General features: G+C 38.4%; 1 protein-coding gene, 1 non-coding gene and 1 pseudogene across 2 annotated transcripts; 1 reads left to right on the top strand and 2 right to left on the bottom strand.

The window, feature by feature from the left end:
• LOC120635914 overlaps positions 1-9,698 on the top strand; it is a 22,862-nt pseudogene extending 13,164 nt beyond the window's left edge.
• Positions 9,699-22,938: 13,240 nt separating this feature from the next.
• On the bottom strand, positions 22,939-66,456 carry LOC120635912. The gene is made up of 13 exons (XM_039907124.1): positions 66,215-66,456; positions 53,213-53,365; positions 45,024-45,173; positions 43,675-43,710; positions 42,195-42,227; positions 41,152-41,322; positions 39,817-39,882; positions 38,888-38,961; positions 36,376-36,534; positions 34,831-34,961; positions 31,366-31,449; positions 25,045-25,160; positions 22,939-24,048 (listed from the first exon to the last, which is right to left on the bottom strand). Exons 1-13 carry the CDS (start codon positions 66,389-66,391, stop codon positions 22,939-22,941), a joined length of 2,460 nt encoding a protein of 819 aa, XP_039763058.1. The 5' UTR covers positions 66,392-66,456.
• Trnas-aga lies at positions 42,817-42,898 on the bottom strand. Its single transcript has one exon. It is a non-coding gene; the product is annotated as a tRNA-Ser (tRNA).
• Positions 66,457-72,089: the final 5,633 nt, after the last annotated feature.

Genomic DNA, 72,089 nt, shown 5'->3' with positions numbered 1-72,089 from the left:
ACGAGTAATCTCGCCTTGCAGCCAGCCAAGCACCACCATAGAATCGCTCCAACCATACACCTTGATATCATAGCTTTCTTGATAGCACTCTATTACTTTGTTCATTAATTTAGCTAATAACTGAGCTCCACATAACTCCAATCTTGGTAATGATATTGCCTTCTTGATTGGCACTAACTTACTTTTAGCCGTTAGTAAGCTAACGTGATATCCGGATTCCTTTTTGATTCTTACATAAATAGCGGCTGCGTATGCTTTCAGGGATGAATCGCAGAAGCCGTGAAACTCTATAAGGTTTTCTTGAGTACTTCCAATCCAACGAAGTATTTTAATTTTATTGATATTTTCTAAGTCTGCTCTAATTTTCAGCCATTCTGTATATGATTTTTGTGATATGACTTCATCCCACTTGGAACTTTCCATCCAAACATTTTGAAAAAGTAATTTTAGTGTAGTTGCAACTGGAACTAGCCAGCCTATGGGGTCAAATAATTTAGAAACCTCGGACAGTAACACTCGTTTCGTTAGTTTTGTTTTTGTTAATGGTATCATATTACATTCCCAGGTAAATGTATCTTCCAAAGGATTCCAATGTAAGCCTAACGTTTTTCCTGGACTATCTGATTTGAAATAAAATACGATATTATCCTTGTTTTGATTTTCCTTGATAGGTTCTAGTAGTTGGTTGTTATTACTTGTCCACTTCCTTAATGTAAATCCTCCTGATTTTAATAAACTGCTTAGCTGAGATATTTGATGGCTACCTTCATCGATAGAGTGGGAACCATGAACTAAGTCATCCATGTAAAATGCCTGGTCTACTATGTTTGTGACGTCAGGGTAATTGTTTCTTTCATCTGACGCCAGCTGTTTCAACGTCATCATAGCTAAAAATGGTGCCGCCTTGGTACCATACGTTATTGTTGTTAATTGATAATCTTGAATCGGTTTGGTTACCGAATCTCTCCACACAATCTTCTGATACTTTTGATGATCTTCACTGATTAAAACCTGTCGATACATTTTTTCAATATCTGCCGTATACGCGTATCGATACTGTCTCCATTTGAGTAATAACGATTGTAGATCCTGCTGTAAGTTTGGTCCCTTATACATGACGTCATTCAGGCTTACCGAAGATGACGTCTTTGAGGAAGCATTAAAAACTATTCTGACCTTAGTGGTAGCTGAGTCAGCACGATATACTGAAAGATGTGGGAGATAGCAGTCTGAATTACTTGAACTTTTTGCTGGGATCATGTGACGTAATGCTATGTATTCATTGATAAATGATTTGTAGTCAGCTGATAGTGTCGGGTTTTTACTCAATTTGCTTTCAATAGTCCTAAACTGGGCGATTGCTATTTCTTTTGATTTTCCTAGAGCTTCTTCAAAATTCTTTTTGAATGGAAACTCTACTTGATATCTTCCATCTTCTGTACGTTTTGTTGTTTTGATGTAATGATTGATACATTTTTGATCTTCCTCTGATAAATTTGATGACTCATTGATATCTTCCACCTCCCAAAACTTCTGAATATTTTCTATGTTTGATAAAACTACATTACAGTGGTAAGATTTCATATTTCCACACAGTAACCATCCTAGTTGAGTTTGTTGAGCCAAAGGTAATGATTGATCGTTTCCTCTTATGATACCTCCTAACATGATAGTTGAATAAATATCTGCTCCAAATAGTAGGTCTACAGGTCTACTGTTATAAAATTCCGGGTCGGCTAAGTTTATATTTTGTATGTAATTCCATGCCGGTTTTTCAAATGATATATTTGGTAAATTTTTAATTAGCTTATTAGTGATAAAGACGTCCGTGTTAAATGAAAATTTGTCGTGAATTGATTGGCAATTTATAGTAAGCATCCCTTTACAATTATTGCCATTCTCTCCGACGCCAAAAAACATCCCTTGAAAATGTCTTCTCTTGATACCTAGAGTTTGCGCAGCATGTTCCGTGATAAGTGATATCTGAGAACCTTGATCAATTAAGGCTCTCATTTTGATAAAACTTCCATCGTGTGCTTTCACCTTAACTACAGCTGTTGATAATAATATTTGCGCAATATCTTTTTGTGACACGTGAGACACGTTTTGTGGTTTCATCGTTTTATTGTAAGTAGGTTGCTTACTGAACGCATCGTGTAATAAAGTATTATGTGTACCAAATGTGCAGATTCTACACTTTTTCGTTGAAATACATGGTTTTCCAAAATGTGGATGTAAGCAATTTTTGCAAATCCGGTGTTTCGTAATCATACTTAACTTTTCATCGTTTGTCATACTTAGAAACTTTTTACAATAAAATAATCCATGATCTAGGTTGCATAGAGGACATTTGTTTGTGGCTGATGCTTGTGAAGATATGTGGAGTGCCTTCATAAAGGGTTTTGATGGGTTGTTCTGATGATAATTGTTATGATAATGTGTTGATCTTCTCGTGTTCACGTTATGCTCGTGTTGCTGAGAATTATAAGGTTTCTGCTGGATATTATTTGGTTTACGCCCTTGCTCTAGAGCTGTAAATTTGCTTTCTAGATAACTCATGAAGTCCTCCAAAATCGGCAACTCTCGTGAGTTCTTCAAAGAATCGAGATATTCTGAGTATGATTCGGCATCTAGTTTTTGAGATAAAATATGAACTATGATCGGATCCCACGTGCTGATGTCTACTTCTAAGTTTTTGATGGCATTTAAAGTTTCTAAAGTCACATCATGCATCTTTCTGATATGTACAAGCGACTGGTAGTTGGATGTTGGAATATTTAATAAAATATTAATATGCGATGTAAAAATAAGTTTTTTGTTCTCATACCGGTGATTTAAAATCTCCCAGCATGTATCATAATTAATGGAGCTTATTGGCAAATGTTGGATAAGTCTTTCAGCCTCACCTTTTACTTTACTCTTTAGAAATTGCATTTTTTGCGCTTTTGATAACGCTGGATTTGAATGTATTGCTTCCTTGAATAAATCCTTAAAGGATACCCATTGGTGATAATTGCCCGTGAATATGGGTATATCTACTTTTGGCGTTGATTTTTCCCTATGGCTTACTGACCAGAGCTTTGAGTTGATATTTTTCTTGATGCGGTTATACATGTTTTCGTGATATGTAAATTTATTTTCATATTCTATGTTTTCCTCACCTTGTTCTGCCTGAATCTTCCAATGTTGAGTGTCTATAACTTTCCACCTTTCTTGCAACTGAGATAAAACATCTTCAAACTCCCATTTTTCCGATATCTCCTTTAAATTAATGCCCTTGATAGTGCGCATGAAAGCTTTGAAATTGATATTTTGCATGTGCAGCATGTCATCTGACTTGCTTGTTGATCCGCGTGATTGAAATGATGTTACTGTTGGTACTTTTCCCTTTTCCCTAACGAGTTTTTGGTTTTCACCTGATATATCCACCGCTTTTTGTAAGGGTTCGTGAGGCTGCTCATCTTTTGAGCTTGGTGGTAGGTACTCCTTACTTGTACCGGGAGTTTGCTGATCTTGATCGAATTTATTGATTGATTGAATGATTATAGTCTTTGATTTTTTGATAAAGTGTGCCTACTTTTTCCCAGAGTTTTTCTTGGAAATATGGTAAACTTTGATCCTCCAATGCTATTAATTGTTCATGATTACCCTGATATTCCGACCAATAGCTTTCAAGAATTTCTAGTTTGCGTGTAAAATAATTAATGATGGCTTTTCGTTCTTTTCCGTCCTTCTTCATATTCGTATACAGTGTCTCCATCGCTGCATACAGTTCAACTTGTGATTCATATAAGTATGCCATTGTTGATAGTATTTATTGATATAGGTATGATATAAAAAAATATAAGAAACGCCTTACTTGATATAACTGCTTACTGATACTCCAATGATATAAATCCAATGTTTTGGTTGATAAAATGGCAATCCAAATGTTGCTGATATGCTCCACAAATAAACTACCACTTCACAAGAGTTCCGTCACTGATTCAATCACTTATAAGTTCGAGGTCCTGCAGAAACTGTAGGCTCGAAGGACCAAAAGGATGTGGGGTGTAGTCCTTTGTGGAGTGATGATAAATGATAGAGATTGCTAGAGATTGATAAGTGGACTGTATTTCCAATGATATAATTGATAATGATATGTAAATGATATAATGATATTGATAATGAGTACGCGTCGAGTGGCGGCCCGAAGTGCACTGTCCTAGTTATGGCCACGAGGCTCGACGATTGCGTAAACTGCTGACGGTGCAGTGTTCGGTACACGCAGTGGCCCGAACACAAGAGTTATAAAAAAATATAGGGCAGGCAGTGCTTTTGTGCATGTATGAAATGCACGCCACTGCTGTGCCCCATTATCATCATCATCAGCATCATCATATCAACCCTTGTATATCACTCTTGTATATCACTCTTGTATATTTATTGTAGGTGACTTTTGACAGCAGTGATCTCAAGTTTTTTTTTTTTTTTTCTATACTAGGACAATACACACATCGCCATCTAGCCCTAAAGTAAGCGTAGCTTGTGTTATGGGTACTAAGACAACTGATGAATATTTTTATGAATAACATACATAAATACTTAAAATATACATATAAACACCCAGACACTGAAAAATATACATGCTCATCACACAGACATTTTCCAGTAGTGGGAATCGAACCCACGGCCTGGGGCTCAGAAAGCAGGATCGCTGCAAACTGCGCCAATCGGCCGTCAAAGATTTGCCGGACGACTGGCGCAGTGGACAGCTTTCTTAGTCCAAGGCCGTGAGTTTGATTCCTAAAACTGGAAAATGTTTGTTTTACATTAAAGTTGTTCAGTGTCTGGGTGTTTATCTGTGTATTATAAATATTTATGTATATTATTGCCTCATAAGAAGGCTCAGAGTCACTCAGCGGACGATGGAGAGAGCTATGCTCGGAGTATCTCTACGCGATCGAATCAGAAATGTGGAGATTCGTAGAAGAACCAGAGTTACCGACATAGATCAACGAGTCGCGAAGCTGAAGTGGCAATAGGCCGGGCACATAGCACATAGGAGAAAGGATGGACGTTGGGGTCCCAAGGTGCTGCAATGGCAGCCCCGAACTGGTAAGCGCAGCGTTGGTCGGCCCCCAACGAGGTGGACAGACGACATTAAGCGCGTCGCAAGTAGCCGCTGGATCCAAGCGGCGCAGAACAGTGAAATTTGGAACTCCCTACAAAAGACCTATGTCCAGCAGTGGACGTCTATCGGTTGATGTGATGATGACGATTATGTATATTATTCATAAAAATATTCATCAGTCATCTACCCATAACACAAGCTACGCTTACTTTGGGGCTAGATGGCGATGTGTGCGTTGTCGTAGTATATTTATTTAGTTTAACGCATGTCGCATGCCTGTGAGATACGTTATAACCCGTTGTCTCCCACAATGAGAAAGGATTAAGGCCGTAGTCCACCACGCTTGCCCAGTGCGGATCGGTTGACACACCTTTAAGAATATTATGGAGAACTCTACGGCATGCAGGTTTCCTTACAATGTTTTCTACCTTTGAATGATTTTAATTGTTTAAAAGTAAGAGAATAACTCGGCCCCACGAGTGTGAAATCGAAGTCCCACTGCGTGTTATACGATTATGAATTTTATTAGACAATTGGTTGGTTCCTTAGTGTTGTTTCCATCTTCATTGTATAAGCTTCTCTACTCATGGATCCGTTGTTTCAGAAGAAGACAAAACCTTCGCCAAGAGGCAGAGGAATCTGACTTCGGAATGAATCTTCTAGAAAATGTACTGGAAATAGGTATGAGTACTGCACGCGCCGCTATACACCTCGGGAGAGCTTTCAAGAACACCAAGTAAGTTTATATTACCACCTGAGATTTCTACAGCTTAAAATCAAAGTCAAAGTCAAAGTCAAATATTTCTTTATTCAAATAGGCACATAGAGGGCACTTTTGATACGTACATTACATGTAAAATATGACATAGAAGTGAGTTGATGGCGATAACTAAATTCGTCAACTTAAAACTAAAGCTACGAGGGTTCCAAACGCACTCTGGTCTAAGAATCCCACAACAAACTTAGCCGGTTGTTTTTTTTGTGTTATCACCATCTCACATTGTCATTTAAAACTATTAAACAAGCAACCTGGTTAGAGGTTAAATAATTTACACCCAAGCATTTTTATCGTTGACGTAGTCCTTAATACTATAATAGGAATTTTCTATAAGCTTACGTTGAATACAAACTTTGAACTTTTTAAGAGACATCTCCAACTGGTAGTTTATTGTAAAATTGTATAAAATTTCCTTTAAATGAATTACTTATTTTATGTAGTCTAGTATATTGCACTGCAAGTTTATTTTTGCTTCTAATGTTCAAATGATTGCAGTCACATTTTCTCTTAAGTTTAGATATATTTTTGTGAACATACATAAAATTTTCAAATATGTGTAGGCTAAAAACTGTCATTATTTTAACATCTTTAAATTTATCTCTCAATGACTCTCTCGGACCCATTTTATAGATCGCACGAACGAAAAATAGTTTATAGATACTATCGACCCGGTGCGGCGCACGGGCGCAATCTATATACTAATATGGGGCAGTTTGGAGAGATTAATCGTACAATTCCGCAGTACTCTATCTCGTAGGGTTGACAGTTGGTAGAGGACCGGTACAGAATAAGGAACATACAGAACCCCCGTTTTGGCATGATCGCGTGCAGTGCAACGCCCCGCGCACGTCTCACTTCGCACTCGCGTAATGTTGCTAGCTCATAAAGTTTTCCCATATTTCCCATTTTATGGTAAACGTTTAAGAACATTTCCCAATTTATGGTAAGAACATTAGAGGTAAAATAATTAATAAATTTCAACCACTAAATATCACCGTACAGCCATGTCAGTGGACTATAGTCGTAAATATGTAATAGGCCCGTTTTGACATTTGTCATCGCGACGTAACTAGTTATGGAACCATAAGACTCTGTACTCGATACTCACGATAAATCTATTCAAGTTTGTATCAGTACTTGATTGATATTATTATGTATTGTAAAGTGTTCGTTCGTTCAAAGTATTCCTTTAACTACACATCCAATACGCGTGACTGGCTGTTGATTATACGTCCACTTTTCAACATGTTGAAACAGAGTTAGTACTATATAACAACAAACACAAAAATCGAGTCAAATCACTATGTTTAAATTAATGTCCAAAATAGAAGAGCCATAGTTAACGTAATAGTAAACAATATATATCAAACTTAAACGAGCGCACAGTCAACTTTACAAGATGAGGAACGAAAAACTGCGCAGTGCGCGCGGGGACGCTTCAGTCATGTGCCGCTTGGTCAGATACATCATCTCATACTCATTATTTAGAACCCATTTTGAGAACCAAGCTCATTCTTTGCAGTAAAGATAACTACACAATATTTAATTTCGATATTCAGTAAAAAAATGGTTACAGCTCTAGTATAAAAAAAAAAAAGACTGAGAACGTAACTGTTTTCGGAACGTTTCGCAACAATTATAAATTGCATGCTACTATGAAGTAAGCGCAAAAAGAATACTCGCGATATATTCTTTCATATTATTTATCGTCCCAAAAAATTTACGTATTTTTTAAAACACTGTATGTAATTGATTTTTATTTTTTTGTTTCTTTCAGTTTCGTTCAAAGTTACATTCTATGGTCTTGCACAAATGTCAAAACGGGCCTATTACATTTTTCCGACTATAGTGCTTAATGATAAAATCAAAAACAATATTGAGCCAAATATAATGTGTAGATGCCAAAGATACATATACGATATTAAAATATTGTAGAGCTATCAAAAATTGAACATAAATTTAAATAAAAAATTATAATCTTAAAATAAGTTTTTATTTTCAGGATGGTTTTGAACCAGCTGTCAAATCGAGAAGCGTTAAATGCCAACATTCAAAATCAACTTTCGCGCAACATTGATGCCAACACACACGCGCTGAATCATCTCCAAACGTCATTCAATAAGAATGACAGTACGAGTTCCAGTGTTGCCAACTCTACGAATGCAATTTATACCGATTTAGATTGTGTTTGGTTGTTGTATTGCAAGAATTTGGTGGCTACGGCGAAGTTGAACGCACCGTACGGTACAATGGCTAGGATTAATGGGTGAGTGTTTATTTATTTATTTATATTATTGTATGGGATGACACACTTAGATAGTACTCGTAGGCTACTTTTCAGAAGTAACACTTTCGTCGTCTGTGAATTGCACACAGGATTTACTTTTTCTTTATGTTCCTAGGCTTGCGCTGCGTATGCTGACGGGTGAGGTGCCAGCTGACCGGGCCATAGATATCATGATGTACGAAGTATTAACAAGATGGACAGAACTGAAATGTACAGACATGTTTCCGAGGTAAGGGGTTTTTTCGTTTGCAAAACCTCACCTAAATATAATGTAACTGCCGTGTGGTGACGAAAGATCAGAATACAGAGTCACCACACCTCCGCTTCCCGCGATCCCACCAGACCAGACTAGAGAAAATTCAGTATTCACAAATTCCGGAATTGTATTTTTTTAACGTTATCGTCGGACCAATCAAATGCCCTTGATGGTAAGTGGAAACCATCGCAACACTTCGCAGGACGTACAAAGTGCTTGATCTAAATTAGTACAGTGTGTCATTGTAATTTTTTTTAAACTCCCGTCTTCCCTGTAGGGAAAAGGCAAAGATATATCACCGCACAGCCATGTCTTGTATAGTGTGGCACCATCTAGTTCTGTAATGTGGAAACCGCTACATATAGTTTACGAATATGCTTATCGCTATCATCTCAATACCGTGGAATTCTCATGTAATGTACGCATCAAAAGTGCCACCTATGCCAAAGGGGCCTACTTGAATAAAGATATTTTTGACTTTGACTTTGACATAATTATTATTTTTTTTACATTATCGGGACACTAAAGGGCACCGGCGTTCTTTAAGAACTGAGAAGGATCTAGACTTTATTACACCACTCTGGCGAAGTGCGGATAGGTAGAATTCACACGCATTTTACGACATGATGCTGATAAACCTGATGCTGTTTCCAAAAAACTTGTCACAACGCGCCGTTAGAGCGACAGCGTCGTAATTGTATGTAAAAATGAAGATCGTTATTGGAATTGGATGTCAGGTTGCTTTATTAATGTCGTAACTCGCAGTAATAAAAACATGAAAGCGGTCGCCGGGTTTTACAGCCGATTGGGCAGCAACCTTTCTTTCTGGATTCAAGCTGTGGTTTCGATTCCCAAAATGTTTCAATGGTTTTCATTGATTTTCTTATCTGTATTTATGTATATTATTCATAAAAATATTCATCAGTCATATTAGTACCCGTAATAGATCTTTGGAGTTAGATGGTCCTAATCAGTGGCGTGCACTTCATACATGCACAAAAGCACTGCATACCCTAAACTTTATATATAACTGGTATAAGAGGAGGATTTTTGTCGCTTTATCCAATTTTCTTGCTGTATGCATAACCTAGTAAGAAACCAAATGCACGCCACGCACGGTCCTAATATATTTATTTATTTATTTCCTCACATCAAATTTATTTTATTTGTCAGCAGATGCAGCAAAGCAAATCCAGCGACAGTGGTACTTGACTCAATTCTTCAGCCATTGAGAAAATCACAAAATACTTCTAATAGGTTATAGTAAAAATGTTAGAAGGACATAAACTACTAAAAGTAGCACTGTTCTGTTTTTAGTAGTACAGTGCTACTCATATTCATGAAGTAATAGGTCAATTTAAAGAAAAGATGAAAAGTTTCTACAGTCACACCCAACTTCTCTATAAAACGTTTTAAAGTATAAACAACTGCTGCACAAGTTTTAATAGTAAAAACTAACATCCTTAGTTCAAAGGGCGATTTTTAGGTCAGTGATTAAAAATGACAAAAGCGCACGAGTTTACTAGGTTAGACTAGGTGTGTCTAAAAAGCTACTTGAATGGTAGAAAATCTCTACAAATTAGGTAGAAACTACCAAAATAGTAGAAAAGTTTTGATTATTACGACCGGTGGATTTAAATTTAGAACCAGTGTTAAATATAGGTAAAACTTTATTTTTATGTGTGTTACTGTTTTTTTTATTTATTTTAAATGGCTTTCTCTACGGCTCTGGGCTCTTGCCTTCTCGAGCCTGTAACTATTGTTATTTAGTAATAAGTACAATGAGTAGAGCCTGTTTTAAAACCTGACTGTTAAAAGCCTATAATTTTAAGTATTTATAAGTATATAAAAGGCGTTAAAATTCCCAAATGCTCCAAAGAAGATAATATTCTATACCCGTCTAACCCACTACGACACTAGTCTTCTCTTACAATGAGAAGGGCCGTATTCCACCACGCTGTGCAATTGAGCGTTGGTAGTATTCATACGCCTTTGAGAACATTATGGAGACGCAGGCTTCATCCCGATGTTTACCGTAAAGGCATGTGAAAATTTATTCCTTAAATTAAAAAAGGCAAATAACTCCGAAAAATTAGAGGTTCGTGCCGGAATTCGAACTCTGTCCTCCGAAAGGGAAAAGGGTTGGATACATTTATGTTCGTAGATAGTACAAAAATTAAAAAAACAAATTGTTTTTATGCAATACATATACTATTAAAATATGACGAGGTGCGAAAATATGAATTTTAACGTTTTTTGTACAGATTATATAATTTAAAATGACCAAACAGTTCTTTTGTTTCGTTTCTTGACGTGTATAAAACACTATGGATTGATATTTATAACTGTGTAGTTTGTTCAGAAATGCATAGTTAAATATATTATAATAAATAAAAGTTAGTTCTTGGTCATCGCATTATTTTAAGCTATAATATTGATACGATTATCTTATTCTTACAGACTGATAAAAAATAAAACACTATGAAAACCTTTTACTTGAGTTTCGTTGTTTCATTTTATCCATACCACATCACATATGTGTTTGTACATAAACAGCTTGTCTTTATCACCATCTTCGTATAGTCATGGAGAGTTGCGGCGTGCAAGTATTGTCAATCTTCGGGATGTACTTAATTACTACAGCCAAACATAAGTTTAATATACCTACTGCGATTGGTGATAGAGTCACTACAAACAGACTGACTGAAATAAATGAATTTCGAAATTTTTTATGAGTTTTAGTATTTTACGAAAGAAATATTATGAATCCCATATCCTCTGTCGGATCCTCTGTGCCAAATTTCATTAATATCGATAGAGCTGAAAATAGGTAACAAGCAAGCAAACAAACAAGCACTCTTTCAAACTACGTATAAAATTAGTATGGATGTGCCACACATCATGTGCGAAATAAATACTTGTGTTATTATTATGATTATTGTTATAATTGTTATTGTAAAATCTAATTTAAACTTCTTTCAACGTAACTCTTCAATATTTCGAGCAAATCAGTTACAGCGTTATTGGAAATTTTAACTGTATCGTACAAATTTAAAATCTTTTTATCGTCCCAAACGTATTTGTTTTTATTCATATCCCTTTTCATATTACCCATATTAACTTGTAGAGTATCGATACTCGATATTATATAACCAATTTGGTATCTGATGTCATTGTAAAACATTTGCTTAATCTGTTTTAGGGAATCGATCTTTTTGGTTATATCCGAGAACGCTTCGTTTATGTACCTGAATAAATGATTCTTAACTTCGTCGTTTGTCGGTTTTATTGATATCATAGACCTTCTGCCACTTATTGCGATATCTGCTTCAGTCGTACTATCGCTTTCTACTGTAACACTAGAGTTATCCTTTTTAACTTCAACTGTTGTATTTTCTGATTCTGCAGTCGTTTTAGACACTATTTTATTTACTTGTGCAGTATCTCTTTTTACTCTGGTTTCTTGAACATTTCGATTATATAAGTGAGACGTTGAATTATGAAATTTATTTTTCTTCGTACTATTTTTGTTAATATTCAATTGATTGCTATCTATTTTTGTTGTTGCGAAGTCATTTACATTAGTTAAATTATCCTGTGTTTTTAAATTTGAATGAGAATTATTTAAGTTACCCATGGATTTATTTTCATATTTTATCGGCATATTATTATTTGTCTCTATTTTAGTTATGTTGTCTTGCTTATTCAAATCATCAGGTTCTACAAAGTTATGTGTAACATTATTTGATTTACCTGTATCTTTTTTAGTTGTGTTACTTGGAGTTTTAGCAACATTGTCTAATTCTGTAGATTTAATACTAGAACAATTCAAATCTCTCTTAAATCTCTCTGTTATTACATTCTTTGCCTCGTGTTTCGCGTGTAAGAGTTCACGAATGTCATCAAAATGGTGGTATCGAGTATATTTAACTATGTTTAGTATTTGTGTTAGGACATCTGACAGTTTAGTTAAAGTTTCAGTTAAGTTCGTCTCTATTTTTCGTTCAGTGCTTCTTCATAAGAAGGTAATTTATAATTTTTGGTTGCAATAGTAGCATTTCTGTTAAGCACATTCTTTATCCAATCAAACAACCGTCTAGATTCGCTACTAAGAGCCGAGGAATCGTCTTTTATGTATTCTTGAAATGGTTTTTCATGTTTATCGTAGTTTAATTTGACACTATTTTTATTGTAACGTCTTAGTTGGAATTCTTTATTGTGTTTATGTGGAATGGAAGTTGCATTTTGTATGAAACCTGTAAAAGTTGATTAGAATTACATTATAAAAACATTTATTTAAAATTGGCTTACTCTAGCACTTTTGAAAGATCAAGTCCGTCCATTTGTATCTCTACCACCGGTGAAGAAGGTAGATCCAACCGAGAAGAAGCCGGCAAGAAACTCAGAAGTTCCTCTATTCCAACATCAACAATTTTATTTATTTATTTAAACTCTTTATGTACACCACTACACAGTTAGGAAAATAAAGGACGAATAGAGAGAAACTCAAAAAACTGGGGTAGAATACAAAAGGCGGCCTTATCGCTTAAAAGCGATTAGGATTAGGAGACAACAAGAGCGAGAACAAATAGGTGGTGTAAAATTATTATAAACCTACATTCAAATAACTACATACGAATACATAAACAAAATATACACCTAACAATAAAAGTTAGGTGTTGCAATTTTTTAAACATCATATTCTGAACTGGTGGTAGAGTCACTACAGACATACTGGACATTTCAAAAGTGCTAACGTGATATTTATTAATTATTGAACTATTTCAAAATAGCAAATTCACGCAGACTAAAGTCTGATTCTAACGTATGCTTTAGACACCCAGTTAAATAAAACCATCTTTTTCTATACGTTCATATAATTGAACTGCAGCCTTGAACCCAGTAAACTGAGTTTAGCATACTTAATCGCGTTTAGTTTCAACGATATAATCGGACCCAAGTTACAGGCAATATCTAGTTTAATACACAAGCTGCGATAAAAGCTTCAATAGATAATTTCGCCGATAAGATCCAGTCGGTCGCCGGGCTCCTTCGTATGACTATAATACAATCATTCACATTCTGAGCACGCCGCGCCGAGCGAGACAAATCTCTTGGCTGTCATAATGAAATAGAAATACGTTTATTTAATGAATATGAGCATACATAGTCGAAGTCCTAGCCGCTATGGTTAGGGCTTCGACGTTTGCTTTAACAGTGAAGGAAAACATCGTGACGGAACCAGCATGTCCACCATTCCGCACATGGCCAGCGTGGTGGACTGCGGCCTAAAACTTTTCATTCTCAGAGGAGAACCGTACCCTGTAGTAAACTGGTAATAATTCGATAATGATAATCAATATTTTCGGAACTAAGTTTCGTCAACTCGGCTTCTGGGAACGCTAGTAATCGACACGTAATAAATAAAATAAATATACTAGGACAATAAGCGTAGCTTGTGTTATGGGTGCTAAGATGACTGATGAGTAATTATTTAAATATTATACATAAATACTTATAATATATAGCTAAACACACAGACACTGAAAACTATTCATGTTCATCACACAAACATTGTCCAGTTGTGGGAATCGAACCCACGGCCTTGGCTCAGCAAGCAGGGTCGCTGCCCACTGCGCCAATCGGCCGTCAAATAAATAGTAATGAAAACGTGTAACGCACCGTTTTCTCTGGGAAGATAACAGGCACATTAAATTGAATCTAAATATCTATAAACAGTGCGTGCATAGAGGGTATGCAGATGATATAAAATAAGGAAAATCTCCAGTACGAGTTTTACAATACCTAAGGATAGTCATTTTAAGAGTTATAAAAAGCCTACCCTTAAGTATTTATTACTCGTACTGGACATTCTCTTCATTTTATATCATCTGCATACCACGCACGCCACTGTGTATAAATAGTATAATATACTTACAAAAAACCAAAATTAATTTCAGCAACATGGTCACATCTAAACACACGAAAACTCCGACTGAAAAGCCAATTTTCCAACTCAAACTAATTTAGTGATGAAATGCAAAAACTAATTTGCACATGAACATGGGAAATTAGCAAGAACATGATTTCAATTATTTCGAACGTGTAGCAAATAAATCCTTATTGAAATTAAATTCTGTATGTTTTTTTTTGTATATTTCTTACTCGATTACCCCGCCAATTAGAAACCGATTTTGATGAAATAATTCTATGGTAAATACCTACTATCGGTTAGCTAATATCCATTTAGTTTTTTTAAGCCCTATTCACGTGCAATCCATCGCTATACCGATTAATTACGCGAGAAAATGCCTCATTCATCTTTATTTAATTTTTTTTTCCTATTTCATTTACTATTAATATACTCGGGTCTCAGCTGAAAATCAGCGTCATTCGTGTACCTATAATGCATGGCAAATGCTGAGCTGTCTGGTGTACACACATACACCCTTTCTGTCTGGTGTAACAGGCAGACATTCTGTTACTGTATTAATATAGTGAATAATAATACGGCACACATCGCCATCTAGCCCCAAAGTAAGCGTAGCTTGTGTTATGGGTACTAAGATGACTGATGAATATTTTTATGAATAATATACACAAATACTTATAATAAACAGATAAACACCCAGACACTGAAAAACAGTGATGCTCATCACACAAACATTTCCCTGTTGTGGGAATCGAACCTGCAGTCTTGCTGCCCACTGGAGTGCAAAGAGGGTATGCACGGGGTATGCAGATGATATAAAATGAAAAAAATCTCCGTTTTGGTCGTTGTTTATTAAAGGGAACTACTTTTTCATAAATTATTTTATCGAAACTGTAACCGTTTACGCAGCGCACGCAGCGAAGCTCTCAAAAGAAAAAAATCGTCATTGATTGATTTTAGCGTGATGACATTTAGCCTATAGCCTTCTTCGATAAATGGGCTTTCCAACACTGAAATAATTTTTCAAATCGGACTATAAGTAGGAGATTATCGCGTTCAAGTAAACCGACAAACAAACTCTTCAGCTTTACATATTAGTATAATATTTACTTATTCAATCGCGTGAAATTTAATTACAATACTAGGTAACCGTACTGTCACTAGATGTCGCTCTTTCGACATATAGATAGCAGTTTCTCGATAGAAATTCTCACACTCAGAACTCAGGAAACGAAGTAGAAATAAAACACACACATCCAAAATAGTAAAGTATAATATTTTTTGTATTTACAATTTATTATAACATAATGTAGTTCCGCTAATCTTAAATAAAAATTTAACTATTATTTAACTAAAACTAATATGTTTTCTATAACACGTCGATCTTAAATCTTAAAATACTAGAACTAAATAATATATTGTGCACCGTCAATACGTAACTGCGAATTATATAACAGATAAAAAAAATTAATTGTAGATATGCACTGATATTATGGAGGGTAGAGGTAAGGAGGATCATCTGTGTATATGAAAAAGTGTCGTCAAAATGTATTAAATTAGGATGGCGCCACATTTGCATCAAGGTAACTCTTAAAAGAAGCGCCAAATATTGTTAGAGTAGGCTTGAAAAATAAACAAGGAAGTCAGGTTATATTTACCACAATATTTTGTACAACGTAAGTATGGAGAACGTAAGTTGTTGAAATTCTCAATAATTAACTACTTTAGTCGATAATGACATTAAATTTTTTAACTCGGCATACTTCAATTCATCTACGATTGCTACATTCATACCATACCCTGTGCATCCACCAGCGCCATTGTGGAGGATTTTTGAACTGTTATTTAGCGCATACAACTGGACACTTTTTCAACTTTTCTCCCATATAAGATGACTCTCCTTACCTCTACCCTCCATAACTGATATCTATGTTCACCTCCACAGATAAAGCAATTTCTTTTTTAATTTCTTATAGAAAACGCACACAGCTGCGAAAGAAACAGGTAACGGGTATCGACCGAAGCTTTAAACTCTAGGCTATCAACGGTTGGTGGTGAGAGAAAACGTCGTGAGGAAACCTGCATGCCTAAGGGTTCACCATAATGTTCTCAAACGAATATCTACGATTGAAATCTCCGATACTTTTCTACTATACAACTTCAAGGAAATGTAAGTTTATTGAAGACTAGTTATAGTCGTAAAAATGTAATAGGCCCGTTTTGACATTTGTCATCGCGACGTAACTAGTTATGGAACCATAAGACTGTACTCGATACTCACGATAAATCAATTCAAGTATGTATCAGTACTTGATTGATATTATTATGTATTGTAAAGTGTTCGTTCGTTCAAAGTATTCCTTTAACTTCACAACCAATACGCGTGACTGGCTGTTGATTATACGTCCACTTTTCAACATGTTGAAACAGAGTTAGTACTATATAACAACAAACACAAAAATCGAGACAAATCACTATGTTTAAATTAATGTCTAAAATAGAAGAGCCATAGTTAACGTAATAGTAAACAATATATATAAAACTTAAACGAGCGCACAGTCAACTTTACAAGATGAGGAACGAAAAACTGCGCAGTGCGCGCGGGGACGCTTCAGTCATGTGCCGCTTGGTCAGATACATCATCTCAGACCAATTATTTAGAACCCATTTTGAGAACCAAGCTCATTCTTTGCAGTAAAGATAACTACACAATATTTAATTTCGATATTCAGTAAAAAAATGGTTACAGCTCTAGTATAAAAAAAAAAGACTGAGAACGTAACTGTTTTCGAAACGTTTCGCAACAATTATAAATTGCATGCTACTATGAAGTAAGCGCAAAAAGAATACTCGCGATATATTCTTTCATATTATTTAACGTCCCAAAAAAATTTACGTATTTTTTAAAACACTGTATGTAATTGATTTTTATTTTTTTGTTTCTTTCAGTTTCGTTCCAAGTTACATTCTATGGTCTTGCACAAATGTTAAAACGGGCCTATTACATTTTTCCGACTATAGTTCACCGCAATTTAATGACTGACGGCTCCCATATATAACATAATACCGTTATCCATTACGGCTCGATTCAAAACGGGCAATCTTTCAATAATTGTATACATATCCATATAGCATCAGAAAATATATATCTCCATAGGCTGAGAGGTACATTATGTACAGTCTCTGTGACTTATCTGTGAAACCGAAAACCTAATAGTTTTTGAGTAAACCACTGCCATAGTTTTTACTGAAAGAAATCTGATACAGTCCTAACATCACATGCCAAATTAAAATCATGTGATTCTCACTTTATTAGGTACGCGTCGCATAGCGTAGGTACTATGCGCGTTTTGGGCTTTTATCTACAACAAGTAATGTTTTTGATTGAATATTTCTACAGGGTGATTCCTTGTGAAATATACTTATGTATACTTCAATATTATTTCGTAATTCCGTTACACGTTGTATATATAATAATATCAGAATAAATATAAAAGATAACAGCAGTTGCCCGCGTTTATTACGTTTTTTACAAACGTACCCTTAGGTACCGTCTATTGTCCTGGTATAAATAACAGTCTTTGTTTCTCTCCGTTCTTTCAACTAACTATATACCATAAATCAAATCGATTGATTACATAGTTGGGGCGTGAAGGCATGACAAACAAACAACTTACTATTCACTAATATTATAAATGCGAAAGTGTGTTTGTCCGTCCATCATAAACGCAGCAACAGAGCAACGGATGTAAGTGAATTTCTGCATAGAGATAGTTTATGGGCCGGAGAGTGGTATGGGCTACTTTTTATCATGGAAAAATGCAAAGTTCCTGTTAGAAGATACGCTTGCGCTCTCGCTTGCTGGCTTGCTTGCATTTTTAGTAGCTTGGATAAAAAGTAGCCCATGTAGCTCATAAAACTATGCCTTTTTTTTTTTTAATTCCACTAGTAAGTAAGCTCTTCTCATTGTGGGAATAGACCCGTGCCCTTTAGTGGGCCGGTAAAGGGTTGATATGATGATAATTTCTTTTGTATGTAATAAATGAATACTAAATTTTGTAAAGGCGCAAAACAAAAGTTGTAAGTTTTAATGATGGGAACTGCAAGGCCGGGACCTTTGATTTGTTTTTATTGAACCCTACGTATATTTTCTATCTAGATAAATAGATATTATAGTATCAGTAAAACTGTCTCGAAATGCACATCCTTTTTAAAAAAAAACATAACTTACCTAACAAAATAAAAGGACGCATTCTTATTGGTCGTTCCACCTACGGGAAATCCCCGCAGTTATGACAGTGACAAGCTGGCCGCTGGATATTACGATTGACGGACTTCCCCGCTGTTAAGATGATGACAAGAGAAATTATCTGACCGTAATAAAACCACCAAACTCTGACCAGGCAGATGTTCGACTGATTTTCACTGGCCACGATTTAAAAAAGAAAGGGAGAATGTGAAGAAGTAAATAGGAAGTGAAATAAAATTCAAAATTCATTTATTTCAAGTAGGCCTAATTAATAAGCACTTATGAAACGTCAAGTCTGTTTGTAGTGACTCTACCACCGGTTCGGAAGGCAGATTCCACTGAGAAGAGCCGGCAAGAAATGAAGACAGAAAAACTAACCTCCATAAAGCTGGAGGCGTCAGAGAAATGGTAATGTATAAAAATATACATGGAAGAGATAATAAAAGCAAAGGAAAGTGACGAAAGAGGGGGGGAGGTAAATGGACAATGACGTAAGTGGTAGGCCAAAAAGCAGGTACACTAACCTGTAGAAGGCAGGATGGATTTTTAGCCGGTAGAAGTCCGACACAATCCATGTCCATGAGGATTTTCCCCTCTTAATTATAAATAAATAATAGAATAACAAAAAAAAGCAAATAAGCTTAATTTTCATGATTAGGTAGCGACCAATAAAAATCACGAATCGATGTGTTCTCACTTTCCTATCGACCAATAAAAATGCATCCTTATATTGCAAACAAACAAAAAAAACAATATGCATACATTTATATACCCAGTGATTTTTTTTGAGTCGAACATTCAATGCCCTTTTTAATCTATCCAATCTACAGTAATTCTGAGCAATATTCAAAATAATTAAAGTTTACTTTACACTGACTAGTGATAAGAAATAAATATTATTACAGTATTAAGAAATTCAGAAGCCGCTGATCAAATTAAGTACAATTTTTTTTTTATGGAAACTTTTTTTGAATCGCTGCGATTCGTTACGTTAAAGAAACAAACACATAAATGTAAAGGATTTAGTCGGCGAGATAGACGGCCTCCCTTTAATTTCCGGCCGGGGCAATTCGGGAATTCATAATTTCTGAATTTCTGTGACAAAGGCTCCACGCATGCCAAATTTCATCCAAATCCGTTCAGCATTTTTTGCGTGATTGAGTAACAAACATCCACATTTTCACATTTATAATATTAGTAGTTAACTTCATTAAATAAAAGGAAAAAATGTACGGAATTTTAATTTGAATATTAAAAGGTCGCTATACAAAATACAAAGTAACGAACTAGCAAATTAAAAAAAAATCTGAGCGACCTTTTAAAATTTGAATTTTTAATTGAAACCTTCAGGAATTAATTTTTTTTTTGGTCTATAAAAATATACCGTAACAAGAAAAAAACCGCGACCTTTTAATAATTTTTTTTGAGCTGTCTCCAAAGGACAGCCACCGTCGAAAACAGACAAAATCGAAAACCGATATTTTTTGACGTGAGACTAAAAAAAAAATTAGTCTGTTTTTGGCGCCACCCTAATATGTATATATATATTTAATTCCACTACAAGTTAGCCCTTGATTGCAATCTCACCCGGTGGTAAGTGATTATGCAGTCTAAGATGGTAGCAGGCTAACCTGTTAGAAAGCAAGCAACCTAATTGATATCTACGCGACATCGCACGGGAACACTAAATCGCTTAACGGCACGTCTTTGTCAGTAGGGTGGTAACTAGCCACGGCCCAACCTCCTACCAGACCAGACCAGCTAAAATTCAGAAATTATAAATTCCCGAATTCACACTTTCCAAAAGTTTTACTGCTGCCTTGTGTGAATTGTGGATTTTATTTCTACTGCATGGCACGACAACGCGCCGCTAACACTCGATATAGAATGCTTCTTATACACCAAACTAGAATTAAAATGTTTATTATTTCTTGCCAATGAATAGTAGACAATGGACGCATTAGCTGGGTCAATATTGTAAGACGAAAAAAAGTCACCGTGTATATATATATATATATATATATGGTAAAACTATTTAAAACGCTGAGAGTAACAATAACCGAAAGGTATAGTATAATGTAACTTATCAACTTTGTTTTAAAACTCAAATTTGATTACAATCACTGTCAGACTTCATTCACAACAGATTGTTATAATATAGAAATCTTAATGAAAACCAACTAGAAATTTGTCGCCGCGTACGTTACTCTGAGTACACCAATTGGAATTTTATATTAGAAAAACGAGGGTTCGATTTCCACAACTGGAAAATGTTTGTGTGATGAACATGAATGTTTTTCAGTGTCTGGGTGTTTATCTGTATATTATAAGTATTTATGTATATTATTCATAAAAATATTCATCAGTCATCTTAGTACCCATAACGCAAGCTACGCTTACTTTGGGGCTAGATGGCGATGTGTGTATTGTTTTAGAATATTTTTTTATGATTATTTATTTTGATTTTTTAAACTACATTGCCTCTTACGCTCTGAAACAACTAGTGTACACTGTTGTGGAAAACAGTAATGTATGACTCCAAGCGCGTAATGTTTCTAGCATAGACAGCAGGGCTAGCTCAGGCTTGCGACAAAAATTAAGCAAAACCAGTTTTTACTGAAAGAAATCTAATACAGTCCTAACATCACATACAAAATTCAAATCAAGTATCTAGTGACACTTTATTAGGTACGCATCGCGTAGAATAGGTACTATGCACGTATCGGTCTTTTATGTTCAATAAGTTAACATTTAGAATGTTTCGATTTTTTTTTTGTATAGAAAAAAAAATATGCTTTTTTATGAATTAATACTTTTACAGGGTGATTTCTTATGAAATATACTCATGCAACCTTCAACAGTATTTCTTAATTCCGTTACACGTTGTATTATTTTGAAGGCCGATTGGCGCAGTGGGCGACCTTGCTTTCTGAGTGCAAGTCTGTGAGTTCGATTCCCACAACTGGAATTTGTGATAAACATGAATGTGTTTCAGTGTCTGGGTGTTTATTTTTATATTATAAGTATTTATGTTTATTGTTCAAAACAATTTTTCATCTTAGTGCCCATAACATATGTGTATAAGATGTGTGTATGACATAAAATATTTTAAAAAACGTTTTATATAAACCGACAATTTCGATAAGATTACTACGCACAGCGTTTTAAACAGGTTTTTCAAACAAAACCTTTCTAATAAACTCTTTAATCATAAAATACATTATAGCGTATAATTCAACACAACGGTAATGCCTTGTTTTATGGGCGCCGGGATAAATCCTGAGCGTATATATTTTTAAAAAAACATCCTAGAGCAGCGAATGTTTTGCATCTAAAATACGGATATAGCATATCGAGAGGTTTAGAGGTGCCCATACTCTTCTTTCACACCCGGCATCAGTAAAATATGTACTCCATGGTTTAAACGTGCATAGCGTATAAAGGGCTCTAGTGAGAGGGAGGTCATCTCGCGAGGGTTTTGCATCTCAAATCCGGAGTGCAGCAAAAGGTTTAGGGGCGCCCAAAACAAATAAAGCATTACCCCTGTATTTTATAATCTTTTTCACACTTCACATACAATAAAATCTAATCCAATCTGATTTCTGGATAACAGGCTCTGGCGAAAGGGACAGCGCGCATTCAAATCGAGCGAGATAGCTATATAAGAATGAACACAATTTTCTTCAGAAGCGGGATGTTCCCTAATTAAAATAACATTACAACATATTGATAATGGATTTCAGCACAACATTACAACTCGCTATGCATGCAATTATGTACTTTAACCATTAAGTAACAGGTCTTGGAAATAGGAATTTTCAAGCTATTATAGTGCAATTAACATTTCAACTCAATAGATCCGTGGTCAGAGTGAAATACAACTTATTTACATTATCTTAAGGTTCAAATTTGTACATATTTCATACTGACACAATGGCTCTTAAGGATTCAATATAAGATGCTAATGGTTTATAGAATTGTCAAACTTAGGCAAAGCCGCGGGCGGCGACATGGTATTAACTTGTTTCTATATGACTTATGACCATTTTGCCTTAGCCATCTGTGATCCTATTGAGCTTAAATATGATCAGCCGATGTTTTGGTTGTCATTGCGTAATTTTTTCATTCGCTTCAGTTATATGTGTTAAGGCATTGATGGGTTTCTATTACTATAAATACTGCAATATCCCATCGAATTCACACTATTAATCCACAATTTTTAATGTTTTTTTGAACGTAGATAATAAAAGCACTTTCGTTAATGTAGATTTCACTGTCGCGGAAACTGTGTTCGATATAATTTTGTACATCACATTAATTCGTTTAATTTTCATCTATTTGTTTATCCAGGGCTGCCATTAACCTACTGTCTTCTATTTCGGTATCACTCACATTCTCTAAATCGTCCATACTGAACGCTTCTGTTAAGTCAGACTGTCCGTTTACGCGAGTTTTATCATTATTTGCTTCCGCTGTCTCGTCTTTACTATCTTTTTCTGCATCACCGATATCTGTAGTATGATCATCTTTAACAACTTTATCTCTATTAACTTCTCCATTTTCTTCAGCGTTAAAATATACACTAAGTTTTAAATCTATATTATTATCTAAATTCAAATCGCTTGATTTACTTACATCTTTTGTCGCTTTATTAACATCATTTACACAATTTTCACTTCCTTCTTCACATACACCTGATTCGTCTGAATCTTTTGTTTTATTGGTTTCACTAACACTAACAGATTCATTAATATCCTTATTCTCTAATGTTTTAGAACATTGTTCTTTACTTGATACTATATCGCTTTTCTCGACTTTATCGTCCGAGTCTAATGGTAATTTCGATGCATAACTTGTAATGTCTACACTGTCTTCACTTTTATTATCAGCTGTGGTATCATTGCATGTTTTACTAGCATCTTTACTGAAAAGTGAATCAAAATCATCGTTGGTTATGGCCGGGGAGTTATCGTCACCGAACAATGAATCGTTGTCTGTTCTATCGACTTTATCCGAAGCAGCACTATTGTCAGTGTCTAAAACACTTTTGTCTTTTTCGTCTCCTAAACTGTTGATAATGTTATCGATACCTAAACGCATGTCCGTATCGAAATCACTAGTGGAATTCAGTATTGAATCAAATGCTTTATCGACTTTCACCTTTTTGCGTCTTTTAGGTACTTTTCCAATTAGTTTTGGTGAGAATAGAGTTTTTATCGATAGCGACGTTAGTGTATCGACTTTTTTCGCATCGGAAAGGTCTAGATCGCTGTCAGTCTCGTCCGAATCCCGGTGGACGTAGCTCTCGTCCAAGTCACACGCTTTTTTGATTTCGTCCTGTATGTTGACCATGTAGCTGGGCTCAGACTTGATGCGTAGATGTCTGAAAGTGTAGATATATGGGTAGACGCAGCTTTTGTCCAGTCCATAGTCCTGTGAATTAAAAAAAAAAAACTATCAAATTATGTGCTACTACTACTAGGGTACTGGGTCTATACTTTCTTTTGCTTTTACTAGATTAAATGTACTATATCCATGCTCCCATGGTCCATACTAATATTATAAATGCGAAAGTATGTCTGTTTATGCGTCAGTAACGCAGCAACAGAGCAACGGATGGAGGTGATTTTTTGCATAGAGATAGTTTATAAAAAATGCACAGTTCCGGTGGGAAGATACGCTTACGCTTCCGTTTTGTCCTGACGAAAAAAAAAACGAGTGTGTACTTATGTACACGCGTAAGAAGTTATACTTCTTTGGCGTTAAACAAGATAAAAATCTTTTCAAAAATTTTATCTCACGCGCTATTCTACATTTATAGAAAAACACGACACTAACAATAGAAAAAAAGGTATTTAATACATCGAAAGTTTTATTATAACGCATTTCTAAATATATAAAATTTATATAAATATCACAAAAAATTATAATAAACATAATTAAACTTGGAATACTAATAGACTTTGAATTTGAGATTTTTGTACAATTAAATCACCGGAATGAGATCGCACACTTTGACAATTGAATGTGTACACTGTCAAACCTTATAGCTTATTTTTTTCGGTTTTTTGTGACGGTGTACACGCGCATTGTTAACATTTACCCTCATCATTTTTCCCTAACGCGCCAAAAGAAATATAACTTGAAAAACAAACAGTTGAGTCAACTACCTAACGTAGGAGAGGGCGGAAACTCTTCGAACCTTTTGACCACAGTTTATTCAACAAGCGCGTGTTCGCTTGACGGCCGGTTGGTACGGCCATACATAACACGAGCTAATTTTGGTTTTGGAAAAAAATCGAATCCTCCTTCATTCCTTCACGTTCCAACAAAGTAACCAAACGGCTTTATTATTGTCAGATATGTCTTTCCTTCTGCACTTACGACTGTTTTTTCGGTGTAACTTGTAAGTGATAGGTATATACTCACGTAGTCTACGTCTGCAGCGTCGTAGTGGTCTCCGATCTTGTTCTCAAGCAGCGGGTCGCATTTCGAGATTCTCACTTGTAATGGCCGCAATTGCTTTAGTAGTTTCGGATCTATTTCTGTAAGTAATAGATATAAATAAATATACTACGACAATACACACATCGCCATCTAGCCCCAAAGTAAGCGTAGCTCGTGTTATGGGTACTAAGGTGACTGATGAATAATTATAATATGAATAATATACATAAATACTTTTAATATATAGATAAACACCCAGACACTGAAAAACATTCATGTTCATCACACAAATATTGTCCAGTTGTGGGAATCGAACCCACGGCCTTGGACTCAGAAAGCAGGGTCGCTGCAAACTGCGCCAATCGGCCGTCAAAATAAATAATTAAATAAATATACTACGACAATACACACATCGCCATCTAGCCCCAAAGTAAGCGTAGCTTGTGTTATGAGTACTAAGGTGACTGATGAATAATTTTAATATGGATAATTTACATAAATACTTTTAATATATAGATAAACACCCAGACACTGAAAAACATTCATGTTCATCACACAAATATTGTCCAGTTGTGGCAATCGAACCCACGGCCTTGGCTTAGAAAGCAGGGTCGCTGCCCACTGCGCCAATCGGCCGTCATTAAAGAAATAAATATTAGGATATATAATAATGGAATATTTCATCATAACAGCCCATTGATGTGCCTCCGGAAAACATACAGCATTGATGTGAAGAAGCAGTTAGTACTTTACCGATTGTCTGCGGTCTATCTATAAACAAAGCAGTTCATCTTACCGATATAGATGGCGCTAGTGTCTCACCCAGCAAGGTAGCGGGTACCCGCTGTCACTTTGAACGTCATAGCGTTGTGTACTTTCGCCGCATGCGCGTCGAATCTAACATTATTTCGTTAATCCGTCTTCATTTTCAAAAGTTATTATCAAAATATTTTAAGAAATATAGTTATCCAGTGATAATAGTTCATATTTTTGATCGTGGGGGAATTTTGGCTACATTGCGTAATGGACCCCACGTGCACGAACGATGGCGATGAGGCTGCGGAAACAAATCAATTCGTAGCTTCGGATTCACTGGCGCCGGAGAGGGACCCTGATCAAGAAGAAACCTCAAGTTCCAACAGCGATTCTAGCAGCGAGCAGGAACAAGAGGGGCCACGACGAAAGAAACTTAAACGAGACTCACAGGTAACGGTCGATCCGCGGATCGATGCGTTATACAACCAGGTGAGTTTTCTTACAAATTTTATAATGCATCAACCATGTGTTTCTAACTTAAACGCTCATCAAAATGAGATATTAATTGAGAAATCTAATGAGGTCAATAGCGATTTTCTAACTAATCCGTCTACAGGTAAATCTAAATCTTTGGATCTAGGCTTTTGTAAGACCGACTTTGACGAGAAAAAAGTCCTAAAACCAGCTGACGATAAACGTTTACGCCAATTAATGGAATTACAACATTTTAAATCACCCACTTGGCAACATATACGTTATAAAAAGACATTAGCGGAATTGCTGGCATCACCAGGGTTTTGTAAATTAAAAATTAACGATGAAATGTGCTCCCTAAATAAGGGAAAAGATTTCCTTGCACCTACTGAGGATATCATGGCCGCAACCACAAATGCCTTGCTACACCAGAGAGAACTGTTACAATCCGGCTTGCAGGGGATTATTGATTGGGCGCACAAAAATCCAGCTGAGTTAAACCCTGATAGACTTTTTAGTAAATTTACCGAAGCTTTCGGCAAATCGTCTTCGTCTTACAAATTATCAGAACAAACTTTACAAATCGTTTGCGGCAAAAGGGCCGAATGTATAGAACTTAGGCGTAGGAGATTAATAGCAGAAATCTCGGACAAAAGTATTCAAGCGGCTCTTAATAATATACCTCCTAGTGAGGAATTCTTATTTGATAAAACAACTCTTAATACATTAATTCAATCCCTTGGGGGCCCCCATTTTTGGATACAGCCACAAGCACCTAAAATAAGAGAACACTTAAAAAGAAAATACAAAGAACCAACTCCTTCTACGTCAAGAGCACAAACACAAAATAAAAATAATTTTCGCGATAATTACAAAAAACAACAGACACAACATACATACAAGGGTAAAAATGAGAGTTACAAACAAAATAAAAACACTACATTTCGAAACAAGGATACAAAAAAGTGACTATCCGACACATTTCAGGGGAGGGTATTTAAAGATGTTCAAAAAACGGTGGCAAGCGATGGGCGCAAACAAGTTTATAATGTAAATAATAACGGGCTTTCGAATACCTTTATACAAGAAACCTCCTCTGGTAATGCCCACCAAAAGCATAATGCGTCAATATGCAACCAAACCATCATCTGCCATGACTCTAATGATACAAGATCTATTGGACCAACGTGTACTACAAATTGCTCACAAAAAATCGCCCAGTTTTATCTCCAAGCTCTTCCTGCGAAAGAAAAACGATGGATCGATGCGTCCGATCTTCGACCTTCGCGAATTAAACAAATTTGTGAAACCAAAACAGTTTCGTCTGATCTCTCATGCATCAGTTCCGAGTTTTCTACAACCAGGAGATTGGATGATAAAACTAGATATTTCTCAGGCTTACTTTCACATTCCGGCTGCAAAATCTCATCGACCTTTTTTGAGAATAAGCTACAAAAACCAATTGTATCAGATGACATGTCTACCTTTTGGTCTGGCTTCAGCACCTCACCTTTTCTCTTCTGTAACATGTTGGGTTGCGGAAACCCTCCGTGCGAAGGGATGTCGAGTGCTAGTGTACCTAGACGACTTCCTTCTGGTCCACCAAGACCAATCCAAGTTATGTCTTTAGGCTGCGGAAGCCGTGAGGCACTTGGAACATTTGGGCTGGCAAATCAATTATCAGAAATCGATTTTGACACCCACGCAAGACCTAGAATACCTGGGTATTCGATGGCAGACCATAGCAAATTCAATGTCCTTGCCTACGAGAAGGATAAATATTCTCAACGAGGCCTTAAAAGACTCATTACTGAAGAGTCGGATCAGTCTCTGCGAGTTGCAACGGTTGCTGGGGCAATTAAATTTCGCCAACTTTGTGATTCCCAGGGGCCGACTTCATTGCCGCAACATCCAAATATTCCTGCGACATTTCGACAGGAACCGCCCTCGACTAAAACTGTTCATTCCACAAGTCGTGGAACAGGAAATGATATGGTGGTGCAGAGCCACAAATCTCTGGTCTCCTATACATCTAAAACCTGCCACCCATTTCCTAGCCACGGATGCCTCAGATTGGGGTTGGGGTGCCCAATTAGACGGGAAATTAATGTCAGGAGCCTGGTCAGCTCAGCAAAAAGCATGGCACAGCAACAAAAAGGAGCTCTTTGCAGTTATAATGGCAATCACAAGCAACACAAGGAGCCTGCGAAGATCCCACGTCTTAGTTCAATCAGACAACCGAACGCTCATAGCATACATTCGGAAGGAGGGGGGAACGAGATCACTCTCTTTACTGACTCTAAAATTCGATCTCCTAAACATAACAGACAAGTTTCAGATTACACTATCTGCTCATTACCTTCCAGGACGATACAACATAATCGCGGACAAGCTGTCTCGAGGAAAACCGCCCGCAGAGTGGCACCTTCTTCCTCAGGCTACACGGGAGGTCTTTATAAGATGGGGGCGACCCGAGATCGACCTGTTCGCGACAAAACAGACTGCCGTAGTAAAGAACTACGTCTCAATAGACTGCAAAGATCGATCAGCAAACTATATAGATGCCTTCAGCAGACCATGGAGACACCAATTAGCGTGGGTGTTTCCTCCTCCAAATCTATTGCCTAAAGTACTAACACATTTGAACAGTGCGACTGGGGTATACCTGATAGTAGCGCCCGAATGGCCTCGAGCTTTTTGGCTTCAAGACCTGAAATCCAGGGCACTAGATCACCCACACGAATTACAGAACCTGAACGAGACCTTGATAGATGCCACGACGTCACAGGTTCCGCCTCAAGTGCAGACATTGACCCTGAAAGTCGGGAAAATTGGGGGTGGGGTAGCCAAATAAAAGATTGGTCTACTCGGGAAAAAGACCTATTAAAAAACAGTTGGAGGCAATCTACCTTATGTACCTACTTACCAGCCATCAAAAGATGGCTCAGTTGGTGCAAGAGCGTCCAAATAAATCCTAAATTTCCTCAGCCTGCAGAAGTAGCAAAATTTTTGATAAATCTTTTTTTACATGAAAATCCATCTTATAGTACCATTCTCGTACACAAATCAGCTGTCTTAACCTTCTGCGGTCCCCATGCAGAACAACAATCATTTTCAAATTTTATAGTAAAACACGCCCTTAAGGCAATCAGCGTTGCTAAACCTAAAGCTCCCAGACTAACGCTCATAATATGGGACCCAAATGTCGTGCTTGAGTGGCTTTCATCTAACCCACCCAAAGATACTCTTTTCGAAATATCTAGACGAACCGCTACTATACTTTTGTTAGCCTCGGGACGTAGGGTTCACGATCTAACTTTGCTAAAAATTTCTAGCGATTTTTTTTGTGACTCCGGGGATAATATATACTTTATACCAGCATTTGGCTCAAAGACTGACACACACTCTAATCGACAATCTGCGTGGAAGCTTTCAAAACATAATGATAAAAACTTATGTCCAGTAACATTGGTCAGGTTTTTGATAGAGAAAAATAGGTCAAGGAGATTGGAAGTTGAGGGCTTAGATAATCTCTTTATTACTGTCTGCAATAAAACTAAAGCTGCATCACGCACAGTAATAGGCAACTGGGTTCGTACGGTTCTTAAGCAAAGTGGCATTAATGCACCCCCAGGGAGCTGCAGACCAGCAGTAGCTTCCTTAGGATGGTCGGATAACCAACCAATTGACGATATATTGTCTCGGGGTAACTGGAGATCATCAGAAACATTTTTTAATCATTACTGTCGTGAGATTGACCTACCTATAAATAACAGAAACTTATTTTTTGGTACCTTTAATCCAGTTTGAATTTTAATAATATGTGCGCTGATTCTTACAACACTTAAATTATTTTTGTCATAATGTGTATAAATTATTTGTATTTAATTATTCCAATATGATTAAATAATAGAAAGAAATAAGAATAATTAACTATTATTCTCACTTAATTTCTTAATCCTGATTAAATATTAATTCATCATAGCGTTGTGTTTACATTTCACCAGCAGATAACAAACACGTCTTCACATCAATGCTGTATGTTTTCCGGAGGCACATCAATATGACGGTTTTACAAAACAATAAAACCGATATTATGTGCCGAGAGGGAAAACATACAGCATTGCAGGAAGTTCTTCCTGGTGGAGACTATGACGTTCAAAGTGACAGCGGGTACCCGCTACCTTGCTGGGTGAGACACTAGCGCCATCTATATCGGTAAGATGAACTGCTTTGTTTATAGATAGACCGCAGACAATCGGTAAAGTACTAACTGCTTCTTCACATCAATGCTGTATGTTTTCCCTCTCGGCACATAATATCGGTTTTATTGTTTTGTAAAACCGTCATATTAATGTCCCACTACAGCGTGCCCTGGTCTCCTGCGATGACGAGAAGGGGTGAAGGACGTAGTGCGATTGGTGGACTCCACACACCTTTGAGAACATTATGGAGAACTCTTAGGCATGCAGGTTTCCTCACGACGTTTTCCTTCACCGATGAAGAAAGTTATGTAAATCATCACTTGCTTCAATGGTGCTGATGATTGCTTAAAACGCACATAACTCACGAAAAGTTAGAGGCGTGCTGGGATTGCGACTGGGGCCCCCGAAAGTGACGTCAAAGTCATACCCACCTACAGTCCTACGTTTTAACCTCCGATGCAGATACGTCAGGGGTTAACGGGTGTGTGTGTCTGTCTGTGGCATCGTATTTCCCGAACGATTTTGATTTTATTTCTTGAAAAGTGAATTAGTCGAAAGTCTTCTACTAAGTTCTCGGAAGTGCTATCACCATCACTAACATTAGTGTAACATGTTAAATGTATGAACGCTTTATAAGTGCCTGTGACAAGGTCTACATGAATAAAACATTTGAATTTGAATTTGAATTTGCACTTTTGTTGCGTACATTACATGTAAAATATGACATAGAAGTGAGTTGATGGCGATAACTAAATCCGTCAACTTAAAACTAAAGCTACGAGGGTTCCAAACGAACGCCCTGCTCTAAGAAGAAGCACACAACAAACATGGCCGGGTTTTTTTTTTTCTTTGTTCTTTATATAAATACCTTGACTTCTTCTCTTGGGCGTGGAAATACGCACGGGTTTCGACACAGGCCTCTGCACTAGCTCGGCCTTGGCTGCGGTTTTAACTGTGAATAAAAATAGATTATTAGTAACACATTGGAAATGTTGGATGGAAGCCAACATATTGCCTGGTGTGAAGGTTGCGGGGGAGCACCAACAGCATCACGAAGATTGCTGGCGGATTGGACTGCGGGTATGTGAGTCACTGCTGTGATATTTCAAATGGATTGGAGCGGCAGAATTTAGAATAGAATAGAATTATAGAATAGAATTATTTACCAGAACAACACAAACAGACTTACATACGGAGTAACTTAAAAATTTTGTACTTAATTATAAATAGCTATGATGTGTTGTGCCAATAAAAAGGTACTGACTCAGCTTAATGTTCCGGATACTAATGTACCCACAACAGTATATAATATATTGTTACGGTTCTAGTTAGAGTGTATTAAAAGATGGAACACGTAATCACAAATTTATTTAGGGTAACAAGGTCAGGGTCGTGGGTGAAAGGGCCCGTCAATTAGTTCGCTTCCAAATTCTGCAGTGGGCGAGTACTGCCCTTGTAGCCGTTGATTGCGTGGCCCAGAAGGAACAGGCGAAGGCGAGGTGGTCTTCAGCTGCACCAGGAGACGGCACGTTGACGGTGACGTCGACAACCACAGGGAGTCGAACCCGGAGCGAGGCAGGCGAAGACGAGGTGGTCTTCAGCTGCACCCGGAGATCGGCGTCGGAGGTGACGTCTACAACAGTAGAGAGTCGAACCCGGAACTTGGGTTTGAACTCGAACTTGAAGCGAGGAACTCGAACTTGAAGCGAGGCAGGCGAAGACGAGGTGGTCTTCAGCTGCACCAGGAGATCGGCGTCGGAGGTGACGTCAGATCTCGAACTTGAGACTCGAAACTCGAACTTGAGACTTGAAACTCGAACTTGAGACTCGAAACTCGAACCCTGGAATTTTCGTCCAGCGTGTGAAAAATAATTCCGCTTCAACTCGTCTGATTGCGAACACGTGGCTCAGCTAAGCGGCAAGCACTGCGCAAGATGGCGGATGCGTTGTTCACAATCAGACGGAGTTTACATTATGAGAGCGTGAGAAGCATTAAAATAAAACAAAAGACATTAAGACTAATATTAATTAAAAGATAGCAAATAGCAAAAGGTACGTGAGGTTATTAGCAAAATACAGAGAACTACTATAGTATGAGAATCTGGGAATTTATCGAAATAGGAAACTTAATTATAAAAAAAATAGGAATTGAAACATTTAGATGAAATTTTAACAAAGAATATGCAAGGATTAAGCCAGATATGATCGATTGCATGGGTCAATGTGCGAGAACAAAGAACAAAGGCAACGAGCGTAATGGCCGACCCGCATGCGTGTAATTTACCTAATTAAAAGATATTCTAACGTCTAAACTTTAAGGAATCGTTCAACACTTACCCGATACACGGGGTTTAGATAGCTCGAGGGTAAGTATCCTTAAGGTCTAAGGCAAAAACCGCAATCAGGTGAGAGTCGTAAAAAAAATGCGGCGGCGGCCGCACAGCGGCCGCGCGGCGTCCAGCCTCTAGCAGAGACCTGGGCGACTGACGAGCCGTGCGAAGTTAGAAAGACGCGAGCGCGGTTGGTCCCCGCGCACCGCTCCCCTCGCGCCGGGATCCAGTTTCGCGACATTTCGGAAGATTGCCCGCGCGCAAATTCCAACAATATTATTATAAAATTTATGTAACGTAATTAAATAGACATTTATTACGTTACAATATAACAGTGTTAAGAGAAGTAGTAATGGAAAAGTATTTTAGTCAGATAATAATTTTTAGTTTTTAGTAGTTATTATTGTAAGATAGTGCCACATTAGATTTTTGAATGTTTAGTAGATAATTTAGAAATTTCAGTCAGAAATACACGTGTCACATTATAAACTTAGGCAGTATGAATGAATGAATGAATGAATGAATGAATGAATATACTTTTATTGCACACCACAAAAACAAAAAGAAAAGTATAGCAAAACAAATGATAAACGACTAAGACACCGTGAGGTATCTATGCATCGCTCGAGTTCATGTAGGACTGAGGTGCATCGATAATGCAGTCGTAATTATATTAAAACACCCACCAACTCAATGACAATCTGGCAAATATTAATTTAAAAAAAAAACAAAAAATTCAAAATTCATTTATTTTAAGTAGGCCTAATATAAGCACTTTTGAAACGTCAAGTCTGTCTGTTTGTAGTGACTCTACCACCGGTTCGAAAGGCAGATTCTACCGAGAAGAAGCCGGCAAGAAACTCAGCAGTTGCTCTTTTCCAACATTAACAATTTACATTTTACATTTCAAAATTCATTTTTCTATCTTGTGAGAGATGAAAGCGGAGCCGGATGCTTCCAAGCAACCTTGTCATTAAGAAATTCATTAAAGAAGTTTAAAGAACTTTAAACTTATGCATTGGTAGGTCCAAGGTAGGTATAGTTATCAAAAGTTTGGTTATTTCCCCACTTTATAAAATTACTGTACGTATACAATTTGGCTGCCTTATCGCTACATAGCGATTTCTTCCAGCCAACCAATGGCAAAGATAAAAAACAGTTACAGAAAATAGTTAGGTGGTACATATATATCTGTACATATATATCTGTACATATATATCTGTACATATATATACCCATAAAATATCTGACATCTAACAACATTGTAATATGGACCTTTGAAAAAGTAGATCGAAACTGCAACGTTTCCTACTAGATGGCGCTACAGTCGCTATAAGACTGATGTGAAAGGCATATATACTAATTTCGGCATCGACGGTAGGAGAGTCGTAGCTTAGTTTGAGAAAGCGCTCAGGCCGCGATTGCCAGAGAGTCGCAGGTTCAAATCCTGTCGGTTCGGAAAAAATTTATATGCATTTTAAATTTATAAAATTAACTAACATAGATATTAAGTTTATTGTGAACTAGCGTACCCAGCCCGCTTCGCCGGGCTAGATTTTGCATTATTTTGATTTAAACAATAAACTTACATCATTAAATTTTTAATTTAAGTCTAAGTATTAAATCATTTACTTCTCTCCGTATTCATTCTCTTCTATTCTCTTCTCGAGCGGGTGAAGATCATTATCTACACCCATGTACACCCAACAATAGAATATCATCATAGTAAATAAAAGCTGTATTTGACAGTTTGACAGTTCAATAATAGGAGTGCTCCGATCGTCACCAAACTTTACAGGATTACTCGCCAGGTCAATCCGGAGATTCCCTGAAATGTTCATTGAAATCGGTCCAGCCGTTTCGGAGCCTATACGGAACATACCCACACAATTTCTCTTTTATATATATAGATTACTAAAACATGGACTTTTGTAGCCTGAAATAAATTCATTCATTAGATTTATAGTCAAGTGCTGACCTTGTAGAAGCTTCTATGAACTCACCAGCATTTGCATTGCACCTGTGAATTTTCATAAGGCTCCTGGCGTTGAACTCCCGTTTGCATTGCTTGCATTCGATTTTTTTTAATTCCTTTCTGGGCGGCGGTGGCGGGGAGGCTTTACGTTCGACTGGCCTGTAAAAAAACGATAATAAACTTATTTTTCCTAGTTAAATAAATAAATATATATATATATATACTACGACAACGCACACATCGGCGTCTAGCCCCAAAGTAAGCGTAGCTTGTGTTATGGGTACTAAGATGACTGATGAATATTTATATGAATAATATACATAAATACTTATAATATACAGTCGCTACCAGTTGTGGGAATCGAACCCACGGCCTTGGACTCAGAGAGCAGGGTCGCTGCCCACTGCGCCAGTCAGCCGTCTTTTTCTACATAAGGTAGGAATTCAGTTGGTATTCCAGTTAAAAACCAAATTGAATACACCCTATCATCATATTCATCTATATATATATAAAAGGCATAAGTGACTGACTGACTGACTGACTGATCTATCAACGCACAGCTCTAACCACTTGACGGATCGGCAGAAATTTTGCACACAGATAGTTATTACAACATAGGCATCCGTTAAGAAAGGATTTTCGAAAATTCCAACCCTAAGAGGGTTAAATGGGGGATGAAAGTTTGTATAAAATCATTTATCGATTTATTTTTCAAGTTACATCAATGAAACTTTGATTTTAGGTTTTTGATTAAAAAATAATGAAATACTTTTTTCGCAAATTTTAGAAAATTCCATAGGGCATGAAAATTTATATGAAAATTTCTGATTTTTTAAGTAATTTATTTACGTCCATATTTGTCTTTTAGCAGCAAGACATTTTTTGTTAAATAACCATGGTAGATAAACTTACTAAATCTAAAATTGAATTGAACGTGGGCGAAGCCGAGGGCAAAAGCAAGTCATCACATAAACACATTACCGGCCTACTACAGGGCACGGGTCTCCTCCCACAGTGAGAGGGGTTAGGGCCCGTAGCCCACCACGCTGGTCCAGTGCGGATTGGTGGACTCCACACACCTCTGAGAACGTTATGTAGAACCCTCAGTGCAGGTTGCACGTGCAGGTTTCCGCAGGATGTTATCCTTCGCCGTTGAAGCAAGTGATAATTTAATTACTTAAAACCCACATAACTCAGAAAAGTTAAAGGTGCTGGGATTCGAACTCGCTCCCAAGAAAGTGAAGTCGAAGTCCTACCCACTGGTCTGTCACCACTTCTTAGGACACCCAATACTCACATAGGTCAACATATACTCACTAAAGGATTGGATGCAACTTCATATGCTTTGATATATAGTGAGTATTCATTGACCTGCCACCTTGGTCTGTGGCTGTGGCTGTGGCTATGAGGTCACAGTGTGACCCCATGTGATCTGACACCACAAGACAAATCACACTGTGACCTCACAGCCGCAGCCACAGCTACAGCCACAGACAAAGGTTGCAGGTCAATGAATACTCACTATATATCAAAGCATATGGGGTGTGACCTCGGCAGGTCAAGGTATACTCACTTGCTGTGTGGATGCGACTTCATGTGATTGCTGAGCGACCTGCTGTTATCGAAGGTACTTTTGCACACCTTACACTTTAGCATACTGTGTGGCGACGGTTTCGGTTGGGGTTTGGGGCTCGGCGGTTTGGGCAATAAGCTCATCTTGTTTATCACGATCCTGTTAATTAAGTAAATAAATATACTACGACAATAGAGACAACGCCATCTAGCCCCAAAGTAAGCGTAGCTTGCGCTACGGTTACTAAGAAAGCTGACGAAAATTTTTATGAATATTATCTGTATATGAATACGTGAAGCAAAAACTTTGTATCCCTTATAGTTGCATAGTTTATAAAGAGAAGTAGTGTCGAATGCTAATCTATAAATATAAAAATCTATGTTACAGCGAGTTTCCCTCGTATTTTGTTTGTATGCAATTTACACGTAAACGCTTACTGCGTACTTTATAAGACTCATTTTCGCTAATTACGGGTCATCACTATGCCCGTGATCTATGCGTCTACGCATCGCCGTTTTAGGTGATTCAGTTGTCTTTGAACTCCGCTCTGAGCAAGACGATATTGCTGCCCTCTCTAATTAAGGAGAACAACCCCGCGCCGCGACAATCTTTGAAGGTGTTAGTGCTGTGAGACTGATTCGCTCTGAAGAAAGATCACCCCTGAGAACGAGTAAATAAGGTGACTCGTGAATCGTGTGTAATTTGTATAGATAAATACTTGGGAATCTTTCTATTGCGTTCGTCATCACTCCGCCATATTCAAATTTGTCTTCCGAATACAATTCCCCCTGGAGGAGTTATTTACACGCCCCTCCAATCTAAATAAATGTTTAGGCTTTGTTCGGACTATTAAATAGATGGTTTGTGTGAAGTTTGCACAAAATCGGTTGAGCCGTTCATCATTTATCAAATTTTTTGTAACTAATAGATTCAATAAATTGCGGATCATTTTGTTAATGGGGACAAATTGACAAATAAAAATTTCAGATGGACACTGAAAACAACCAGACACTGAAAAACATTCATGCTCATCACACAAACATTTTCCAGTTGTGGGAATCGAACCCACGGCCATGGACTCAGAAAGCAGGGTCGCTGCAAACTGCGCCAATCGGCCGTCGGGTCAGTGTTGACAGTATCAGCATGTTGTTATATCATAAATTCGATCATTTTATTTTGGACATGCTTCGATTAAAGCAAATTGTTTTTATTTATTTAATTTGATTTCAATAGGAAATTCATTACATGTGTAGTAACCTCGCTGTATTAGATGTGTTTTTACACATTTTTAAAATTATGCATCGGTAGGTCTAGAATTTACTTAGGAATCATGTTGTAGAACTTACAACTTGACGCCTAAGGAAATTCAATCAAGTTAGTTGTTTTTGAGTAAACCGCTGCCATAGTTTTTACTGAAAGAAATCAGAAACAGCCCTGACATCACATGAAAAAATAAAATGGAGAGACACATGTCACTTTAGAAGGTACGCGTCGCGTAGCGTAGACAGTGGCGTGCACACAGGGTATGCACAGGGTATGCAGATGATATAAAATGAAGAAAATCCCCAGTAGGAGCGATAAATACTTAAGAGTAGGGTTTTTATAACTCTTACAATGCCTATCCTTAAGTACTTTATAACTCTTATCGGAGATTTTCTTCATTTTATATCATCTGCATACCCTGTGCATACCCTCTATGCACGCCACTGAGCGTAGATACTATGCGCGTGTCGGACTTTACTAGGGTTGTCACAAGAATGTTTTGAATTCGATTGTATGGAAAAATAACAGTGCTTCTTTTGATTTAATATTATTACAGGGTGATTCCTTATGAGATATACTTATGCACCCTTCAACGGTATTTCGCAATTCGGTTACACGTTGTATAATTCAAAATTTAAAAAAAAACATTTATATAAAGTAGGCCTACTTTATAAGCACTTTTGAAACGGCAAGTATGTATGTTTGTAGTGACTCTACCACCGGCTATCTCTCTCTGTTGGTTTATTAGTATATTTTTCATTCTGTATTTCATACATATAGTATGCATTGTATCTATGTATTCTATTCGTATCAGTAGTTTCTTTAAGTACCTACTCAGCTTTTCATTTTTTGCTCACATTAGAGGATGTCTTGAAGAAATTTATTTAGAGATAAGTTGTCTTTGTGCACGTCCTGTCCTTTGTGGGTTAATTGTAAATTTTTCAAATTTCAAATTCAAAATTCATTTATTTCAAGTAGGCCTAATATAAGCGCTTTTGAAACGTCAAGTCTGTCTGTTTGTAGTGATTCTATCACCGGTTCGGAAGGCAGATTCTACCGAGAAGAAGCTGGCAAGAAACTCAGCAGTTGCTCTTTTCCAACATCAACAATTTACATTTTGCATTTTAACATTCATCTTTCTATCTTGTGAGAGCTGAAAGCGGAGCCGGATGCTTCCAAGCAAACTTGTCATTAAAAAATTCATCGTACTAAATAAATAAATAAGGGTAAAAGAAATATGGCAGCTCACTTGACTTTCTTGCTGTTGAACAATTTCTCGTTTTCTTTCTCGCGCGACCTTGTCACTTTTGTTGAGTCTACGGACTGTAACAAATAAATGGACACCATCAATCAGATCTTCATCATCATATGAACCGATAACCGGCTCATTACAGTACCATTAAATAAATAAATATATATACTACGGCAACGCACACATCGCCATCTAGCCCCAAAGTAAGCGTAGCTTGTGTTATGGGTACTAAGATAACTGATGAATATTTTTATGAAAAATATACATAAATACTTATAATATAAAGATAAACACCCAGACACTGAAAAACATTCATGTTCATCACACAAACATTTTCCAGTTGTGGGAATCAAACCCACGGCCTTGGACTCAGAAAGCAGGGTCGCTACCAACTGCGCCACTCGGCAAAACCATTATCAAAAGATTTGTACCCTCGCAATCGTAGTCGTTTTCGCATATCAATCTTTTCATCGTCAAAGAAAAATGGACCTAATGCCACTCGCTTTAGAGTCGCAAATCCTGTACTTTAGATTTTTGTTTTACAAACGTTCTATAATAAATCCGAGGTAACGAATTTTAGGCAAATTAAAGCTTAAATACAATACACCACAGAATTGGAAACATACAGAACCCTCATTCAGCAATGAGGGAGGCAAGCAGTGCATTGTGTCCCAAGAACATTGAAAACGCCCCGCGCAAGTGTCACTTCACACCCGTGGACTGTACCACGTAAGATCCATTTTACTCCCATGTTCAAGTTATTCCAAACTCGAAAACGAATCATCGTTTGCGCGAGTTACTCTTGTACTAAGACTGGACTGGACTGGACTGGACTGGAATGGGCTGGACTGGACTGGACTGGACTGGACTGGACTGGACTGGACTGGACTGGACTGGACTGGACCAATAGTAAATAAAAAAATTACCTTAACAGATTCTCTGTCTCGCTTCAATAGGGACCTGGGAGTTGTTTCATCGGATCTTTTAGATTTCTGTAAAAAGAAAAATGAAAAAAAAAACAATTTTAATGACAGTGTGTTGGAAAAGAGACTGAGAAAGAGTCACAACAAACAGACTGACTTGACGTTTCGAAAGTGCTTATAAAACCTAGGCCTACTTGAAATAAATTAATTTTTGAATTGTGAATTGTTATCAACTAGTTGCCGCCCGCGGTTTTCGTCCGCGTTTGTTACGGTTTTTTTACGAATCCCGTCGGAACTCTTTTCTTTCCTGCAGCCTTAGTACAATATTTGCCTGCTCGCAAATGAGGAGCAAAGCGGTGATAGCGCATTGGGTAGGTGCTCGACTTCACTTTTGGGGGATTTGGGCGATCACCCAAATGTGCGTTTTAAGTAATTCAAATATCACATGCTTCAATGGTGAAGGGAAACATCGTGAGGGATCCTGCATGCCTCAGAGTTCTACATAATGTCCTCAATGGAGCGTGGAGTCCAGCGTGGTGGACGACGGCCTTAACGCCTTCTCATTGTAGGAGGATACCTTCTGTATTGGGCCGGTGTATGTGATGAAACGATGGGTCGTTTTTGAGTATTAAACTCTGCAGCGTCAAAGTAAAATGGACCTAATGCCACTCGTTTTAGAGTCGCAAATCCTGTACTTCTGATTTTTATTTAACAAACGTTCTGTCAAAGCTCGAGCTAAAGTATTGTACGCAAATTTTTAAATTTGAGCTTCAATGCAATGCTAATAAGATCCATTTTACTCTGATTTTTAAGTATTTCCGCACTCGAAAACCTCCTCGATTGGAAGCGAGCAAATATTGTACTAAGGCTACTGGGATAAAAATAAGTGTTACAGTAGTTTTATAACGTGGGTAAATAATAATGAAACTTTTGACTATAACTTCATATGTTCAAGATATTAACCTAAATTTATTAGCATTTGAACGCATATGCAAATAATTCTTATTTAATTAATTAATGATTTTCAAGAAATAATTAGAATTATATTTGATTCACAGCCAAAAGATTGAGGTGTATCGAACTACTATGTCATGAATATCACCTCAATCTTGTATGAGATGCAAAGATACCTCCGGATTTCTTACAATGGAAGTGCGCGCGTGCGTGCGTGCGTGCGTGCGTGCGTGCGTGCGTGCGTGCGTGCGTACGTGCGAGCGTGTGAAGCGAATTAGTGCGTTAGATTGCAGTCAAGGTTTAACTTGTAGTGAAATTATAACAAAAGTGTATGTTTGTCTGTATCATCGTAGGTCCCAAACTGAGTTTTTGTATTTAACAAACCTGTATGCTGCTAAGTGAAACGTCATCATCGTGATGTCGCTTTGTGCCTCTCAGCAAACGCGCGGGACTGTCTGGTGGGCTGGAAGGCGGACTCGCGGCCCTGCGGCGAAGGGTCCGGGGCTCTATGCTGTCATGACCACCCTCCTTCTTTATAACTCTACTATGCAGGAACTGTAAAAGAAACAGTTACACCAGATAATTTCCGAAGTACACTTGCGAATGAGAACTCCCGACTCATTTAAAACAACATAAAATCAGTTTATCAGTATGAATTGATCTAACTTATTTCTACGACGAACGAAGTTCTTCGGTATTTCTTTCACCTTTAAGACAATTATGCTCTGGAACAATCCGCCTGCTGAAATCCTTGTAAGTAATTCCCTTCCGAAATTAAAGAGTTGTGTGAAGGACTACTACCTGTCTTTGAGTGATGGCATTTGAAGTAGCTTCTTTATTATTGCTTGTAAATTATGTATTAAAATCTACTTATATATAGTACTAGCTGTTGCCCGCGACTTCGTCTGCGTTTGATTTTGTTTTTTGATGTGGCATTCAATTTAATTGTAGTTCTAAAAAAAATTAAAGTATTCAGTATCGCTAAGCCTTAAATGAGGGGTTTGCTGCTGTCCGCTGAGGAGTTTTGTCCTCTATCTCCAACCACATTCATCAGATGTGCAGAAAGTTTGGGCAAAATTAAACACATTATAAACTCTATAGTACAAAAATAATTATTTAAATCGGTTATAATTTGTCGGAGTTGTGGGGTAAAATCGTAAAACACTTCATCCCCTCTCCCAAAGGAACCGAGCTAAAAGTCGGGATAAAAAGTATCCTATATTACTTCTTACACTTCCAAGAATATGTGTACAAAGTTTCATTCGGATTGGTTTAGTAGTTTTTGCGTGAAAGCGTAACAAACAAACTTACATTCACATTTATAATATTAGTAGGGATAGGCATCGCCTTAATCATTGGGCATTCAATTTAGACGATTCCTAGGTTTAGTCAAAACTGGCATAAGTGTATTTCATTTAACTACTAACCTTGTCTCTTTCACTCCTACGTTCATCTCTCTCCTTCCAGAGCGCATAAAAAGAAACAGTGTCATTGTTAATGATGTAAAAATCCAGGAAGTGGGAAAACCAGGGACCTACAAAGACGCGCTAAGCGATTTAGTGTTCCGGTGCGATGTCGTGTAGAGACCGATTGGGCCGATTTGTCACTATTTGGTCGGTCCACCGATTGGTCACTACCATACTCCCTAACAGGTTAGCCCGCTACTATCTTAGACCGCATCATCACTTAACACCAGGTGAAATTGCAGTCACGGTTTAACTTGTAGTGTAATACAAAAAAAAAAACCTGGGAGTAAAAAAAAAAGTGCACCGTGTCCGTAACATACATTCTAACCGACTTAAAAAAAAGGAGAAGGGATGCGACTTATGTTTTTTTTTTTTTATTTGTTATAGGACAAGTTTACCCCCGTTTATTATTAGACATATATTATTTGGATATTATTTCCAATGCTCTGAGAGTTGATAAAGCTGTGGGAGAAGATAATGTTTTATCCTTTCCCCGGAGAGATAATTGTCTCCTGCCCCATGCTAGTTGTGTAGTATACTTTATTAAATTTTTTTCCCGTTACAGAATAAATTGAAAAACAAACGCAGTCGGTAGGATTCGAACCTACGCTCCCAGAGGGAATCTGATTTCTAGTCAGACGCCTTAACCGCTCGGCCACGACTGCTTCTTGGTGGAAGCTTGAAATAACACAGGTGTAGTAAATGCTGAGTGTATACCATTTTGGGACCACACACGCAATTATTAATCTACGTTTCCTTTTTGTAGTAAAAATAAATAAATATACTACGACAATACACACATCGCCATCTAGCCCCAAAGTAAGCGTAGCTTGTGTTATGGGTACTGAGATAGCTGATGAATTTTTTTTTTAATGAATAATATTCATAAATACCTATAAAATACATAAAAACACCCAGGCACTGTACAAAATTCCTGTTCATCACACAAACATTTTCCAGTAGTGGGAATCGAACCCACGGCCTTTCGACTCAGAAAGCAGGGTTGCTGTCCACTGCGCCAAGCGGCCGTCTGGTAATGTCTATGTGGTTTTTATAATTTTTATTAGTGTTTTTACCTACATTGGTAAAAAAAAAAAAAAGCAATGTGTCATCTCTTGTTTCAAACGTGTCTCATTGTAATATGGACCTTTGAAAAAGTAGATCGAAACTGCAACGTTTCCTACTAGATGACGCTACAGTCGCTATAAGACTGATGTGAAAGGCATATACTAATTTCGGCATCGATGGTAGGAGAGGCGTAGCTTAATTGGTGAAAGCGCTCAGGCCGCGATTGCCCGAAAGTCGCAGGTTCAAATCCTGTCGGTTCCGAAATTTTTTATATGCATTTTAAATTTATAAAGTCTATGTGGTTTTTAAATAAACCCTTTCTCTTTCTTTCTTTCGCATAATGACTAATGTGTAAATATAAAAAATCGCTCACCTTTTCCTTCTCACTCTTATGCTCTTTTCCATCCTTCTTCCGCAAAACATGAAAATAGAAATATCATACAATAAAAAAAAAGAACTTAATATCGCATAACGCATACGCATAAAGCAGGAATATGACATAAAACTGAAGATTCCTCCTACTATACGAGTAACATAAAAAATTTGGGTAGGTAATGCTTTCGCGCATATACGTGCACGGCGCTTATCATCATCGCCAACCAATTTTAATGCATGCCTCATGGGAGATAGTCTAGGAGCATCGACAAAGCTGCCAACGAACTTTGTTTTTTTCTTTCCACTACAGGTTAGCCCTTGACAGCAATCTGGTAGTGATGATGCAGTCTAAGATGGTAGCGGGCTAACCTGTTAGGGAGTATGTTAGTTTGTCTTTGTCGCTAGGGTGATAACCAGCCACGGCCCTCCCACCAGATCAGACCAGGGAAATTTCAGAAATAATAAATTCCCAAAATTGCTACACGGATTTGAACCTAGGACTTCCTGATATAGTTATGTTAATGTTGGAAATAGTTGATGTTGGAAAAGAGCAACTGCTGAGTTTCTTGCCGGCTTCATCTCGGTATAATCTGGACATAGGTCTTTTGTAGACAGTTCCAGGAACAATGGTCTTGTGCCGCTTGGGCCAGAGGCTTCTAGCGACTCGGTTGATGTCATCCATCCACTTCTTCGGGCGTCTACAAACGCTGCGTTAACTGCTACGAGATTCCGTAGAGGCACCTTCCACAAGTCGCAAAGCTGAAGTTTCACCTTGAACGCCCTGATTAATGTTGCCTTGTTGCCCCTTCACTCGGTCCATCAATTATTACTATACAATAAATATAAAAATGAATGGGCACGGGAACAGAGCATCAGGCAGGAGGAGACGTTTAACATTGTTGTTATGTTGTGGTCGATAAACAATCACTATATTTTTTTTTCATCAAAGCATTTTAAGTGACAACCCTATTGAAGATAATCGACCGAAAGGGGCATTGTACCCACGCTACGCGACGCGTAACTAAGAAAGTGTCAGGAGTCACTTGATATTACTTATACATGTGATGTTCAGGCTGTATCTGATTTCTACCAGTAAAAACGATGGCAATGGTTTACTCAAAACCTATTTACATTTCGGTTTCACATATAAGTCTGTTTAGGCAGTAAATAATGTACCTCTAAAGTCTCTGAAGTACTATTTCGGTTTTAAATTACACGTTTTATATAAACACCCAGAGAATGGATTTCGCAAAAACACTTTCTAGTTGTGGGCAATCGCACCCACAGCCTTGGAGTTAGAAAGCAGGGTCGCTGCCCGTTGCACCAATCGGGCTTCCAAAATAGTACCTTATTTCGGGATTCTCGGCTCTCTGGTTCCTTCTTGACTTTGACACTCTTTACAGATTTACTTTTGGACCTCAGAATAGGCTCATTGGAGTCCTCGTTATCTACGAAGATTGGCTCAGTAACTCCTAATATGCAGTCACCTGCATCAGGCTGGAAAGTGAAGGATAAAGTTTAAATAGAAAGTGAGCCCTTGACTGCAATAAGTAAATAAATATATATAATAGATAAAAAAAAACTAAAAGACACGTTTTTTTTGGGAAAAAAATTCTAATAATAAATGAATAATAGTGAAAATTAACTTGGTCTTGCTCTTATTGATGCACAGACCAAGCTCCAAACTCTCCACTTCAAGTCTTTGCAAGAGCTCTTTCATATCGTTCATTGAGGTGGTAACGAGAATTGTATCATCAGCGTACCTAAGGTTACATATTCGCTTCCCACCCAGTGGGAAACCCCCTTTCCACGTTTCCAGTGCTTTACGGATGATATATTCACCGTACACGTTAAATAGCATTGGAGAAAGAATGCAGCCCTGTCGTACGCCTTTTTTTGTAGAGAATACATCCGAACATTCAGTATCAATTCTCACAAAAGAACGGTTGTTGCAGTAGAGATTTCGAATAAGAATGATAAGGTGTTTTGGTACTCCCATCTTTTCCAGCACTGACCACAATTTACTCCATATGACGCAGTCAAAAGCCTTCGCATAATCTATGAAACAGAATACAACGGGGTTATTAAACTCCCGACTTTTTTCTATGATCTAACGTATATTAAGGATTTGTTCTCTATTGCCTTTCCCTTTTACAAATCCTGCCTGTTCCACCGGAATCTGTCGATCTAAAAAGGTTTTGAGGCGCTTGTTGATCACATGTAGAAGGATCTTGCTTGCATGTGAAATTAAAGCTATCGTCCTATAGTTACTACACTCAGTAGTTGAACCTTTCTTGTGCAGCGGCACAAAGACGGATTCGGTCCAATCCCGAGGCCAATGACCTGTCCTCCAAACTGAGTTACAGATGGCAGTGATGATATTAATGCCTGCTGAACCTATGCTTTTAATAAGCTCCGCTGGAATGGCGTCGTTTCCTGGGGATTTGCCTATCTTCAGCGATGACATTGCCAGTTCTACCTCCGATCGTAATATGTCCGGTTCCAGATCTTCCGAATTCCAGTCTTGTGTTCGTTCATCTGCGAAGTCATGTTCATACAAAGCTGAACAGTATTGCTTCCAACGCTCCAAAACTTGTTTGGTCTCCGTTACCAAAACACCCCCCTCATCCCTAACCGCGGATATTTTGACCGTGCGAGTTCTTGTTAGGTCTTTCACTTTCTGAAAAAGGTCTTTGGTTTCGTTCTTCACAGAATGTCGTTCCAACTCTGCACATATTTTATTGATTTGGTTAGTCTTATCCCTTCGACAAAAACGCTGCACATTCTACTATCACTTTTTTCAGACGATTCCATGAGAGATTTGGGTTGAGCATATCATCTTGTGGAAGGTTCATGATTTTATTACTTACGGCTTGTTTGAACCCAATCGTATTCACTCTTCGGAGATCCGATACTCGAGTTGGTTTTTGCACTCTTTTAAACCGTAATTTTAGTGTGGTTACAAGAAGCTGATGGTCACTTCCACAGTCTGCTCCCGGAAAAGTGGTTGTGTTGACTATTGACGACCGCCATCGTTTTTGTATCAAGATGTAGTCTATTTGATTTCTATATCTGTTACCCGGAGAAATCCACGTGTACAGTCGGCGAATGTGGTGCTCGAAACATGTGTTTGTGATAACAAGGTTCTGTTCATTGCAAAATTGTAACAAACGCTCTCCTCTTTCGTTTCTTTCGCCTATTCCAAACCTTCCAACAAGATGTCTGAGATGGGCATCATCACTCGTTCTACCGACCTTGGCATTTAAATCTCCTATAACCAGTGTCACCTCTCTCTGGGGAATATTCTCCAAAGTCTGAACCAGTGAGATGTAAAATTGTTCGATGTCTTCTTCAGAAGACTGTGCAGTTGGAGCGTATACCTGTACAATGTTAATATGGCATGGGGATGCCTTTAGCTTGAGAGTGATTACCCGGTCGTTAACTGCTTTATATCCCATTACACACCTGTCTAATTTCTGAGGTACACTAAAAGCAACCCCTCTAGAACTTTCCTCTTCAGGCCCCGAGAAGTATATTTTGTTTCCCAGATCGGATACGAAATGGCCAGATTTTTTCCATTTAGTCTCGCTTAAGCCAAGCAGATGTATTCCCTTCCTCTTCATTTCTCTTTCTATGATTTGTAGCTTTCCATCTTGATTAAGACCCCGGACATTCCATGTTCCAATGCGTTGTGGGTGTCTGGCTAGGATCTTATCAGAGCTATCTGCACCAGGTGCATAATTTCCATGTGGTGCCTGGTGAGTCACACCTACGTGGCCGATAGCATATTTCACACCACCTATCCCGGGTAGGTGGCGCCGGGCGTTAGCCGGATCGTCCGACAAAATCACCATTGAGTCTCGATCTACCATTTCTCTCTTGGGAACATAGTGCAGTGGTTTCCCGTTGCCTTCTGCACCAGACATTTTAGGAGTTATTTATAGCTCCAAGGCCACTGCAGCCTCTTCCATCCAGTTTCCCGGACGGGAGTATGGATATCCCGCCACTGATCGGTCGCCAGAGCCTCGTCTGTTGTCTAGCAGGGAGCACCACGAGCAGGTGAGGTTGACATTTGGGGTTGACTAGGTGTTATCGTCAAACAATTCCGAGGTTAGAATCCATTTTACCGGCAATTTCATTTTGAATACACTTACTTGACATTTCTGACAGTGACATAACACGACACTTGACATCCAGAGGTAGTGTTGCCATTGCTCAGATATAAATAAACTACTACTAATTTGGTAGTTTTTAATTAGCAATGGACCCCCAATTTCAACTATTATGGAATAAAATGAAGGAGGAGATGAGTCAACAAACGGCTAATATAAATCAATGTATGAATGTAACCATGGATGAAAAACTAAAACCTCTTGTGAAAGACATAGTTGGGTTGAAACTGGAGGTAGAAACACTGAAAGCCAAAACACAGCACTTGGAAAGACAATCAAGGAAAAATAATGTAATTATCCATGGTGTTAAAGAAACCGAAACTATTTTAACTGACCTACTAAATTGTGTCATAACAACCCTGAACGTTGTTAGTGAGAAGACAGGGATAGAAGCTTGGGATAAGTGGGAGATAAGTAACGTTCAAAGAATAGGGAAAAAGAATGATGGTAAAACACGTCCTATATGCATGTCACTCACATTGTACTGGCGGAAAATGGAACTTCTAAGGAATAAAAAGCATCTTCCAGAAAATATATATGTAACAGAAGATTATCCCAAAGAAGTACTATTAAAAAGGAAAGAATTAAAGAATAAACTAAAAGAAGAACTAGAAAAAGGCAAAGAAGGGTTTATCTCCTACGATCGACTAATAATAAAAGAAAACAAAGAAAAACGGAAAAGGTCACCTACAACATCGCCAAACTTACCTAATGAAGAGAAACTGAACATCAACAAGACTAAAATGGGCAGAGTTCACTATTTTGACAAAGCGAGATCGCTCTCATTTAGTGGAACCAGCAGCAAGAATTAGCAACTAAGTAACACCAACCGCAAACGGAAAACTAAAAAGTCAGAAACAGAAGAAAAAAAATTGGTTGCCTGTAAAGTCGGTATACGGGCGAAAGTTTTACGTGACAACGACTTTGAGTGGTAAAATAATTTTAATGTGAATATTCATTCGTATAGTAGGAAGAAGGATGAAATAATAGTAACAATTTAAAACATTTATTTATACAAAGAATTATATTTAAAACATTAATTTATACAAAGAATCTCGCACTGAATTTCATATTAACAAAATTTTATTTTTACCTTTACACATACATACGTATTTATATACAAATATACATACAATAACTTGCAATACATTTGCGTACAATGAAACAGCGTTTACTACAAAGGGACGCGTTTCTTTCACTTTTTATGTCTGTCTCTCTCGCTCTTAGGCGGGCTAACCATGCCCGAGTGGAAGGGACGCGTGCCTCTCACTCGCTCTCATTGTGAGCGCATAACGTGAGCGGAGCGTAACGCAGTTTCTTGAAGTGTCACCCGGCAAACCAATTTATAAGACGTTGTCACGTCAAAAAACAAAACAACAATAAATGATCCCAATCAGGCTGGTCACCTTGGGATTTCCGACCAACACCCTCTGGAATGCTTACAAAAATTAGGAAAATTTGAAAATTCATTTAAACCTAAACTTTTACCCAATTTTATATTGAACGCCATAAAAGGAAAAGATAAAACTAAACTAATTATAGCAACTTTAAATACAAGAACTCTTCGAACAGATCACAAACTTGCAGAACTAGAGAATGCACTAGAAAAAATAAACTGGGATATATTAGGATTGAGCGAAATTCGACGGTTAGGAGAAGTGCGAGAGTATAAGGATTATATATTTTACTATAAAGGGGAAACTAAAGGACTACATGGAGTAGGTTTTATGGTCAAAAAGGAACTAAAAGAATCAATTATACAATTTAGAAGTAAATCAGAAAGAATTGCCGTTTTAGATCTTGCTTTACAAGAAGGAAAAGATCCATGGTCTATTATACAAGTGTATGCACCCACAGAACAAGCCAAGGAAGAAGATAAAGATTTATTTTATGCATCGCTACTGGACACCATTGAAGAAAGCAACAAAAACAAAATTATAATGGGAGATTTCAACAGCCAAATAGGTTGCCAGCAAGAAGGAGAAAACAATGTCATTGGTCTCTATAGCCAAGGCAAGCGTAATAAAAACGGACAAAAATTAATCGATCTTGCTCTGGAATCAAATCTAAGAATAATGAACACCTACTACAAGAAAAAAATAAACAGGAAATGGACATGGATCTCACCGGATGGAAAACATAAAAATGAAATAGATTTTATATTAACTAACAAGCCTAATTTATTTAATGATGTTAGCATTATAAATCAACTCAATTTTAGTACAAATCATAGGATGGTTAGAGCCACCTTAAAAATTACTAACAAGCGGAAAACAAGAAAACACATAAAAAAACATATCGGATCAAATACCTATTCCAATCCCAGAAAATATACGAAATAAAGCTAAAGAACAACTAGACAACCTTAAATCGAACTATATATATCCAAGAAAAATACAATGAACTTGAAAAAATACTAACCAAACTAAGAATTGAATTAACACATAACATGAAACGGACAAATAAGGACAGAATAGGACATAACGCAAGGATATTAATAAACGAAAGAACAAAATTGTTAACAGATAGAAAAAAGAACATCAAAAAGATAGAAGAAATTAGTAAAAAGATCACATCAAGTATAAGACACCATAAAAAAAAGACACGTCTCAACAGAATTCATTTTGAAATCGAAAAAACAGGAGGAATCAAGAGAGCAATGAATAAACTTAAAAATCATTCGTCTTGGATACCAAAAATGAAGGGTAAAGACAAAGGAAACAAGGAAATGGAAACGTCAAAAAGAGCATTGATCTGCAAAATCGCCACCGACTTCTTCAGGGATCTTTATAACTCAACAGAGTTATCAATATCGGCCCAGGGCCCAAACGTGGAGGAAGTCCCACACATATTAGAAGGCGAAACCATGAAAGCCATTCTATCTCAAAAAAACTATAAAGCCCCTGGTGAGGACGGAGTGACCGGCGAGCTGCTAAAGGGGATATTAGACATTTTGCTTGGCCCACTGACTAACCTATTCAATAACATCTTGGACAAGGAAGTTGTTCCAGAACAATGGACCAGGTCAACTGTAGTGCTAATTCACAAAAAAGGGGACAGAGACAATATGGACAACTATAGACCAATAAGCCTAATGACAACAATTTATAAAATATTTTCTAAAATCATCTTAGACCGGCTCACTAAAAGGTTAGACGAAGAACAGCCTAGAGAACAGGCGGGTTTTAGAGCTGATTTTTCAACAGTAGACCACATACATGTAGTGAAACAAGTTGTTGAAAAATATAATGAGTATGGTAAATCATACTATATATCATTTATAGACTACAATAAGGCATTCGATTCCCTTTCTCACAACTACATATATAGCCCTTGCCAGTCAAGGAATAGAAAATAAATATATCAGACTCATTAGAAATATATACAGCAACAGCACAGCAAAAGTGAAGTTGGAAAGAATTGGAGAGGAGTTCAAAATAAAGAAAGGAGTAAGGCAAGGAGATCCTTTGTCTCCTAAACTCTTCTTAGCTGTGCTAGAAGAAATTTTTAGAAATCTACAGTAGGAAGAGTTAGGAATTAATATAAATGGATGCAAACTGACACACCTGAGATTCGCAGACGACTTAGTGCTATTTACCGATGACCCAGACACTCTACAAGAAATGCTAAACCAACTAGCATCAGAAAGCCGGAAAGCAGGTCTCACCATCAACACTTCCAAAACGAAGGTTATGACAAATAGGCATAAACAAACTATAAAAGTAAACAACCAAGAGATAGAATATGTGGACGAATATGTCTATATAGGACAAATAATCTCACCAAACATGCAGATGGACAAGGAATTGCAAAGGCGAGTGAACAACAGCTGGGCTCGATACTGGTCACTCAAAGAAGTACTAAAAAGCAAAGATATTCCAATGCCAACCAAATCCAAGGTATATAACATGTGTATTCTCCCAATCCTCACTTATGGATGTCAAACCTGGGGATTAACGAAAGCTCACCAACAGAAGCTCAAAGTATGCCAACATAGAATGGAAAGGAGCATGTTGAATATTAAGCTGAAAGACAAGTGGAGCATAAGGAAAATTAGGAAGGCCACAGGAGTAACGGATGTCCCCAGAAAGATTAAGAGGCTAAAATGGCGCTGGACTGGCCATGTAGTTAGATCCTCGAAAGAAAAATGGACTAAAGAAATTATATCTTAGTACCCTAGAGATGGCAAGAGGAAAAAAGGACGGCCACAAAAAAGGTGGGAAGATGACCTGCCAAAAGGATGGCGCAGAATAGCCAGAGACAGAACACACTGGAGTATTCTAGAGGAGGCCTATGTCCAAGGACAGCCTGACTAAGCGCGCTGGTGTTACAATTTTTTTTAGGAATAAATAGAACTTAATTAAATAATAGATTTAGTAACTAGTAGTGAATAAGCAAAAATGTATTTAGTCAGAGAATAAAGGCTATTTTTATTTTATTTTATTTTATTTTAGGTGTTATCGTCACTCTTCCCCTTACTCTCCAAGTTAATGATAGTTGACCGCTCCGGAAATCTACTCGACACCGCCAATATACCATCCGTAGACATCGTGGAGGATTACATCTATCTAGGCTCCCAAATATGCAACGATGGTAGTTGTGTGCCGGAGATAAAGAGACGCATAGCAATGGCGAAAAGTGCTATGATACGGCTTGGCAGTATATGGAAAAATCGAGGCATAACATTTAACACTAAGAGCCGCTTGGTCCGTGCCTTGATTTTCCCTATATTCATGTACGGTGTTGAAACGTGGACCATCAAAGCAAGAGAAAGGCAAAGGATAGACGCGTTCGAGATGTGGTGTTGGAGGCGCATGTTGAGAATACCCTGGACAGCCAAGCGCACAAATGTGTCTATCCTGGCGCAGCTAGGAGTTCGTGTTCGACTTTCGTCTATATGTTACCAACGTTTGCTTTCCTATTTCGGGCACATAATGCGGCGGGGGAATGATATCCTGGAAAAAATTATAGTTACGGGCAACACCGAAGGCAAAAGACCTAGAGGCCGGTCCCCAACCAGATGGGCAGACCAGCTGAAAAAATCAAATTCAGACCGCTTCTATCAAATCGCAAAAATGGCCTCCAACATAAGTCGATGGAGACAGTTTACCAACGCGAAGTTGAGATCTCACCAGGACCACGATCTTCAGTGATGAAGGAACGACCATAGAGAGAGAGAATAGTGAAAATAAGAAAAAAAAAATATTTAATAAAGAAGCATGGGTTTCTTTTTAAGATATTATCGAAATGATAATCCTTCTTCTATTATATATATCTATAATATTTATAACTGTTGACACCATGCACCTGTGAATTAAGAATATTTGAATTTGAAATATGGATTATAATTTAAAAAAATCTTACCGCTCCTCTAGGCAATGTCTGAGGTGGCAAGCCAAGACGGAGCCTAGTCCGTTTGTTAGTTTGTCGGCACATCTCCAGAAACTCGTAGAAGTCATTGACCTTGTCCACGCACAGCTCGCATATTAGCGGGGGCATTTTGTCATCTTGATGCACCTGAAACGATGAAAAAAAAAATTCTACTGTCACTTTTGAATACCTCCCTTCTTCTTCTATTTTTATGGCTCTTTGTACTGTGGGTTTGACCACAGTAATTCTGCCAGTGTCCGAGTAGTAGAAAAAACAGTGTAGTGTTGGTTCGGCTGCGCTTTGTATTACTTTTATAACATTTTGGAGAAACTTTTCCTTTGTTAGCTATAGCTACAACAACAAGAACACAAATATAGGTAGTGTGGGTTAATATTTTATAAGGTTTATGTTACAGTTTTATAAGCAGGGGCACATCAATCAAACCTGTTAACCGGCCATAAATAACACTGATTATGAATTTAATAAAAGTGTTATATTGTACATATTGACGGCAGTTGGAAAAGTGCACACCCTGCTTTCTGAGTCCATGGTTGTGGGTACGATTCCCACAACTGGAAAATGTTTGTGTGATGAACATGAAAGTTTTTCAATGCCTGCAGGGCTAGCACGGGCAGGAGATATAAATTATATCCCCCGATTATATCCTCTATCAAGGGATATAATTATCTTTTCCCCTTGCCAGAGCACGGCAACAGGGGAGAGGATAAATTTATCCCCGTTTGACATTTCTCGTGGATATATATCCCCCGCCCATAGCATGGGAAGAAATGAAAGGGGAAAGACTATCCTTTTTTGACATTTGAAAGAGACAATTTTATCCCCGTCCTTAGACGTGGGTTTAAAATTCTGTTAACGAATTAAAGTCGAAAAAAACATGTCTCGTGCTTTCTGGGGCTCTTATTATTCAAGTGAAATGGAGAAATCTGAACGAAAATTACACCGGCGATCTATACGTGACGCCAGTAATCCGTTCGAATTTCCCGATGCAGAGTTCCAACACTTGTTTCGGATGGGTAAAAATTGTGTGCTGTACTCGTGCGAGGACCTTAAAGAGGCACTAACCACTAAATGCTGTCGATGGACTACCAGTGCACATAAAAGTAAGTTGTTATTAAGTACCTAAAATCACCTTGTGCAAAGACATCATCTATATATGAACGTAGGTTTAAAAAAAAAAGCATGGCTAATCACTTTTTGTGTAGGTTCTCACATCTTTAAGGCTATTAGCGGACGGTAGTTATCAGCGGGGACAGGTCAAGACCATGGCTGTTGCTCAAACAACAGTCAGCAAATAACTGACCCAAATTACTGGAGCTATTGTCAGTATGTGAGTATATATAGGTACTTACTTCCTAATAATTCTCATTAGTAAATATAAATCCCATCCTGTTCAAAGTGCAGTGATGTGATAACTAGTTTTCACTTTATAGCCGAGTGCCCCTTGTACGTGTTGGTAAGATGGGAACTACAAGGTAAGGATAGAATAAGTGAAGAAGACCTAGCAAACCTCACCTTAGGGGATATTGTTAGGTTCACCACAGAGACTGGTAGGTTTCAGGGGGGACCCTGCCGGGACACCAGTAAAACCTGTGTCTCAAACATGGGGAATAGGGTGGAACGGTCCTTACATAGGACTGATCACCCGTCTGGCAATGGCAGACATCCCCTCATCAAATATAGATATACTTACTTTAATAATAAAATTATTAGTCAGTACTTAGTACTTCAGTATAAGTACATAGCAAAGATATTCAATGCTAGGTACTTTAATTATTTTTCATTTCATTTTAGACTAATGCCAAAGTAGATATTATTCCCGGGAACAGACTCTGGAGATCCACGATAGATGTTCAACTGCACCAGTAGTACACCCACTGGGCAGTTACACACACACCAACACTACACTTAAACAGACACTCATACCTACATACACACACCAACACCACACAGTTACACACCTCCTAACTCGACCTTATAACAATGACGGATCAAAAGTTACAATTTAAACTACCCCAGGTGGGTCCGGAGAAATCCGGGGAATCCCACCCTGGCACCCAGGCAACGCCTTCAAGCGGAGCCCAGGGCCCAGGCTGCCCCTCGTATTCTGGGGGGGGCAATGACCCGCCTTTTGCACACCCAAAACCGACCACAGCTAGCCCACTGGACCTGACAGCACTGGCCATAGCGATCCCCAAACCTGCGCCAAATAACGCCTGGACGCTTGTAGCCCCAAAATCAAAACGGAAAGGAAACAAGTTGAAAGGGAAAAAACTAAAAGGACACACTGACGGACAGACCGACAAGCAGACGAACAGCAGGACTGACGAACAGACTGACGTCGTACGGACCGACCTACTGACAGACGGAGTAGGGAACAGAGGCGGGAAACGGAGAGGCTCCGACTACCAACCCGCGTACACTGGGGACCGGGCCGGAAGCAGCGTCGGTGCAAGTAGGAAGCAACTGCCACCTCAAGGCAGCGGCTATACTGCGAACACCGGCGCGGATTCGGGCCACTCCTCCGGTGAACGTGCGTGTGGGTATGGACCGGCACCAAACTGTGACCCACAAACCTCGGGAGCGTCGAGCACCAACACCACCGTAGCTGGGCAATCTACCGTCAGGGACGGAGTGTACACTGGCGATCATTTTGATCCCGATGGAAACCCGAACCAGACGCAGAGCGCAACGGGCTCCGGCGGGAACAACACCGCTCGACCCTCCACAAAAACAACACCAACAACAACAACAAACAAACAACAACATCCTAACTCAAGGTTTAAACCGCGACAAAGGAAACTTAACCGTGGAACAGCTGGAGGGAACCGAAACGACGCCAAATCGTCATCGGACCCTCTACATAACAAAAGAAACAGGTTAGACGACACAATCTCGCCAAGGGGCGAACACAAGAGACCACGTACTGACCACCAACAAACACACGACGCGGGAGGCTCCTATGCCAAAGCAGTACAAGCACACCTGAGTGTTGCCATTACAACTGCACCCAGACAAGATTTAACACAAAGCGAAGCGAACAACATCCAAGGCCAAATACAAAAGGCGATCTTCGCAATTTGTTTTGAACCTCGGGTACAAGGGCAAACAAAATACGCACCGGCATTTGAGGGAAAAGCCTTCCTTAGCGAAGGCGTCCTAAAAATGTGGTGCCATGACGACCGAGCCCTATCCTGGCTTAAGGAACTCGTTCCCAAACTGACTTCCCCAAAGGTGGGAACAGGGCTCACAGTGATACAACAATCCGACATACCGGTCAGGGTGAGGTCAGGGCTTTTTGTACCCGACTTCGATGCGGAGATTGGACACCTTTACGAAGTCCTCTCACTGCAAAACCCTTGGTACAACGTATCGCTGTGGACCCTGTACAGCTACCAAAAGACCACCAGCAGCCCTCCTGGAGTATTCCTAATATTAGGAATACCCAAGGAAGAGCTACCCAACATCCTAGCACGCGGCCGGAAAGTCGCCTATTCCACGGGCTCGATCTACATACGCTTCTTCACGGACGAAGGGCTAAGCGACGTACCACCCGAACAGGAGGCAACGTCAGCAACACCTGGGCCAAGAATGGAAGTAGACGAGCCATGTGGAGTACGGGAAACGACACCAGAACCCTCCGTTGGCACTGTCCTCGACAACATTGAGGCGCTGCTCACGGAGGGTCAGGCCGACCACCCGCAAAAAGCCAACACCAACACAGTAGACCCGACAGCCCCCGCCGCGAAACCACCGGCGCAGAGGGCACCATAATCAAAATCGTCCAAACCAACCTCCAGCATAAACACCTTGCGACGGCTACCCTTCGTAGACAGCTGGAGGTTGAAGCCGACACCGTCGCCCTGATTCAGGAGCCATGGGTCAGAGCCAACAACATACGCGGATTTGGAAACTGCAACGGTAAGATCTTTTCAAACAGCGTAAACGAACCACCAAGAACATGCATCTACATTCCACAATGTATCTCTGCAATACTACTAACACAATACTGTTCCAGAGACATGACAGCAGTCGTCATAAAGAGTGGACTCCACCAAGGCATGAACGCGACACCAAAACCGCTGGTGCTAGCGTCACTATACATGCCAATTGAACAACAAATACCACCAAAAGAACTAACAGACCTGATAACACACTGCGAGGTGAACAACAAGGACCTCATCATCTCAGTGGACAGCAATGCACACCATAACCTATGGGGAAGTACGACAAATAATAAAAGAGGTGAGCAACTTGTCTCCTATCTATTAACAACTAACCTAACCATACTAAACAAGGGCACCGAACCAACGTTCGTGTCCAGTAGATATCAAACCATTATAGACCTAACATTAGCGACGATAGAGATCAGCGACCAGGTAAAAAACTGGCACGTAAGCGACGAGCCTACACTATCCGACCACAGACGCATATGCTACGAACTGGACCTAATAAAAACGCAATGGATACCTAAAAGAAATCCAAGGAAGACCAACAGACAAAAATACAGAGAACTCTTAAAAAATAAAACAGACGCGGTGAAACCGACTGAAACGCACAGTTGCAATAACATAGAGGAAAATGTAAAAACAGTTACCAAACATATAACAACAAGCTATGAGCAATCATGCCCACTAAAAACGACCAACACCAAACAAACACCAAAACACAACTGGTGGGGTCACGACTTGGAAAGACTAAGGAAACGTCTGAGACAACTGTTCAACAGGGCCAAAAACACCAGACATGAATTAGACTGGGACAAATTTAAGGAGGCCCAATACCAATATAATAAACGCATCAGAGACAAGGAAAACAACTCCTGGCAGAAGTTCTGTACCAGCATCGAATCTTGTGACGGTGCTGCCAGAATCAGGAAAATTCTGGCCCGAGACAATAACCGTACACTTGGTTCATTGAAAAAACATGACGGAACATACACAAAGAACGACAAAGAGATGAGCGAAACACTGATTGAGACCCACTTCCCAGGCTGTAAAATAGTAAATGCACCAGACTGGAACAATCACGGAGTAAGACATCCCAGCGAAGAAGACTGGAACCTCGCAAACAAAATAGTCACACCAGAAAGACTAACATGGGCCATTAATACTTTCCACCCATTCAAGACGGGAGGAAATGACAACATCTTTCCAGCACTCCTACAATGGGGCCAGACCCAACTGACTCCCTGGCTAACAGCTATATACAAGGCTTGTATAGCCTACAGATACATACCACTGGCCTGGAGAGAAGTCAAAGTTATTTTCCTCCCAAAACCAGGAAAAAGTGACTACACCCTACCGAAATCCTTCAGACCAATAAGTCTGACGTCGTTTCTCTTGAAAACGCTAGAAAGACTGGGGGACCGATTCTTAAGAGATGGTGCACTGAGGGACCTACCCCCACACCCAAACCAACACGCCTACAACACAGGCAAATCAGCCGAAACCGCGCTACACTCAGTTGTAACCAAAATAGAACGAGACTTAGGAAACAAGATATCAACATTAGGAACTTTCATCGATATCGAAGGAGCCTTTGATAAAACAACTTTTAACAGCATAGACAAAGCTCTATCACGCTACCAAGTACACCCAACACTGCGCAGTTGGATAAGAGCGTTACTGGAGCACAGAATAATACAAGTGGATATAAACGGAACTACAAAGGGAATAATAGCCAGAGGTTGTCCACAAGGAGGAGTTCTATCACCAATCCTCTGGAACCTGGTTGTCGACGACCTTATAACAAAGCTCAACACAAGTGGATTTTACACTATAGGGTACGCAGATGATATTGTTATTCTCATCAGCGGTAAACTAGAATGCACGCTATGCGAAATCATGCAAAGAGCTCTGCGACTAATTGAAAGATGGTGTAAGGAAAACGATCTTTCAGTAAACCCTAAGAAAACAGAGCTGGTTCTCTTCACTAACAAAAGGAAACCGGACATACCAAAATTACCCACCCTGTTCAACACGAGCCTCACCCTGTCTAATGAAGTAAAATACCTAGGAGTCACCTTGGACAGTAAGCTCAGCTGGAAAAGACACATAGAAGACAAAACAAACAAAGCAACTATTATACTACACCAATGTAAACGCATGCTAGGTAAAACTTGGGGACTAAAACCTAAAATAATGAACTGGCTTTACCTAGCAGTAGTAAGGAGTACTCTGGCATATGCTGCACTCATATGGTGGCCAAGAACAGAACTCATAACCACCCAGCTAGAACTACAAAAACTTCAACGACAAGCGTGCCTAGCCATCACTGGCGGCATGAGCACGACACCAACAACGGCGCTTGAAACCATACTGGACATCCCGCCGCTCCACTTATATATCAAAAAGGAGGCTACACTTGCAGCCCTGAGACTCAAAGCCTCAGGACTCTGGAAGAACACCAGCACAGCACACACCAAAATCCTGGAAGAGGCGTACAAAAGACAACCACAACTAGAGTGGAAATGCGACAAAATTAGCAAACGCTACATATTAGACAGGCAATACAAAATAAACATAGGAAAAGAACAAAGTAGTAAAACAGAACAAAACACCATCGAAGTATACACGGACGGTTCCAAAAGCAAAACAGGCACAGGATCCGGTATAGTATGCCCGGAGCTAAACATGAGGATCAGCTACCCACTTGGTAAGAACAATTCTCACAAGCCAAGTCCTACAAGAAGGTTCTTAGGAAGGCTCGTTTCAACCGCACTAATCGAATTGGGGCCAAATTAGCATCATATCCGCGTGGAAGTAAAGCCTTTTGGTCTCTTTCAAAGTCGGTGGAAACGAACTTCTGCCGTCCTTCGCTGCCACCTCTGCTAAAACCGGATGGGGCGCTGGCTTTTACTGCAACAGAAAAAGCTAACATCTTAGCGACTCTGTTTGCTGAAAATTCACGTCTCGATTCTGGAAGCGCCTCTCCACCTACCCTTTCACCCTGCGACTCCGTCATGGCAGAGATAAAGATTCGCCAAGGTGAGGTTTTAAAAGTGCTGCGCAATCTAGACGTGAATAAGGCCAGCGGCCCAGACGGGATACCAGCAATAGTGCTCAGAACCTGTGCTGCCGAGCTGTCTCCAGTACTAACACGTTTGTTTCGCCTCTCGTTCAAAAATGCCCGAATCCCGAAAGCTTGGAAGGTTGCCAACGTACAACCGGTACCTAAGAAGGGTAGTCGTGCAGACCCGGCCAACTACAGGCCTATTGCAATCACCTCCGTACTTTGCAAAAGTATGGAGCGTGTATTGAACCACCGGCTCCTGGCATACCTCGAGAAAAATGACCTTCTGTCGGATCAACAGTACGGCTTTCGTCGTAATAGATCGACGGGGGATCTTTTAGTGTATGCCACTCACATCTGGGGCGAGGCCATTGACAAACATGGTGAAGCGCTAGCCGTTTCCCTTGACGTGTCAAAGGCTTTTGACCGGGTCTGGCATGAAGGCCTTTTAAATAGGTTACCTAGCTACGGGATACCCACTAGTCTCATCAACTGGATATCTGATTTCCTGAGTGGACGATCTTTTCGAGTTGTCTTAGATGGCTCCTCGTCAGATCAAATGGCAATCAATGCCGGTGTCCCTCAGGGGTCTGTTCTCTCCGCTACACTTTTTCTGCTTCACATTAATGATCTGTTGAAACCCGGTATCTTTGGGTACGCAGATGATAGCACTGTAACGGAGAGATATATGCCCGGTCCCCGTGCTAGTGGTGCTGAAATTTTAGGACACAGAGAGGCTTTGGTGGAACGCATTAATCTGACCTTAAATGAGGTGTCTGATTGGGGAGACGCCAATTTGGTCAAATTTAATGCTACCAAAACGCAAGCGTGTTTATTTACTACCAAACGGAGTCCATTTCCCCTGACTCCGACTTTCCGAGGTATATCTTTGCCTATTACCGACAGTTTAGAGCTTCTAGGTGTCAATATTTCATCCAACCTCAACTTTGGACAATACATCGAATCCAGTGCAAAAACAGCTGGCAAGAAACTTGGCATCCTCAATAAGGTCAAGCGGTACTTCACGCCTGAACAGCTTCTTACCTTGTACCAAGCTCAAGTTCGATCGTGCATGGAGTACTGTTCCCATTTATGGGATGGCTCTGCCAAGTATCAGCTTGATGCCCTGGATTCGGTTGATCGCCGTGCTAGAAGGCTCATCGGTGACCTAGCCAATAAAAAACTTAAGAGTTTGGAACATCGTCGCAAGGTTGCCTGCCTTTCGGTATTCTATAGGATATATTTCGGAGAGTGTGCTCAAGAACTATTTGATCTAGTTCCCCCCTCGCCTTTTTACCATCGAACCGCGAGGCACCGGAAGGATCTGCATCCCTACGTGGTCGATATACCGCGGACGCGTACGAAGCGCTTCGCATCTTCGTTTCTAATTCGCACCGCTAGGATCTGGAATGCTCTTCCAGCTTCCATTTTCCCCAGTTCTTACAACATTAGTACCTTCAAATCAAGAGTGAATAGGCATCTTCTAGGCAAGCGCGCTCCACCTTAGGCTGCATCATCGCTTACCATCAGGTGTGATTGCAGTCAAGCGCTCGTCTATAAATATATAAAAAAAAAAAAAAAAAAAAAAAATCTGTCTTCCAAGCAGAGTGCGTCGGCATCACCACTGCAGCCATAGCGATGACAAACAGAAAGGTAATGAACAATAAAATAATCATAAACTCTGACAGCCAAACGGTTCTCCGTTCCCTGGCCAGCAGCAGCAAACAACCTCTAATCTCATATACGACTGCCACAACGCCCTGGAAACACTCGCTGCCTCTAATGACATCACCCTAAGGTGGGTCAAAGGGCATGACGGGAACCCAGGCAACGAAGCGGCGGACTCACTAGCTCGCCAAGCCACAACACTGAAGGTAGTAGGACCAGAACCGATCGTACCGATTCCGTTCAGTGAGTACAAAACATGGCTACATGAACAAACACATAGGGAGCATTCCCTACTTTGGGCCAATGCAAAAGATTGCAAACAAACCAAAATAGCTTTCCCTAACCTAAACCAACACCTAACTAACAAACTACTCCGCCTGGATAGAAGCAAACTTAGGAAGGTGGTGGGACTCATAACAGGACATAGCTCCTTAAACAGACATCTTTCCATTATAGGTGTCACCGACAGTCCTCTTTGCAGAGCATGCATGGAGAAGAATGAAACACCTACGCACGTGATGCTGGAGTGCACGGGCGTGACAGAGCAACGCGAGATCTACCTGGGATCACCAGCCACTATACCAGAAATCCTCAGCAACCTGGGCGGCATGCTGGGATTCTGGAACGAGCTTGGATGGCTGGAGTAGCGAGCAACATTGGGAAATTTCACGTACAACAAGCGAAGCGCTTACGTGCGGAAACTGCCCAGAAGAAGAAGAAGAAGAAGAAGATGTTCAACTGGTAAAGACAAATTATTTAGATCTAGAGTTTATCAAAAACTTAAACAATCAAGTAAGTTAATAATTTTAAAATATGTTTTACAGATTGTGGTGTGTGTCCATGACCAATTCATATTTATTAACTCTAAAGTAAAATATGAAAAGATACAGCTGTATGAAAGTAGAATCGGACAGTACTACATCTTATGTATGTTTTAAATAAAATGTGCAAACTTTCAAAACTTTACTTATTGTTGCCATTTACTAGTATAAAAGGGAAACAATGCAAATCAAAAAAAGTTACACACCTACCTATATCATTATATTATACTCCTCATAATTACCTAGAAATTACATGCCTAGGATTCTGCTGCATATGTTGTATACGACTAGTCTGGTAAATTATTTATATGAATATACAAAAAACAATGTCTCATTATAATAAAATTGTTTATTTGAGGAATTAGTACAAAAACTTGGCAGTAGATACTGTATTTAGTAATGAAATATAAGAAAATACAAAAAAAAATGTCTGATAAATTATTTAACATGGGCATGGGTTAATCATCACGTCCAAATTACAATGTAGAATCCTACATATGCATATATTTCTATTCAACATTTTATTAAAATCTTGGAGAAAATCTGAAAAAGCAAAACAAGTAGGAATTAATTTACATGTTTAAATAACAAAGTAGAATTTTATTGGGGACTCAGGCTATGCTCTAGAGCCTTGGATGATGACTCCGGATTTAGAAGCTGCACCAAATAGTTCTCCAGAGAAGTACACAAACTGGCACTGCCAAGTAAGAAACTGTGTGGAAAGGGCCAATAGGTACCTCAAAGACACATTTCGCAGCTTGGGGATTGACTGGGTGCTTCATTACAGTCCCGAAAAAGCATCTCCACTTATATATGCCTGCATAACACTTTATAATATTATGCATCATTATAGGCGTGTATTGTAAATATATACTTTAAATAATATTTAAGTTCCCATAACTTATTATTATTGGGCACATTAATGTTTGGTAATATTATAAAATTATATCTTATAATAATGGTTCCTTATAAATCATTGATCCTGCATTTTCACATACAATTTGCCCTACTAATTTGGGTCAACAGTATTGAGCATAATATAATTTGTATATTTCAGAACTCTAATGGAGCAAATGACAGTAAATTTTGTAAATACGAGCGAAGAACGACATCAGACATCAAATATGGATCAAACAAGATTGTTAACAGTTGCTCGACAAAAAAGAGAAAGATTTATAAATACATATTTTAATTAATAAAATTTCTAAATTAACCTTTTCATCCTTTTTAATTTATTTTTGTGTGATAAATGAGCATCCTGCATTCTTCCATCTATACCTACTCTGGAAAATAAATAAATTCTTCACTTGGTTGACTGTACAGCAACATGTATACTATGTATATGTTGCCTGTGGTGCTGCGTCCCCGTGCTGTTGCAGCTTTTTTAATGTCCTGCCATGTCTGCAAATAAAAGAAAAATTATGCAAGACTTGTTTGATGCCAACAACACTAATAAATAATTTAAATTTTTTGCACTTGCTTACTTTACCGCAAAATTGACTTAACTGTTTCCACTGATTGACCGTCCCGTCTGGCCCATGCTCCTTCAGTAATGACTAAGATTTGCCACTGGGAGTCTGCCCTTTTGGCTCCTAAGAGTTCCTGTGAATTCCCCAGTGGCAAGGTGGTTGTGGGTTGGCATGAAATATACCAACATTTGCAATTGTATTTTATTACTTCTTGATCTGAATAAACACAAATTTGTCAACTAATGGGCCATAGAAAAAGGCAAGCACAACTTTAAATAAAATAGTACAAGATCAATAATTTGATATGTAAACAGGATTGGATCTTGATGATTAACGTCTCTGTTTACTTTCACTGTAAAACATTCATTCATTAGGTACGCTTCTAAATCAATAGGTAGTCACTTTTTCAAACATTTTATAATAGAAGACTTACTTTTTAGCACTCATTTTATTTTCTCGAAAGGTAGGTTTTATACCACTTTGAAAAATCCAGAATAAATAATATAAACAAACAGCCGCAGACGAGGAACATTTATAGATAAAAAAAACAATAAAAAACTTAGACAACTAAAACAAAACAGAAAACGAAAAATTTATTTGTCAAAACCATGAGCACAGATTAGAATAATTAATTTGTGACATTTACCGGGGGTTCGTCTTTCCCCTATTATATCCACCGTGGATATATTGTCCACCCGTGTGCCCATGCTCGGGGGGTGGATATAAATGCGTGAGGGGATAAACGTTATATCCTTTCCCCGTGGAGAAGTGTCCCCCGCCCATGCTAGCCCTGCTGGGTGTATATCATATTTACTCACCTTAGTATTTATAACACAAGATATGCTCACTTTAGGTCCAGATGTGTGCATTGTCGTAGTACATTTAATTTTACTTATATTACTGTAAAGTTTCTATAACATATTTGTTAACCTGCTAGGCTGGTGCAGTGCATCACAGAGGTTTGCATGCTCAAGTAAATGACTTTTATGGTATAATAAGGAAGGGAGATCTTTGATGTGCAGGATGTGCTACAGCAGCAATCTCCAGCAACAGTGTTTTGCAAACAATTGCTAGGAAGTTAAATAACCCATTTTGGAAACACCAAGTGGTTTTACATATACAAACATAAAGCGAAAAGTCATCATCATATCAACCCATTACCAGCCCACTACAGGGCACGGGTCTCCTCCCACAATGAGAAGGGGTTCAGACTAGTCCACCACGCTGGCCCAGTGCGGATTGGTGGACTACGCACACTTTCGAAAAAATTATGGCTAACTCTCAGGTATGAAGGTTTCCCCACAATTTATGTTTCCTGTTGAATCAAGTGATATTTTTACTGAAACCGCACGTAAGTTAGAAAAGTTAGAGGTGCGTGCTGAGGCTGGGCCCTTCGAAAGTGAAGTCGAAGTCCTGCTATCACCATTATTTATTGTATTTATTTTCTTAATATTTATGACATGCCATCTTAATTGTATTGCATTTTAATTTGATATTGTCTAGTGTTAATTATTTCATTTTCTTCTCTAATTCTGTAATTTTTAGATGTATATATAAGAAGGAAATCATCGCGACGAAATGCCTAAGATATTTTCGTAACGTTATCGAGGGAGTGTGAATACCGATCTGCACTTGGCCGGCGTACTGGACTACTGGCAAGCCCTTCTCATACTGAGTGACCGATGCCCTGCAGTGGTCCTATAATGAGTTGATAATAATGACGATGAACCCCCAACACAATGTTACTCCTATAACCTATTGGAATTTTTATTGAAGTAATTACAAAACGGGAACCAGTAATCTTATTTCACCACACACTGCTCTGTAATCCTCGCTATGGATTTTCGGAAACCAAGGAGATGAGGTTAAAAATACGACACTCGCAGCGTATCAAAACAAATATTGCTTTGGTAGTTTTCGCTATCAACCAAGTTGTAAACGTAATGTTATTCAAAAGTCTTGAAGCACTTAAGCCGGTAATATTTAGTTAAAAACGTGATAATCACCTCGATTTGAACACACTCACGGACTTTTTGCTTCAACTCCACTTCCCCGCTATCCAAGTCCACGACATTTTTTATTATTGGCATTTTGTAGCCAGCACCCGCGCCGCAAAGCCGACATGCTCGGTATATCTCGTATATCGTCTGTTTCTCTATTTTGGAATTGGTGAAACCATCCATTTTCTCATTAACTAAAGTAAATTATCACAAACATAGAACAAGTTGCCGCTTAGACGCCATAAACAATGTTGCCATTTTGCAAACTAAATTTCTAACATAAGATAAATCACAAAATAGGGATGAGGGCCCTGAGATCGATTAATCGAAGAATCGGCTTCTTGACGAAGAGACGACAAATTTCGATTCAGTGAATTCATCTATCATTTATGATACACCTATAAAATAGAGATACGATTCTGATACGATCGGAAATATAAAAAGTGTCCCGTAGTGGCTGCGAAAATTGGGCTTTTTCCTTGTGGAGGATATCTAGTTCCTGCTAATCTTCTGCGAAGTATTGCACTGGTTGATATTGTTTCATCATTCAATTTGTGTTTTATGCGATGCCAGACATATATATTTTGATAGATTGACTTATATATTGGAAAAAAGTTTTTTTTCTTATAATCAAGCAAGCGTGTCGGTCGGAAAAAAATGCAAGCAATTACATAATTTTATGTTTATAGCAAAAATAAAAGTTGTCAATATCTATGTAATAAAGTATAAATAAAGGAAATATTAAAACCACAAAGAATCTGTTTGATACGTACAAATAGTTTATACTCTGCTATATATTATAATAACAAAAAAAGGAACCGTATAATGAAGTAAGCTACATATTGCAGTGTAAATCAAAGTAAATTGTACAGAAAGAAACCACCGTGTTTAGGATCTTGGACAAACAAAGCCTAAAAACACAATCCAGAATTCTAGCGTCTGGATTTTTTTTTAACCTGATACTGTAAATGTAATACATTATTAAGTTGCAAATGATTAAATAGATTATTATAGTATCTATTGTGGTTTACTTTGTTATTTAAATTCGAAATAAAACTCGAAAAGATCAATTTGAATCGATTTCAAATTTTACTTTTCAGACAGATTCGAATCCCTATTTCAAATGCCACATTGTTGGAAAACTTTTGCCTCCAAATAACTATGTTGCCAGATTAATATAACGTAGACGCTCAGAGAGGATATAAAAACTATATTTATTCGGCTGAACTAATTTGTTGTTGTGTATGTTGTGTTTTTCCAAGACAAAATTAAGTATTTTTTAAACAGTTTACAAGTTCCTACTTGCAATATAAGATCAGCTCTTTAGTACCTTACCCTAACTACCCACAAAGACGGGTAAAGTAGACCCTTAAGATGTAAGTTGATGCGAGTGAAATCCATTTTAACGTGCGAATTCATAAAATCGTTACATGAAATTAGTTAAAAATCTTTAAATTTTAAACTTATAAATATTAAAGACATCTCCAGGATGCAACATGCTACATGTATGCAAAATGGTATACCATATACCATTACATAGGTAACAAACAAACAAACAGACATATTAGTGCAAAAAACATATTAGCATGGATGAACACAATTATCATTGTTCTCTCTTATCCACTTGCTCATGTTTCTTTTATATAAACCTTGTAATGACAATAAATACTGGATATAAATAAAAGAATTAAAAAAAATATTCCAGTCGTTCGGAAGTTATGCGCGTATATATATTTTGCCGATTCTTTTTTATTTATACAAGTGGTCCACCTATTGACCCATTAGTCAAAATTCATCTATAATTAATTTAAATTATAAGTTTGAACATTAGGTTCTATTTTTAAACATTATTTCTTCTTTAAATGACAGATTCTGCTAAGGCTAAACTGTTTATCTCCTTTTTTCATACAAACTATAATCCAAAAAATGGTTTAAAAAGAGTATATGTGTGTATATATTATGTATGTATCAAATACATGGTAGTGTGTAATGTTTTTTTATCAACTCAATGCCTATTTTATTAATAATTTAAACAAAATATTAGCATTCTGCACTCCTCCATATAAACTACAAGTGTGGGAAATTTCATACTCCTCCGTCCGCGCTTTTTCGTTAAAGGTACAAAAATGAAAAAAAGATTATGATTTATCGTATTGAGGATAAAATTATATTTATGTTTTCTTTTAATTTTTGCGCAGTTTCTGGATCCATTTCATACAGTGCCGTTTTCAATTGTTTTATTATACTTTCAAAAATATTTAAGTCCGCACGGTGACTACCGTTCCATTCTTCAAGTTCTCTATGAATTTCAGTCCATTCTTTACTGTTTTCATGGTTTGGTTAAGTTTTTATTTTAAAATGTCTAATATGTTTTGAAAGGCCATTGTGTTATTTGCTATTTTGATATCAGCACTATCGATTATAACAATTGGATTTTTGTTACTTATAACCTTTTTAAGTATTAAAAGAATAGCTGTTATAAACAACGGATTAGATCCTGTGAAAACCGGCGTGCCTCTGAGTTCTTCACAATATCCTCAAAAGTATGTGAAGTCTACCAATCCGCACATGGCCAGCGTGATGGACTACGGCCTGAGCCCTTCTAAGGGTGACATGTACCTATCTATAGCGGGCCGCTTTTGGTTTGTTAATGTAGATGATCATGCAGGTTTCTTAGGAATTATGTGATGAAGAGTAAACAGAAGAGAATGTTTCGAGATTAATCCCTACAGAAAAAATACAGCAAACTACCCATCGACCGTGTTTAGATTTCATTTGACAAACCTCATCGACTCCCACCCATCCCTAGCAACATCGAACCGTATGAAAACCTACATAATTACGAAAACAACATTGTGCTAGTGTCTCTTTCTGGCAACATATCAAACCCATAAGTAAAAAGAGTACAAAATAATGCATTGCATTGCTTTTTTAGGTCATGCTCATGCCGTCTATATCTATGGACCAAAATCTGTACTCACTGCTTGTAATATTCACCCATAATTCACACGTAATACGCATTTGATTTGTAAATATTGTTTACAATTTTGTATCAGTTTGGCTCTAAAAAAGGTGAAGAAAGATTGTAATTATTAAAGCCTGCAGGGCTAGCATGGGCGGGGGACACTTCTCCACGGGGAAAGGATATAACGTTTATCCCCTCACGCATTTATATCCACCCCCCGAGCATGGGCACACGGGTGGACAATATATCCATGGTGGATATAATAGGGGAAAGACGAACCCCCGGTAAATGTCACAAATTAATTATTCTAATCTGTGCTCATGGTTTTGACAAATAAATTTTTCGTTTTATGTTTTGTTTTAGTTGTCTAAGTTTTTTATTGTTTTTTTTTATCTATAAATGTTCCTCGTCTGCGGCTGTTTGTTTATATTATTTATTCTGGATTTTTCAAAGTGGTATAAAACCTACCTTTCGAGAAAATAAAATGAGTGCTAAAAAGTAAGTCTTCTATTATAAAATGTTTGAAAAAGTGACTACCTATTGATTTAGAAGCGTACCTAATGAATGAATGTTTTACAGTGAAAGTAAACAGAGACGTTAATCATCAAGATCCAATCCTGTTTACATATCAAATTATTGATCTTGTACTATTTTATTTAAAGTTGTGCTTGCCTTTTTCAATGGCCCATTAGTTGACAAATTTGTGTTTATTCAGATCAAGAAGTAATAAAATACAATTGCAAATGTTGGTAGATTTCATGCCAACCCACAACCACCTTGCCACTGGGGAATTCACAGGAACTAACATAACAACACTATAGTAAGGAACGAACAACTAAAGTATAAATGTATAATTATACTGTTTGTTTCCCTTGAAAAGCTAATAAATAAATAAATAAATAAATAAGCATCCATTGCTGGATATAGATTTTAATACAGATATAGTTTTTATTGCGTTAATGTAGAGGGTTGGTTTGTCTATCGTGTGCCACGAATTTCATTGAAATGAGATGTGCATTCGATTTCTTTTTCAGAGCAAATGCGTAGATTTTGTGTAAACAGGCAATACAAAAATGGGCCTCCACCACAAACCCCCCACCCCTCCCCCCTCAAATTCAGGGCGCACGATTTAACATTTTACCAATGTAGATTCTGTCAATCAATTTTAAATAGACCTTATCAAAATCTACTTTTCCATCTCATGAAGTGTGCTTTTTCATTGAATACACGGTTACTATTCGATATTTTATTGCTAAGTTGTATAGTTTCGAAAAGTTAGAGAACGATCTGCAGGGTGATTACGTATCTTGCGACAGTGACACTTTTGTTTACTTATTGTATGGAAAAGTGACGTTTGACAGCAGTGATTGCAAGATTTACGCCGATTGTTGGAAAGGGAGAAACGGCCTGTCAATTTGTGCACACGTGTTAGTGAGATTCCGGTGTAATTTCGGTGTTTTATGTGAATTTACACAGCAGCAGAAATAGTTGTCATTGGTGATATTCGTATAAATCTAACCCTATTTGGTGTTGGTTAAATATTTATTATGTGTCTGTAGTTATAGTGTTTCCAGTAAAATGGATCTAGATACACCTCCTGAGCCGCCCGACCCGGGGGCATCAGCCTCGTCTCGCAAACGACAAGGAGAGGATACCAACGTATATGCGGCCAAAAAAACTATAACTGATCCTACTCAGGTAAACCCGTCCGTTTAAAGCCTTTACATACATCCTTCCTTCACCGAAGGCGCCAAGTCATACTATGACGATGATAATGGGCCTTTTATCGTCCAAGTCTCACGGGAAGTGGAGGACCCATCCTCTGGAGCGTCATTACGGGCTATAAATTTCGGTCAATTCTTGCACAAACACAAAATTGGTTCAATTATCCACGACGGCGTCAAAAATATAGGCCGCAACAAAATTACTGTAGAGTTTACTTCTGCCCAAGCTGCCAACAACTTTCTGGTTAGTCCAGTTTTGAAGTTATGCAAATATAGAGCTATAATTCCCACATACAACATAACCAGAATGGGGCTGGTGAAAGGAGTTCCCGTGGACTGGTCGATGGACGAGCTTGTTGATTCGCTAGAGCTCCCGCCTGGCTGTGGTGAGGTTCTGAAATCAAGGCGACTGAACAGAAAATCTGTCACAGAGGGTGTCATCACTTGGGTGCCTACCCAATCTGTTGTCCTAACCTTCAGGGGGCAAATGCTTCCTGCTAAGGTATATTCATACCACACCTCACTGCCAGTGGAAACATATAAACTTCCAACAATACAGTGCCAGAACTGCTGCCGTTTTGGCCACATTAAAACAATCTGCAGATCTAAGCCCAGATGCTACAGATGTGCTCAGCCCCATACAGGTGACTCATGTTTGGTCATCAAGGAATTATCTACATGTTTACACTGCTCTGGTAGTCATTTTGCTACTGATAAAGACTGCCCAGAATTCTCCAGGCAGCAATCTATTAAAATGGTCATGTCTCAGAATAATAAATCTTACATTGAAGCATCATCTCAGTTTCCTCCTGTCCGAAGGTCATATGCTGAGATAACAAAAGATATGTTTACTCCTACTAATGTAACTTCCACCAAAACCTCCTACCGGCAAACAGTTTTCCGCTCTCCTCGTCCCCGAGCTCCTCTAGCAAAGGGCTACGACAAAAAAGCTGTTCAGACTATTGTCGGTGATTACTCCTCATCCCTTCCTAATGGATGCGCTCTCAACAACAATGTTGAGAACCCTCCCTCCCAAGGTAAAATGCTTGAATTTATCTCCGAATTTCTACTTAGTATTGTCGCTCCATGTAGTGAAATTCCCTTACCGCCCAACATTGCCAAAAACTTAAGCCAACTTTTTAAACTACTCCAAAATGGGCCCAATAACCCTGCTACAGTGGAACTGTAAAAG

This window comes from Pararge aegeria, chromosome W (assembly GCF_905163445.1).
Source record: "Pararge aegeria chromosome W, ilParAegt1.1, whole genome shotgun sequence".
In the NCBI taxonomy this organism is placed as follows: domain Eukaryota; kingdom Metazoa; phylum Arthropoda; class Insecta; order Lepidoptera; family Nymphalidae; genus Pararge; species Pararge aegeria.
This window is presented reverse-complemented; position numbering and strand designations above follow the sequence as displayed.

What these genes read in the sequence shown, in the direction of transcription:
- LOC120635912 (XM_039907124.1), bottom strand. Translation starts at nt 66,391, where the DNA reads ATGGATGGTTTCACCAATTCCAAAATAGAGAAACAGACGATATACGAG. An exon ending in TTCAACAGCAAGAAAGTCAA is followed by an intron (nt 36,535 to 38,887) that starts GTGAGCTGCCAT and finishes CTTAATTAACAG; the next exon opens with GATCGTGATAAACAAGATGA. An exon ending in ACGCTGCAGACGTAGACTAC is followed by an intron (nt 24,049 to 25,044) that starts GTGAGTATATAC and finishes TTTAATTCACAG; the next exon opens with GACTATGGACTGGACAAAAG.